We start from the raw sequence: 55148 nt of genomic DNA on the forward strand, positions 1-55148 counted from the left end.
GACCTGGGGAAATACACTGTTGATGAATCGATGACGTCAAAGCGGGCATCGTGATTCAACATGTAAACTTGATAATTGATGACGAAATCATCGCAATAACATAGATATCCGATATGTACGACCTTGTCTATGAATCTGAAAGATATATCTTAAAACAGAGCAGTGAAAATCTGGTTGTATCATATCAATTTGTGTGATTCGCATTGTTTGCCTACCACTGCATGTGCGGAAGTGGCTAAATATTGGTCCTTTTCTTACTTCCAAAAGAGTGTCAACTGCCTATTCAGAATTTTCTTCTCATAGGTTCACTTTCAAAATTTAGCTGCTTCCCATGGAACTGCTGATATATATTCCGTATATCTAAAATACAAGAATCTGAAGATTATATTTAAATGTTCCTTTGCAGGTTTGAAAAAGCTTTACGAACGACGGCGCGTTGTAAGTCTCAACGTGTTATTCTAAATATGAAATATAAAATATTTAATGGAATCAGGCGTTACATTGCGGAAGTCCATCCTAAGTAGGAAATGGACCAATATTTAGCCACTTCCGCAGATGCACAACACGTGTTTCACCCCTCCACGGGGCATCTTCAGGAGTTGCTATCAGTGCCAAACACCGTGTTGAGTAAATTAACGGTGGCGGTTGTGTAGTTGGCATTGTCTGCCGCATGCGCATTTATCAGCGGGCTGGCGGGCGGTGCACTTTGATGCACGACAACCACTGCATGTGCGGAAGTGGCTAAATATTGGTCCTTTTCTTACTTTGAAATATAAAAGTTTAATAACATTTTATATTTCGCATAAAACATTAAATGGTCAAATTTCTTGTGGGAACATTTTTGAGTATATTGGGCAGCAGGTTTTATAGCATTTGCCTAGACGCCATATGAAAACCATCCTGCGTAGTTTCATTATTCCACAAATGTCAGAATACACTCTCCTATCTCACAAATGTGCTGTAACAGGATACTTTTTTTCTCATACATATATATACATAGGAACATATATACATAGGAACTATTTTCACAATTTTTTTTTTCACAGAGTTTATTATTCTAGATCTCATGTTTTTTTCCTTCACAATGTCATTTATTCATTCATCTTTTATCATTCATATCATTCTTTTATTTCATTCATAACCTCACTTTTGTCGCCTTCTCACTAGAATACTAAAGGTATACATTTCTATTCTGTTTTAATTTGTTTTTATTTATTTATTTGCTTTATTATTACGTTTACATTCTTTAATAATTTAATTTTTACATTTCATATTTTAAGTAAGAAAAGGACTAATATTTAGCCACTTCCGCACATGCAGTGGTAGTCGTGCAATGAAATGCACCGCCCGCCAGCCCGCTGATAAATGCGTATGCGGCAAACAATGCGAATCACACAACCGCCACCACCAAATCACTCAACACGTGTTTCACCCCTCCACGGGGCATCTTCAGGAGTTATGTTACACCGATTAGTGCCAAACACAGAGTCTAACGTTGGCACTAATCGGTGGCTAAATATTGGTCCTTTTCTTACTTAGGATGGACTTCCGCGAGGTAACGCCTGATTACATTAAATTTCATATTTTCACACTAAGCGGTACGCGGTAGTTTCCGGTGCACGTGACATCGCCGTTAAGCTTCAATAAAGCAGACTACGTTGTCTTGGACACGTAAAGAGGAGACTCCCAGAGTACGTAGGCAACGTTGCATCTAATCTCAACATACCAAGTTCCAGACCCTGAGGGCGACAGAAATCTAGATGGATGTGGTCAAAAAAGACATGCAGTTCTGCAATGTTTCCGAAAATGAAACGTGGGATAGAGCGAAGTGGAAGGAATACGAAGAAGGCAGACCCTCCCATCAGATGGGAATAATAAATGTCAAGGAGAGACAGAGAGACACTACATATGTCACAGATTTAATTACCTTGTCTAATCTTATACATCCATGACCCTTTTGTGGTACTCTAGAAATGTCCCTCGACTCTCCTCGTTGTCTATAAGTGATGCAATGGCTCTTTCTTCTTCTCCTTGCTGCAACTGAAACTGGCAATCATTTCTTAGATAGTTCTTATTGCGTTAAATATGCAACAGCCGTTTTAAAAGTACATTTGAACGATCGCTTGCCATAGATATATTTCGTGGCTATTATATAATCTTTAGAAACCATCTTAATAATTCAATGTATCCATAAAAGATTTTTAATTAAGTATTTTAAAGCACTTTCATAGAATAATGTGCGCGCCAATTAAAACATTTTCATATTAAAAGACTTATCACTCTTTTGCTAACTAAAGTCGTAAGTCAGATGTATCGTATTACGTACGGTCTCTTTTTATTTTGAATATAGTAAATTTGAAACGCTTTGTCCCCTATAAAGGAATACATAAAACCATTACATATACGGTAACTTTTAATGCACTTTTATGTGTACTGCTGGTGTACCTAGATATATAAACGTTCTAGATCAGTGATTCCCAAAGTAGTCCATATCAACCCCTGGGGGTCTATGACAACCTGCAAGGGGTCACGACAGCGAAAAAAAAAATTGGGGGTCCATGAAATGAAAATGGGGGTCCACAGACTGGACATCATTAGCCGAGGAGATTTAAGATTAACCCTTACAAAATTGACGTCAAATGTTGATAATTTATTAGTAAAGCATCAGGTTCATCCCTCTCACTAAAAATGTTGACTTATTGCTTATGTTATTTTATTTGTAGTTTATTTTATGTTTATTTAATGTTACGTATATTTTACATAACAGATACAAAATTTTATTTTGAGTAATTTTAATTTAAATTCAATTAATAAATGTATAAATTAACACGTGTTTTTTTTTAAAGTTTTTAACACTAAACTTCACTACAGTTAGAAATTTACAGGAAACCAATATCAGGTAAGTAAGGGGTCTACCCAACACGGAAAAACATGGCAAGGGGTCTACGACACAAAAAAGTTTGGGGAACTCTGTTCTAGATCTTCACCATTGAAGCAGATACATCTGTAACTCAGTTTTTTTTATCACGTTTCTTCAGAACCAAATACGACGCCACGAAGATACTCAAGGAGGTTTTTTTGAAAGCAAACAATCATTTAATCAAACAATAATCATTTATTAATTTAAAATTAATAGATTAATTATCCTTATTATAAAATCTTTCAGTGTTACACGTTTCCTTAAATTGTTGAGCAATAATTTATCATTGATTGTCAAAGACGTGTATATATAAGAAAGATAAAGAAGGTTGAGGTTTTAAGTGGACGATTATTTACTTATCTATTTTTTTTGTTTATTTAAAACTTTTTTATCACTTTTTACCAGTCAAGACGAATAAATGGCAGGAAGGTTAAACATTATAGGTGATCTAGCAAACTACGTAACGCCTCACGGCAAGATAGATTGAAATAAAAACAAAATTCTAGTCGGGTTAGATTGGGAAGAGAAACAAATAATAAGATAATGTAATAAAGAATTTAACAAGGTAAAAAGAATAAATGTAAATAAAAAAAGAATGAATAATGTTTTATTAAACAAAAGTTAATGAATAAAAATAAAATGATAATTAAAATGTAAATATAATATTCCGGAGGCGAAGGTGATGTAAGAAAGGGAAGTAAATATGGAAAGGAATGATAGAAAATGTGGCGATTAAAATAATGACGCGTGGAAGATATTAAAAAGGATAACAGATGAAGATGAAAATGAAATAATCGGTGAAGTATTTATTGTAGGAGAAGCTCTTAAAACGGGGGCCATGAAAAGAAAAAACAGACACATAGTCAATACATAAGATTCCGGATTTTAGCATTCACACAAAAATTATCAAGTTAATTTTTTCATTTCTAGACTTAATTTTTTGTTTAATGATACTATTATTTTCATTCATCAATATCCTATTCTATTACTTGCAAATTTTTCTTCGTCACAAACACAAAAATAATAAAAATAGATCCAGTCGTTCTTAAAAATGTTAACCACAACTGGCTAACACGACTTTATCGTATATATGTAGATATAATTAATTAAACAAAATACTTATATTAATAAATAGATCGCTTTATAGACTATAAATAAATAAAAGATATATTAATTAATTTTCATACAACTTATTTAGTATCTATTTAATAAATTATATATGTAATTTATGTAAACATATTTCATTTAATTTCAAATCCTAAATATTATTCAAGTAGGCATTTACATGCGATTTCGAATCGCAGATCATCTTGACATTAGAAGTAATAAGCTACCACAGGGTCGGAACGCTGATGTGCTGACAATCCTATCAGAAACTCAATAGTTGTTATTTTAAATGAAATTTACAACTTTTTTGCTTCACTTGTACATCATAATTTCAAACATGTAAGTGACTAACCAGCGAAATTCTACGCATTTTGATCAACTAAAAACTCTTAAATGCTATAATAAGTTTTAATTAATAATATATTTTTTAAGTCTAAGATATTTTGTGGAACTTCATTATATATAGTGCGTACACATCTTCGAAAAAAATTATTTGATTAATACATTGTTTGCATTTAAAAATATGTTTAACAAGCTTATTAATTGAAGCTCATTTATTTATTTTATATTCTTTATTGTACACGCTAGGACACATTTAAGTAGTTTTATAATAATAAACAAAAGTGTACAATGGGCGGTCTTATCACACGAGGTAATCTCTTACAGACAACCATAATATGGAAACAGAAGAAGTATAAATGATAGGTAGATAACGTATATAAAACATACGTACATATGTACATAGCATATATACTTATAATAAATAAGGTATAATACACATAAATATAATACAATAGTTAATAAAAACATCAAACTGATTTAGATCGCTTGCCTCAGAAAGAATAAAGAAATAGAAGGAGAAAAGCCTTGTGAATTAACAGATAAATAATGATAGATCTTGTAAATAGTTTATAACCATTTTCTTTAAAAAAATATAATTTATGAATAAAGAAATATTATCTAAGATGTAACTTATGTTTACGGCCATATTTATTTTTTCTCATCATATCTAATATCATAAGAATTGAAATACGAAGTAAATACAATAGGACGGAAAGTGGTGCGTCATGCTATGTAAGGAAATTCTGCAGCGGCGACTGGCGAGGGTATATAACGTCGAACCTCCATTCCTCTGCAGTTACTCTGTCCATTTCCTAACGCCGGCTGCGCGCTTGGTGTCTATAGCTTTAGCAGACTACAGAAAAAAAAGTAAGTTTTTTTTTTGACACCTTTGACATTTTGACAACTATTTAAAAAAAAGAAGCGCTTTTTTCGCGCGCTTATTTAAGCTGTATTAAAAATTTATTACAAGTTTTTTTTAATATTTTAAAAACGATTTTTATTTATTCATAATTCCCATGATTCTATTAAGAAATTAATTAACATGACGAATAAGTTTTTAATATTTTAAATAATTGGTATGATACATTAACAGATTAGAAAAAAAAAGGGATTTTTTTACACCTTTGACATTTGAGCTATTTAAAAAAATTCGCTCGTTTATTTAGACTGTATTATAATTTAATTACGATTTTTATTCAACACAAAATTTTACTTAGACATTATTTTAAAATATTCATAATACTAATTCAAAATATATTATGAAATATTTATTTAGATAAACAATTGCCACGATTTTACTAAGTCATTAACAAACAAATTTAACTTGACGTAATAGTATTTAATGGTTATTTAATAACTGTGTCGTTTAGAAAAAAAAGTAGCTGTTTGGAGTATAATTTAACTTTGTAATATTTTAACTTCGTTTTATGAATAAATAAGTTCTATGCGTTTTGTAAAGGCCACAACGCCATTACATCAGAAGGTTATATGCACTTAAAAGTGATTTTTTTATCTATAAACTGTAACAATGTAATGTCATTACTTAACAATATGACTTTGTGTTGCCTTGAAAAAAGCTAAAATGAATGCTGATAATATTTAAAATTTTTTAGGTCTATTTACAAGACTTACAAGTTTTTAATTTTTTTAATAGTATCCTAAAAATATTAAATAATGTACTCGCTGTTCCACACCAGTCCTTTTTAACTAAATAACTCTCTCTCTCTTTCTATCTCAAGTTTGTTGAAAAAAGAAAATTGATAATTATTTTAATTAAATTTACCTAAATAAGTTAAAAGAGATTTTAATTCAAAATGAAATGAAGTTTATTTCAATATATGTAGTATACCACGAAAAGAAATATTAATTTTTAAATTATGCTGAAATATTTTACGGAAAACAACTATGTTTTAGTACTATTGGAAGAAATATCGTTGATTTTGGTCAATACGATGTTTAATAGTCAATTAGTAATTTAGCAGCCAAACTTCTAATTAGAGAAAGGAATGACTTTGACATTTTCATTGTTATCACGTTTTTAATCTTTATTATTTTTATTATCTGTTTGTTTTAATCTGCGTAGACCAATTAATGCTGGTTACTAATAGATCAGTTAAACATATCGTTATTGTTTTTAAATAAGTAGAAATGTAATCACTATTTATTTATCTGCTTCCTAACATGTATTCTTGTAGTAAAATCTTTTTTACAATTTGCCGCCATTTTCATATAACCAAAAAAATTACGTACGTACACGTTGATTCCTTGAAGGCTCTTTCTTAAATACAGGTTGATTGTTTATATATGACAAACCTTCACATTAATTTCAAATCACCTGTGTATAAAATGATCACTATATATGTTACATTAATATTTTTTTTCTACTGACAATACAAAGTTCGCAATGGCAGCTGGTAGTGATTTGAATTTAGAATACGGTTTAATGTATTATATTATCATTACGTTTTTTGGATATATAAAGTTTACCATACATTAATTAAGAAATGAGCTATACATTCACCTATTTTAGGCTTTGAATATATTTATAATCATCTGTATAATAAAGCATGCTCTAGATCTTCAGACATTTACTTTGATCTTGATCAACATTCCCTCCATAGTCGTCGTTGTTTTAGCCCATAGTCCACAAAGATATATATGATATATACCATAATCGACACGGTTGGCTGAAATGTAAGCAATGTGGTTTTATGGTACGCAGAAGATGCTGCTGTCCATCCTCTGGAAACTTATTTGTGTTAATGCACAAAGTGTGAATTAAATAAGATTGTATCCCGGAAATCAATTCCGCAATCTACAATTACAAGTCTCAGTCTTTATCGCTGGTCTACCGCTATTAAGCTATATAGCTGTCCGCTATTTTGCTACTTTTTACGTTTTTTTTTTTAATGATTTTACTGCGCATGTTCTAGAATATTTTTAAATTTGCAACATAGCTGTTCATTTAAAAGTTTTTATATTTAGTTGTAATAATTTGTGCAATATATAATAAATTTCGAATTTCGAATATCAAATGGATTTATAATTTTTTTTGTTTTTATCTAGAATCATGATTCAAAGATAAGTGTCAAATCTTCCAGTAGTATCGTTTTACTTTTAAATATCGTACGAGACATACATAATTGAAAAAAAGAGGTTGTAATGTATTACACGAATTTTGATATTACGTGGATTGTCACTTGTGATAAGTGTATTGTATTTATCAAAGATATCATACTCGTACAAAATATTACGTTATCATATTTTCATATCGATTGCATAGGTCGATAACAATTATTTTAGCTCCTTACTGCAATAGTATGATTAAACAAAAAATGTATTTACACAGTTCGAAAAACAAATTTAGACAAACTAATCTGTGTTAATTTGTTTAATCTATAGTAGTATGTTACACATCATATAACATGAGAGAATTATGTTTATCTGTTAGAAAAATGTTTTTATAGTTTTTTTTTAAATCTATATAGGCAAAGAAAGCATTTGACATCTGGCACGCCTAATGTTAAGCGATGACGAGGTTTACGATGCTACATGCTTGCTTAGAAACCTATTCACTTGAAGCCTTGAAGACTCTTAAGTTATAATTGTCAGGAAACAATGATCCCGGTAGACTATTCCATTACTTGGCTGTTCGCACTATAAAAGTATTAACAAAACGCTTAGTGTCAAATGAATTGTCACGAATATACCGTTCATATCCAGTTGCATTATCCTTCATGCAAGGGTAAGAGCTCTACTTCTGGATATAGGCCTTCCCCAGAGGCTTTCAATAGGGCTGGTAGGAAGAAGTCTAATTCCAGGGTCACAAGGTTGTTTCTCCTCATTATCACTTATTATTATTGATTTATTTATTAACACACAATGCAAGGGGAAAGATAGGTCCCCAAAAAGCTAAATTATCAGTCTTATTTTACTTTAGTATCTCTAAAAAAGATCATATACATGTTCACATTGAAAAAAACGATCTAAAACTATCTCAGGAGACGCTGAATGTAATAAATTATTTAACACTTTAAAACAATTTTTTTTTTACAAATTTTTATATCAATTCTAAATCTATATAGATTATAAAATATAAACATGTAGAATTTCATAGAACAAAACATCATAATTGATGTTAAAATAAAACGACTTAGAATTGATTCTTATATCAATAGATAAGAACATTCTCGAACGCCCGCGATATAACGACCAAGCGATATAAAGCCGGTGCTAACGAAGTGAATATACAATACCACGCAAACGAGGTCTTAGTCAAGTGTTTTTATGTACATTGTTCAAGCGAATGATTTATTTAACCTAAGTTTACAATGTTATATCATTTATTGACAACTCCATCTTGTTATAAATGCAGAGAAGTAATAAATGAGAGGACATTATCGTCATGTTCGCCGATTTACGCTATTGCAAAGTATAGGCCTTCCCCAAAAATCGCCACGAGATCGGTCTTACGCTGCCGACATATAGAGCCTTCTATATTCTTCTACATCCAGATCTCGTAGCGAAATTCCGAGAAACGCCCCCTATATTCATTGCACCCTGGATGGAATTAAAGCCTTCTTATAATGCCGTCGTAAGCTATGTCTCTGATCGCTATGTCATCATCGTAAAATCAAAAAAAAAATGTCTTCAAATCATCATTTAATTTATGCTTCATCAGTCTAATAAGCGGAAACCTTATGGCCCCAACGGCGGTAGCACAGGCGATGCGCTTCGCCCATTGTCTCTTCAATAAGTGGTTATTATGCTCTTGTAATGTAAATTTCCTCCACATTACTATGAAAACCAATGATATTATTTGTAATTTAAACTAATCAATAAAGAAGTAGCTTAAAAACGTTTTCGGTAAAAACTAAATGTTACATTTGACAGCTGACATTTATTTAAATTTGACAGCTGTCATTTGCAACACGTATTTTATAATTATTTCAGATAACGGATTTTATTTTCGACAATTACTTACTTTAGGAAAGAAAGCAACATACGAGATAATTAGTTATAACTATAAAAGTTTAACATGTAAGCTCATGAGTCAGCAAAGAGCTTTATAGCTTTTACAACACTTTACAATAGGATCATAAAGTACTTAATCATTGTGAAATATTACATTCATTAATTTTTATATTAGAATGCAACAAGCCAATAACTTCTGACTGTACAAAGTCAGCAGGCACAGACAGTTAACAATATTTAATTTTAATATTTAAATAGTAATTTCAATTTTGAAAACGACTTTTTATCATATTATCATTACGCTATTTATTATTTCTAAAACCATTGATAAACTATTTGCAGAAAATAAGCTATACTTTCCATCTTTTAAAGATTTTATTTATTTATTTATTTACTTTATTGGAGATAGACAGTAATAAAAGGCAGTAAGAAAGTACAAACTTAGAAGCTTAGAGATATAAAATTAGTAACAGTTGTTACCTTATAACTATCTCACTAAGAACATATAATGATTTACAGTTAAACAATGACAAAACAAATAAGAATAAAAACACTACCAAACAGGGATCAAAGACTATGATTTATATATTAATATTATGTTTGTTTATAAATTTATATTATGGTTTAAATTGCATTGTATGTACTCGATAATTTCGAACGAAATTGTTTTTTAAAAGATACGAGAGAGCACGAGAATATATCAATAATATATGAATTAACGTATATAACCAACCATATAGACTTTAGTATTAAATGGTTAACACGTGACATTGAAAGAAATTATACACAGGCTAAGGAGTTGATTTAATTGTTATTATATATTATTATTGTACTTTCAGTCGACATATTTTACAGAAAAACCGATTGATTTTTTCGACCGCTCCGGCATTGATTTTGTATACTAAATGGCAAAAGATTGTTTATAGGAAAAATAAAAACTTGTTAAAAATGTAGTCGTGTGAATTTAACTTAAAAAAGTGACATTACTTTCCGGTCCCCTTAATATATTATAATATTAATAAAGAGGTTATAATATATTATTTTATTACCAACTTAAAAACGGTCAATGAACGAATTTTAATGTCCAGTATTACAAAACGAGTTTACATATCCAAATATATGCGGCTTTGAGATTTTAATCGGTTTTCCGGTTTTGACTTACATTAATGCTCAAACATTGACGGTTAGTTTATTTAAATCTGGCTTTTTCGAATGTCTTCATTTGATTTAAAATGCCTAATTAAGTTATAATATATGTTATGGAGTGTTTTTGAAAAAAAATCAGAAATCAACAACAGATGATGACGTGTTATCCACACTTGCAGGTTCTGAAATAGTGCGTTCGAAACTTACTTTTATTTATTCAGAATTATTGTTTTATTAATGGTTCCCCGTTTCTAGGGACCTCTCATTCAACACCTATTTATATGACAGGGATTTTATTATCTATATTAATTTTTTTACTTCCTCTTATTATTTTTATTCCCTTCTTCCATTCCCCGCAATATCTTTCTGTCTTTTTCATTCCATAATTGATTTTATTTTTCTCTTCCGCTCTTTAAACCATTCATCCAACCTCATTCACTGCAGTTAGGTCTTATTGCTATTTATAATATCACAGATTTTATTTTCATTTTACTCTTATACATATGTCACAGATCTTTAATTTATCACGATTACAGTGTTGTTATTTCTTTCATTTTTACTTATTAATTAATTCTAGTTCTCATTTTTTCTTGCCTGTTTTACTTATTTATTTTTATTCATCATATAGAATTATTGTTTATAAGCGTAAAAACTTTAACTATCTCATTTGTTTTGTATATATAATCTGTGAGAAATAATAATACAGTACGAAAAAGTATTTTAAATTTTTGTATTAACATATTAAAATTATTTATTATTTATCATCTGTCAGTACAAATATTGTACTGTCAGGTGTTATTGATATATGGCATTCGAAAAATAAAAATTAACGCGCCATATTTCAAAGTGATCATTTTACACCGGTGAAAATGGTTGTAAAAGGTTTAAAGATTTTTAATGACATATGATATATACATTCACCACTTTAAAGCAATTAATCGTGTTTCTGTCATTCTTTTTGACACATAATTTTTTTTATAATTAATTAGGCCTTTTAACGAAACAGATAATGAAAACATACTATTGACAGTTGTAAAAAATGTATTTTTAAAATCAATGCCTGAAACAATCAATAACTGTTATTGTAGTCTATTTATCGCATAAAATGCAAGCAATTTTGTAAATCGTATATTTATTCTTTAAAAAACATCTAGTAAATATTATAAAACGTTTGGTTAAAAAAAGAGGAATGCAATTGGCAAAGACGTTGACAATGACAAAAAAAAACAAAGAGAAAAATGGATTAATTTTTATTTACATAGATGTGTAATTTTATTTCTTAAATTCTTTGGTATTATTATGTTTTTATTGCATATGCTATTAATTTTCTAGGTTCTCGAGGTTTTGATCAATTTAGAATGATTTATAACTTTATTTATTATTACATCAAAATCAAAAATTCAAATTAAAAAGTGTTTTTATTGAAATAGGCTAATAAAAGCACTTTCGAATTGTCAATTAATAAAATGTCAGCATTGTTGCCTTTACAAGAAGCTCTGCTAAAAAGAGCCGGCGAGAAACTCAACAATTGCTCTTTACAAATATAGTTTTATAAAGAGCATCGACATAATTTAATTCCATGCATTAACATCAGTATAGTATCCTTGAATAGAATAATATACTTCTTTTAATAATATTGGTTTTATATCTCTCCATTGACAGAACTGAAATTATTTAAAGTATTTTATTGTACATACGTATAACTTATGTCTTATGATGAATTATTATCTATTAATATATTAAAATAATTTAATTTAAAATTAAAGAGGTTAATGTACGTTAGAAACTTGATATTCAAAGTCCAACAGATTAGAACGGGGTGTAAAACAATGAGATTTTGTTATCTGATCCTGAACAAAAGATCTATTTGACGAGACTTGTTTTTCTGGTTGCAATGTAGCTCTTGTATTGTGTGACTGGCATTCAGTGTCGAAATGCCAAATAGAAAACAACATTTTGTGGACTGAGGAATGATATTCTTAGGTACCTAATTTATTTGTAAAACAACAGTGTAATATATACACAAATAAATAAAATTGGAGCGTCTGTTTGTGATATCAAAATAAACGCTTTTTATAATTACATTTTTTTTTAATTATTGTCTTTTTATTCCGGCTAATGGCTGCACCGATTTTGACAGGACTTATACTGGTAGGTAGCTGATATAATAAGAGGTAATTTAGGCTACTTTTGCTTCAGAAAAATTCTTAAACAAAAAAAACTTGTTAAATTCAAGGCGAACAAAGTCACGGGATCAGTTAGTTTAGTTAGTTAGAATGTATTGAATGTTTTGTTTAGCCGGTGATTTAACAAATTTATAAATAAATGACACATTAATCTTATAATAGATAGTGTTATACATAGCAGACTGCCACTTAACTAGCGCAGCTATATAGCTTTCAGCCATTTTTTTAATTCTTTTTTTAATAATTTTACTGCGCATTTTCTAAAATATTATTAAATTTGCACATAGAGATTTATTTCATTAAAATATTTATAATTATTTATGTTCTACTTTTTAATAATATGTACAATAAATAATATATTTCGAATTTTATTTCGTTTAATTACATTATCCTTGATTCAGTCAGATTTAGAGACATCCATTAAAAGGCATAGATATACCCAAAAGATGCCTGTAAGAAGATATACCATAATCATACGTCTGACACATATCGTTCTAATATTAATAATTTGACAAATCATATTTTAAACGTTGACAAATTAATGAAAATGTTTATATTTAGATTTAACTAACTTTTTTTTAATTTCAGCACATATATACTTAATACTAGGCATAGGTTTTTATTTGGCTAGTGGTTTTGGCTAGTGGTTTGGCGATCGCAGTGTCGTATTGGTTCGATGACGCTGCTGTCTGTATTCCGGAAATCTGTTTATGAACAGTGGATATCCTATATGTGTGATCTGTGGTCATAAGTTTCAATACGCTGGACTACTACTGCACATTATACATTCTTATCATTCGTGATCTCTTGTCTTAGTGGTCGTGGTCATGGTCATGGGTTCTGGAGCCCACGATGCTTCGAATTCGAGTGCCGGTCTGGCGTTAAAATCAGGGAGGAGTCAATAGCCTCCCTGATAGGCGGAAAAGATAAACAGTCATTCGTATCCCTCTGCAAAAAAATCGCAAAAAGTGCGATAGAAATAAACAAAAAGCAAACACAGTAAATAAATAGATAAATAGATAAAAAAAGACAAAATAGAACCAAAATGATACATAAAATTGTGATAGAAAATAATTATAGGATATAAGTAATAAAAATGTAAATTGAAAATGTAAAAAGAAAAAGGGAAAGAATGATAGATGAACAGAGCAAAAGTGATAGAAAGCAGGAATGTAGCATGAAAGATAGATAATAGACCGAAAGAGAAAGTAAAGTATGAAAGAAGAGAGAGATAATAAAAAATTATGTGAAAAAAAATTAAATTGCCAATAAAGTCCCTGTCCCACCAAAGATAGGGTTACGAGAGGCTCCCAATAGCGGAGGCCATGAAAAAAAGCCCACGATGTTCGCACTAAACATTGCCATGTAGCTCTGTGTTTAGCGTTGTAAGAGCATTCATTGACTAATAGATATACATTACAATAACTAAAAAATATATTTCTTCCCGTAACTAAGAATTAGGATTCTGAGATAAGTGTACGTAAAACGGTTTAGTAACAATATAATGAATCAATTTTAAAATATCATCCTCACTGACTTAACCATGATAGCAAAAAACAATTATTACACGCGTAATTAACTTAGTGACCTTGTATCATAGTTTTTTTTGTAGAACCAGGCAATGGACATAAACTTTTTGCCGGTTCTATGATGTCAGTTCATCACGACTATTATTATATCATTTTTGTTTTTTTTTTATAAGAGTTTAGTTTAGGTTTTGTTATATTTTCCTTTTAAGATTATATAATTACATACAATTTATTTGATTTATTACTTATAGAATAAAGTTTGAATTTTTTTTTAAATGAAAACGGGTGTTTAAGTAGGGTTACTTTTTTATTTTGTTAACATTTTTTAATATTAGAACGATATTTGTTGCCAGTTTCAACCAAACATTTGATATATAATTAGGCTGTAATCTATAATTAAAATTAAATCTGTATAATATATATATAGAACTGAAACTCCGAAGGCTTTCTCTGCTTGTTAACTTTTTAGTAGATGTAGTATATGTAGATGAAATATGTAGTAGTGTACTTTTGGATACACAAGTATTAATATCATATATCAAAGCTCTATATATAAACTGCTTGCATTAGTAACTAAAAAAGTAGACGACCTTGTATCGACCTGGTAATAGACAGAGTACATATAGCGAAAATCAATAACAGCCGTTAATTATTAAAACACCAACTGTAACAAAGTAATATCAATACTTTGAATATGACCTTGTGTTGCCAGGCTTAAATAAATGGCGTTGATTATTAAAAACAATTATACATAATTTTCATATATATACATAATTTTATACAATTTATAAATATACATACATATACATATATATACTCCTCTAATTTTTGTCATTTTATATTCATAAAAATATATATATGCAGAAACACAAAATTTCTTTAACAGAAAACGAACTTCTTCGAAAAATACGCTAAAATATTATAATTTTTTTTCATATCTTAACAGAAAACTAACATAATCAAAAGATACGCTAAATTTTCTTTTTTTTTTTCTTTTTCATATCTTAATGAATATTCAAATATATTTTGCGTCTGTGTGTCATCAATTTTCAATGCTAAAAGCAAAATTATTATTACATTTTTATTTTCATATAGTTCCATCATATAGCAACGTCGCAGGCTACCATAAAACTAATCAGCTGTGGGAAATCCCACGTTATCACAGTAAAATGTCGGTGATGAATATATTTGCGGTCTTAGATACCGGATACAAGATTACTGGAGGTTTTTAATATGATATGAACACGTCACTGCGTATACTTCTCTAATATTAAGTTTTTTTATTCTCCGTATTTGACTGCAATCATTCACAGAATATTAGTCAATATGTTTCTTTTCCTTTATCACGTTTAAGACGCTACTAAGCGGTATACCTAATCCTTTTTGTTTCAATAATATCTATATAATATCGAAATAAAATTAAAAATATAGTGGTCGAAATGCTTCAGAAGTAATTCAATGTCAGTTGGAATTACGGGTTCGTTTTGAACATTTTAAAAAAAGAACTGCTTTATGAAAAATGTATTTGGCGGGAACTTAAAACACAAATAGAATACATAAAGTAAAAATAGCCGCTTTTGAAATATGAAAAAATATATGAATAATACATTTTTAAAGATCATTGTTACAATGGGATGTGTATATTGCTGGTTTTCTTCTTTCAATTGTTCTTATAATAAAAGAAAAATTCTGTTTACCAAAAGAATGTTGGAATAAAATAAAAAAGGAATATTGTTTTTAACGTCTAACCTAAAATAATTTCAATTATATTAGTGCAACGATTTTTTTCGTTGACCATTTATATTAATTACGACTCAAATTTCTTTTTACGTATGTTATTCATTAAAAAAAAATTACGTTTGACACGTAGAAAATATTATCGTTATCATGTTAATATAGTTATATTTATTTAGGACAGTTATATTACCTAATATCAATTTTCTGTTTGACATTGAAGCCATATCGCGTCCATATTGATTTTACCACAGATAATAAATGGTTGGATAAAAACAACGGCGTATACTTCACATGATTATATTGCCGCGTACGAAATATTACTTAAAGTAAGATATATAAAAGATAATAAGCTGAACATGATAAATGTAACATTTATTATCTAATAAATCTTAAAAAGGAAGCTTCGTTAGATAAATAATCTTCAAAAAATATTTATTTTACTCACTAAAAGGAAACGAAAAAGTTTATATATTTTAAAAATATAGAGTCACTATGAGGAAACTTGAATTTAGCATCCGAATCATTTCGTAATGCGTTATACATACGGGAAAGCGGTTAAACACGAATGAAATTACACAATAACGTCTTAACGGTAAATTATAAAAACTGGATCAGTTAACGCAACTCGAACCACTTTCAAGTACTCCAACTTCGTTACTTCAATAAACACTTGACTAATTATCTCTATAATAATTAATGTAAATATTTATTACTCAAGACAAATATAAATACTTTGACCAAACATTGAATGCAGTCGTTTCATAATTATGTTCTTTTTTTAAATCATATTTGTAGACAGATTACAAATTTAAAATGGCGGGAATCTGTTTTGACATCCCGTTTTGCAGTTTTTAAAAATACTACTATTAAATCGCAAACCAAAGAAATTTTAGAGTAATTTTTATTTATGAAATCGAAACAATTTCTAGTTGTATTGACTTTATAATGTTAAAACTAAAATAGGATTCAAATTTGATCTGTGACAAAATTTCTTCTTCTCTTGATTTTAAAAGAAAAAAAATATGTTTTGGATAGTTATAGTGAATAATTATGCTAAATATATTTAAATAAGAGTAACGCGGTGAATAAATTTCACATTTATACCAAAACATCAAAAGCAAGTTCATTAAAAAAAAAAAAACTTAAAAGGAAATCACATTACACCGTAAATGATTTTTATGTCATAATAAAGCTTGAGAATGAACCGCTTGCACTCTAACTACTGGATTAAATTTATTTGTATAACATCCAAAAAAATCCAACACAACGCTGATCCCGGCGAAGTCCGATTTAAGCAAAATAATTAAAAATAACGAAGATAACTTTATACACACTTTATAAAAATGTTTACATCGCGATTTTTACATTTTATTTATTTATATTGTCATTTGAAATGTGTTACTAAATCTCTGAATCAGGCGCAAAAAAGGTCAAAATGATATCGTAAATAGTCTTGCTTTCAAAATAATTTTATAAAAACTCACATTCATTACATAACAATTTATTATCTGTCACAAAAATATATCTTATCATTGAATAAGTAGAACAATGTTTGTCGGATTGTTGACGCAACGTATTTACGTTTTAATTTTATTTATGATAAAGTCTAAAGCAAATAAAGACTTGAAAACAATGTCGATTTGAGTGAGACCTAACCGCAAGAAAACTAATTTTTATGTTGCACATTGTTACGCTGAAATATCTTTCCTAATACCATATAATAGTACTATATAGTTAATTTTACATAATTATCCACTTCGGATCATTTATATTGATTATTTGTGGATGTCACGTCAAAAAAGCCAATAGAACTTCTTATAATGACATCTTACAGCCCAAAATAACCGAATTTGTTTTTTTTTATATCTTTGACACATGTTTTTTAAAGCCACCAATAATCCTCTGCCGGAAACCGGTAGAAATCTTTTATATTCTTAAATACGTTATCATCGCTACTATTTTTATTTTTCGTAACCGCGAATTGCTAATTTTAATTTTTGTGTCAAATATATTGATATCTAATAGAAAACTCTTATAGGTTAGGACCTAAAATTCTAAAGACGTGATTTATACCGGCGATTAAAGTATTTATGGCTAATACAGAGTTCAGCAAACCTTGGATTACTTAGTAAACTAGTTTTGCATCATTCCTTATATGTGCATATAAAGTTTCAAAATATTATTACTTATTTATTATTATTATAATAATATTCGCGAACAGAACAAGTTTAAAATGGCGGGAAACCGATTTCATATTTCGTTTTGCAGGTATTCAATTGACATCTATTTAATGGCGAAAAATAATTCCTTATAAACAGTACAACCAAAGAGATTTTAGTGCAAAATTTTGCTTTTAAAATCGATAAACAAACTTCTTTATTGACTGCTGCTTTATTAATATAAGTTTAATTTAATACACCGATGATAAAATCAAATTATTAGTAAAGATTTGTCTAAATATGTACATCTTTTATTTCCCTAAAAGTCTCATAGGAAAAATAGTTTATGTTAAAATAAAAGCACTTGAACCAAGTTAAATTTTATATTATTATCTGAATTAACACAATGTGTTATATTTCCAAAATATTTTGTAAAGCATCTTAGTCCGCCATTTTGATTAAAAACTGTTCCGAACTAATTTAAAGGTCCTTATTGTAATAGAAGCGACATCTATGGAAACTTGTTAGTAGCTGTGATCTCATTTAGAACCCGTTAGAACCCGTAGTAGGTTACATCAATTTTATTTACGGAAAGAGACCATTTTTGGGAGTTAAAAATAAACACCTTTCAACTTTTTTCAGCTTTAATAATTTTCAATATTTTCCTTTAGTGGTTATATACTTATATACATGAAATAATAGAAAACTTAACCGTAGTAAAGTTTGAATAATTTATTTGTATAAATTATATTTAAAAAACATTTAATTATGATTAATTTTAATATTTTACACCGTAACATTATTTTTATTTGTTTTAAAAAAATTAAATGTAAACATAATATTAAGTTAAAGAAATAAAAATATATATAGAAAACATTTACTTAGTTAATGAAAAAAAATGATTTTCCCGTACCGGGAATCGAACCCGAGCCTCCTGGGTGAAAGCCAGGTATCCTAGCCACTAGACCATACGGGATTTGAATGACGTTCTTAAATATATATACTAAACATAATTATTAGTATTTATTTTAACAATTAAAGTTTGGTATTAATTTACTTAAATTATTTTAAATTAACATAAATCATGCCTAATCTTAAGCTTTGATCTAGCACATTTCGATGACTTGACTCGCTATTGAATATTTAATTTATAAGAACCATTATTATTTAATTAAAATTTTTAATATATAATAAAATTAAAATGTAAATTTCATTAATGATAGACTACTAGTTACTTCTGTATGCTTATCAACGTAATAACAATTGACAATTGTGGGAAACCGTTGTTCAAAAAGCTTTTGTGTATTAGAGAAACTTTTTTTATTACCTCTAACAATGGAATTTGTCTACAATTCATACTGAGTTCTCCAATACTTTGTTATAACTATAAATGATAGATATATACGTGAAATTATATCCAAAATAAAGAGATTATTGATATTTCATTGACCTTCAATATTTTATCTGTGCACTGCCCAAACGTATAACTGTCAGTTATTTTGACATTTAGTTCGCAAAGATACAGATAAAGATAAAATTCATCTATTCGACATTGGACTATTTTTAATTTATTTTATTTATGTGTCTACTCTCTTTCAAAGTTTTATAGTTGCGGAAAAGAAGCAGAAACTCTACAACAACACATGTTTTAATAAAGTTTAATAATACAGAAATATACATATACACTTTATAAGATATAACCTAAATAAAATCAAAATAATTAAGCGGCATCACTGCTGACTGAGGATTCTTGTCATTTAAATATTCCTTTATTCAATAATAAGGTTTTTCCGGCAATTTACTTTTAATAAACGTGTTGAATTTTGTTAATGGTAGTCCAATTATGTTATGCGGAATGACAAATGAATTAGATACTTGCAGTAACAAAGTATCTTTAGTTTTTAAGGCAGTTTTTCACGGTGTCATAAGTATTGTATATATAGCAATAATTGTTACGATTCATTCATTAAAAAAACGATGAAAATTCCGTTACGTGACAAATTTGAAAAAATTATTATAACAAATTTTTAAGATATATTTTAATTTAATTAAATAAATATGAGTCATTATTATTATTATTTCTACTGTGGCCGTCCACAGATAGACATAAACCTATAAACGCGGTTGAAATCGGCTAGCACAGAGTTCCCCAAACTTTTTTGTGTCGTAGACTCCTTGCCATGTTTTTTCGTGTTGGGTAGACCCCCTACTTACCTGATATTGATTTCCTGTAAATTTCTAACTGTAGTGAAGTTTAGTGTTAAAAACTTAAAGTACACATGTTAATTTATACATTTATTAATTGAATTTGAATTAAAACTACTCAAAATAAAATTTTGTACCTGTTATGTAAAATATACGTAACATATTAATAATTTTTTACTTCATAGGTACTTTTATAAATAATGTAAATGTTTTGATATTATAGGATAGTATGATGTAAGTAAATAGGTACTATCAGTATATGTGTTGGACCCCTATTTTCATTTCATGGACCCCCAAATTTATTTTCGCTGACGGAGACCCCTTGCAGGTGGTCATAGACCCCTAGGGGTCGATATAGACCACTTTGGGAATCACTGGGCTAGCATCTAGCTTCTTCCAACGAGTTTAATTAGCTCATATATCTATCTTGTTGCTTGATTTCTCACGTTATGCTTGATTATGTAATTGTAAATATTATAGAGAAATAAATATGCAAAGCTGTAAAATACTCGACAATTTATATTAGAGTTACGAACTGTTAGCGGAAATGCAATTGATTAGTTCAATGTCAACAATTCATTCCGACAATTCGATATAGTAGGTTTTTTTTTAAATCAATTCACCATGAAGGTCGCAACCTTTTTTTCTAATTGTTAGAAACCTTTAAAAGTGAAATACGGAATCGTTTTTATCGAGCCCACAAATGGTGCTTAATGTATTTCTGTAGAGAAAACAGGACTTTTACGAAATAATGTCACTTAGTACGGTTTTATAAACACATCCTGAGGGAAAGTAAAACCTCCATCAGCACCATCGCAGCGCTGGTGTCATCCTGAAAATTAGATCAGATTTTTTTTTTATTTTCGGGAGATTAAACTTCTAAAGAAATTTTATTTTATTATTAATTTACTGTTGTTTATTGTTATATATGATTTATATTTTGAAAGTTGTACATATCTTAAATAGACATATGTATCAGAATGTTTATTTTTTAAAACGCATTGCTACATTTTAATGCACCTGCATCTAGTGTGTTTTTATAAATCTATGTCGTTGTCGTTTCAGCCTATATACGATCACTGTAATGCATAGGTCACCCTGAGGTTATCTATGTGGGGATATACCATAACCAAGGTTTCCTCAAAAGCCTTCCAGCTTCGCTACTTTAAAATACACCAACACCTCACTTTGCGTCGTGGTTACGTTCCAAAAAAACACGACGCAAATTAAAACGCCGCAAAATGAACTAAGATTTTCTATAGCAAAACATGTAAAGATCGAAAATGAGCAAAGTAAACATATAAAAAACAAGAATAATAAATAAATTGGAAAAATATTTACCTTTTTTGTATCCAGAAAGAACACGTAATTTATATAAATTTATTATTCTCTTCTAAAAAAAGCACAACACACCACGTAATTGAAACTGAACTCTTAAAATTAGCAAAACAAAGTGAAAATAAAACTGTATTCAAATTGCGTTGATTTTTAGTTAGAAAGGGTATCCCCGAGTTTTGAAGGCATGGCGTGGGAACAAAAGTGTTGCCATCTTTTAGAAAAAACAGAAAATTGCAAAAAAAAATTAAAGACTCGAAACCGAAACAACGCAACCTCGAAAATCTAACGACGAACAGTGAAAATTAGTACTAATTAAGCAGCGACGCAACTTCGAAAAAAACGCAAAACGAATTCTCTTCGCCCTGCTATACCAAACCCGCGGAATCTGCAAATGCCATTTGTGCAGCAATGACAGTATGGTAAAAAAAAAAACATACCATTATCGCCACGCTTGGCAGATAGTTGGCAATCGTAGTATAGTATTATAGTACATAGTGGACGCTGCTGCGTTATCTACAAACTCATTTGTACGCAGTGGCAATCCTATATAATTAATGAACAAAATGTGAATTATAAAAGATTGTAATCTCAGGAACCAAACTCGCGTTCTACAATTACAAGTCTTAGTCCTTTACATCGAGTTACCGTTGCTTTTATAAATAAACTAGCTGATCCCGCAAACGTTGTTTTGCAAAAAAAAAAAATTGATATTTTAATTTACAAATAAAAAATAAGGGTTAATCGTAGAGGGGTGAAAATTTATGGTTGTATGTATTCTTGTATGCTGTATCATAAAAAAATAAAAACAAAATTTCGTTGAAAAAAAAAAATTTTAAGTGTGAACAACCTTTATCACTTAGGTGTATAGAAAATAGATAGTAGCCGATTCTCAGACCTACTGAATACGCATATTAAATTTGGTAAAAATCTGTCATGCCGTTTCAGAGGAGTTCAAGTTCGAACACCGTGACACGAGAATTTTATATATAAGATAAATCAGTCTTGTAAATTAAATAAAAAAAATTAGTGTAAGTATAAATTTTTCACAGGATGCCCATAGACTTGTACTACGTACCCGGATCGGCCCCGTGCCGTGCGGTGCTGCTGACAGCTCGTGCCCTCAATTTGAACCTCAACCTGAAGCTGGTGGACCTTCACCACGGGGAACACCTCAAGCCTGAATACCTCAAGGTAAAGAACGTGAATCCAATATTGAGGCATCTAATGAACGTAGGATACGTTTATATATTTAAAGTCAAAGGCATAATGGCTTTATTATGTACCAGGGGTGGCCATGCTCTTTGATACTCCGATTTTCGAAATTCGAAATTTTTTGCAAGCCGCAATTAAATACGCATTTAATACACGCAAACGAAATTTTTTTTACAAAAATTATATGACAAAAGTACAAAATCTGTTTATTGAAGTTATATGTAATGGATAACGTAAATGACAGCACTTGTAATAATAATTAAGATGCCGGTTAGATAATTATGATCCGTGTTTGGATTTCGCTAATTATATGGTGGAATAATAATAATAATTATTCACACCAGTAATTTGTTTCGATTTCCCAGGAGCTGACATAGGTAATATAAAATTAAATCAAATATAATCGTTCAAAGAGTCGCATATAATTCGCGAGCCGCAGTTTGGCCACCCCTGGTATATAAGATCATTACAATCGTCAGTATAGTTCCTCTTTGACCTCAGCTTAAAATATACTTTATTTCGTAACGTGTCATCTATTGACAAGAAGTAACAACAAACTCGGATGGATTTGTAACTTTTTTTCTTATGATAGTATTAACAAAAAATGTATTTTTTAAAAATTAGAACAATCAATTTGCAAACATAATTATCCTGAACATAGTTTTATATACAACCTCATTTGTACCTAAAAAAACTCCCTTTTTTAATCTATGTTTGACATAAGTGTCAACAAATGACGTAATGTCAAAGACAAATCTAAATTTCAGCCTTGACCGTAGTCATTTATGTTTTATTAATTATAACCTCAATATTTAACTATGGAAATATTCAACAATCTCTTACAGGTCAATGACCTATCCTACTCTATGAAATTGCATCATACCGGCCGTTTGGACCAAACAGATTTATTTTATTTCTAACTTTATGAATGTTAGTAATAAAGTTGATAATAGCGTAGCAATTTCTTCAAACGTGGCCTTAACACTTATTTCGAAGGGAAATAACTCGCTGGCATGTCTTTAGACATTCCACAGTTGCAATATTCAATATCTATTAGAGGAATATTTTATATATACATCATGATTGTTTATAAATGCTTTAGAGATATTTATATATAGCTCATTTGCTATAAATATGTATATGATACACTCTATTCCATAATAAATAAATTACCTTTATTAACATTCGAATTACTACACATTAAAATTAATTATTATTTGTCCCTGTAAACTTTGTATTGACAGAAGTTATTGGCGAGTCGCATTACAACACAAAAAATAAATTAATAAAACATTTTTTGAAACCATTACATTATACAGTGTGATTTAAAATAGATATAAAAGCTATACACCTATAACTGATAACTCTGCATATGCTATTTTAATTCTATTATAAATTAATCTCTTATTAATATTTTTTTAATAAAAACTCTTTTTCGATTACCGTTCATATAGTACTTATGTCAGTGTATAGCGTCCCTTATGAAGGATAAAATAGTAAAAATCGTAACATATTTTACAATGATAATTTTATTTATTGATTAAACATCATTGTCATCATTATTTTAGTCATAGAATGCCCACAGCTGGACATTAGCTTTCACAAGTAGATTGTAGTAAAATTTTGTTGTCGTTTGATTTATGTATTAAAATAAACAAGTTTAGATAAGTTTAACATTGATGTAATACTGTGATCAAAAAGTAAGGTGAATTTGTTAACAGAAATATTTTTCCAAATCTATTTCATTCACTTCAAAGTAATCCTCGTTATATAAAACTTAGTTTTGCAGACGCTTTTTTAGTCCAAAAAAAATTCGGAATTGTCTTTTTTCGGTATAGGCTTCAAGACTTGTTTTTAAGGTTTTTATCTCCTCAATCGCTTAAAAACGGTGTCACCTCGTTGGCCTTTTGAGTTTGCTGAATAGCAACACGTCTTACGGAATCAAATCGGGCGAATACGAAGATTGCGGAACGATATCTCCAAAGAAAGGAAAGTCGCCATCAACTTTTGACAAACAGACGCTTGGCAAATATTATAGACAGTCTTATCAACCTAGGGAACGAAATTTCTTACATTCCTAATGCCAGAAGTTTAATTGAATATTTCACTTTACTTTTAAGTCATAGTAGGAGGTATCGAGTATTTAACAAAAGAAATATGATAGAAAAAATTGAAAATAGATTCAGTTAATGTTCACCATCTTGTGGATAACAAATCTGTTGAAGGACAGAATATAATTGTAAGCGTGACTTCCTTCCAGCTGAACCCACAACACACGGTGCCTACGCTGGTGGACGATGGGCTAACACTGAGCGAATCGCGCGCCATCATCACCTACTTGGTGAACAAGTACGGCAAATCCAGTGGCTTGTACCCTGAGGATCCCCGCGCCAGGGCCTTGGTAGACCAGCGTCTGTACTTCGACATCGGAACACTGTACCAGCGTTTCAGTGATTACTTCGTAAGTATTTTTTAATATTTATCATCAACATGTCTTTATCATCATCAGCTATCCTGGAATTTGCAAAAGCCATTTGAACAGCAGTGTAAGTTCGAACCTAAAAAAAAATAGCAAGAATATTCCTTTCACCGAGTTGAAATTAACTTATTACGCATTTTTCGAAATTACACCTACAAAGATGCGTTCAGTTAATGTAAAATGTATATTTATAAACTCTAGTTCTAGATAAAAAAATAGCTTGCCAAGAATATTGTTTTAGCATGTTAAAATTTACACAGAATTGATTTTATGAACACCTACAAAAGGTCCCACCACGCGAAGGCGCGTGTTTATTATTTATATTAGAAGGTCATTTTCTATACGTGACTAATGTAATTGCCTGGTATATGCATTGCAGGCGAAGGTCGAAAAAAAGGCATTCGATACACAATAATACACGGACATCCGTTTATTATAACTGTAATTTGTGATGGCGGGAAATATTTATTGACAGTTGACAGCTACGACCGCCATTATTATTGTAGGTGGCGCCATCTACATATCTCTCACGGTATGTTCAAATTCAGCGCCGTTCTACGACCAGGACACTAGCTTGAATCTCCGACTAAAAACTAAATAGTATACAATTTGTTTTTTCTTTAATTATGTGCGCCGGACATGAATTCCATAATTTACATAAATTATCATGTCACCTACAGCTTGAATCGTCATCATTAGTTTTTGTTTCAATTCAAATCGGCGTGAACTATCACGGCAATATAAAAATTCGTTAGAATGACAGTGGTGACATCATCAATCACAATCTACAGAGAAATATTATTTTTTATATGTAGATAGGTACGCCTACAGCAAAACATAAGACTTTTTTATTTATTTCGTATTATACAATACAAAGTAAAATATGTTTGTCTATTGCGCCTGTACAACGGTCTTATCTAGGTTAGGTTAGATTTAAAAGTTAATAATATCGATGAAAAGAATTTTAGGTGTATAGAACCTTCGTCGTAGCAGAGGTTCTAGCCATATTGAAATAAAAAAGTTGTCTGAAGTAAACCCTTTAAATGCACCGTCGTCTGTTAACAAGACTAGATAAAAGGTCCGATAAAAGGTTCAGGTGGCAGCTAAATAATATTAAACAGCTTTCCAAATTAAAATAATCTAAGCTATAAATTAATAATAGATTAGATTTAATACAATCGCTACAGCGATATTACATGATAAAATAAACTAAAAAAAAATTGTTTTACATCAAAATGACAAGACTAATCAAAAAACGATTTGTTTCAGTATCCCCAAGTGTTTGCAGGCGCACCTGCTGACAAGGACAAACTGGCAAAGGTTGAAGATGCCTTGAGAATCCTGGACATATTCCTGGAGGGGCAGAAGTACGTGGCCGGTCCCGGACTGACCGTCGCTGACCTGAGCCTCATCGCTGGTGTTTCCAGCTTCGAAGCCTCCGACATTGACTTCAAGAAGTTTGCTAACGTGAAAAGGTGATTACGAAGAAAAAAGTATATTAGGCTTACATATTTGCATTCTTTAAGATTTATTATTTACGGATTGATTGGTGATAACTGTACAAGTTTTACGTTGCTGAATATTTAGCTCATTTGCTGTCAATTACTGTATAGTATAGCAATTTCAAAAATCAAGTGTTTCAGAAATAATCAATGACGTAATAATAATATAAAGTAAGCCTTTTCAAACTTACGAAATTTCTTAATGGTTCCGTTTTTTGAGCCTTCCGTTTTTCTGAATAATTTATTCACATAATAATTCCTATTTTCTCACTCTTCTTGTATATGTCTTTATATCTTTCACTTGTTCTTCCTTTTTTTGATCGCATCTCTCTCATTCTTTATTACCTTTCGTACATTGCTATTCATCCTTCACCATTCCTCTTAGACACTGCTGTTTAATGGAATCAGGCGTTACCTTGCGGAAGTCCATCCTAAGTAAAAAAAGGACCAATATTTAGCCACTTCAGTACATGCAATGGTAGTCGTGCAACAAAGTGCACCGCCCGCCAGCCCGCTGATAAATGCGCATGCGGCAAACAATGCGAATTACACAACTGCCACCGTTAAATCACTCAACACGTGTTTCACCCCTCCACGGGGCATCTTCAGGAGTTATGTTACACCGATTAGTGCCAAACACAGAGTGAGCTCATTGCGCTTTGTTGCACGACTATTACTGCATGTGCGGAAGTAGCTAAATATTGGTCTTTTTCTTACTTAGGATGGACTTCCGCAAAATAACGCCTGATTCCATTAAATATGTTTTCTTATGCTTCATTATTGTATCTATTCTTCTATTTCCTATTACATCATAGATTGTTTCTTCCTTAATGTTTATTACCCGACTATTTTCTTTTCTCTTTATTACTTTTTCTATAGCGTTTCAGTAGTACTCCAAAATTAATAATACTACATATCAAAATTTATTATTGTTTAATATTTTTCCTAGCAGACTTTGTAAATTTAAATTTATTTTAAGGAAAATATTTTTAAAGAGTTACTAACACTATTTGCTAGTCAAACACAATCACAACTGTTGGCCTAAGAGTTTAATTATAATAAGAGTTTAATAATAAGAGCCAAATTAATCATTAAGTAATGTTCCAGATGGTACGAGACCGTAAAGACAACAGCACCAGGTTATCAAGAGGCAAATGAGAAAGGCCTGGATGCCTTCAAGGCACTCTGCAGCGGAGTGAAGAAGTAAATGAAGAAGTCCATGATCCGGGAAGTCGCGTCCAAATGCTAAAAGCACCATCACCGCACCACACTCACTGCCGCAAACAATAAACATAGATTATGTAATACTTATAGACTAAGGCACGGTAAATAAATTATATATTTAATTTTAATACGACTTTTATTTTATCTTTTTGCCATTAATACTTTCACATTTTATATTACACAAATATATATTTGTTTTTGTTTATGAGTTCAAATTTAAATACATTAATAATAATGACGTACATGATAAATACAAACAATAAAAATATATAAAAACGCAGGAAAATTCGAGCAAGTATGTATTTAACTACTCTTAACATATGCCACATGTAATAAAAACCGTTTTACTATGCAGAATTTTATTTTTAATAGCTCAAATTATTAATTATATAGTTAAGAATCTTTTATCATAAAAAAGTTAAAATGACTAAATTGTTAGTTTGGCCCACATACACGACTCATCGATTTTGAAAATCGATAATTTTAAAATAAAATAAGTTAACGCCATCTATCGATGGATTTCCAGTAACACAATTATAAACATATATTAAACAATTTTTTTTATTTGTGTTTGATACAATATAGGATATGGATGGCCAAGCTCCTTGATAGTTCGAACCAATGTTCGAAATTCAAAATTTTTTGCGCGCTGCAATTTAAAACGCAATTTTTTTTTTCAAAAATTATATTTATTGCAATTATATGACAAAATTAGAAAATTTGTGAATTGAATACTTAAGATGCCGGTTAGTTAATTATGACCTGTGTTTGTATTTCGCTAATTTTATGGTGGAATAATAATAATTATCATTCACATCAGTAATTTGTTTCGATTTACCAGTAGCTGATATAGATTATATACATTTAAATATTGAAATAATTCGACAATCAATCGGAGCCAAAAATAGATACGAATATACGCAGATCAACAATATTGATTTTCGTTACTTTTTGTACTCAGACGCGTTTACTTTATAATTGTCTAAAATATACTCAAATATCTAATGTATTCAGGAGTTATTTTGCGAAAGTCCATCCTAAGTAAGAAAAGGACCAATATATAGCTACTTCCGCCATGCAGTAGTAGTCGTGCAATAAAGCGCACCGCCCGCCAGCCCGTTGATAAATGCGCATGCGGCAAACAATGCGAATTACACAACTACCACCGTTAAATCATTCAACACGTGTTTCACCCCTCCACGGGGCATCCTCAGGAATAATGTTACACCGATAAGTACCAAACACAGAGTGAGCTCAGTCCGTACTCAAATGTCAAAAAAGCTACAGATATTTATTACTCCCATTAATTTTATTTATCAAAAAAATACACCTTTAAGTGTGGAGTGGTTGCAGCGGTTTGGTTTTAAGAGTTACAATGCACATAACGGTCATTACGGAAACGTTTGACAGTTCTTAAAAGCCTGTATTCCGTGTCGTGATTTTGTTTTATTGAAACAGCCGCAGTCGCGAGACGGCGCTGCCTATCCGGTGTTTGCACGGTGTTGTCAAAACATATTGATATAATGAACAACATACTTTGAGTATTATATATACGAATTTATTCAATAATGGTGTATTTAAACTTAAAATAATATTTAGTATTGCATATTGAAATTAATAAAATTAGATGTCGTTGTCAAGAGTTGCACGTATAATATTAATTGTCAGCATAATTTGAAAGTAAAATAAAGAATAAATTCAGTCGTTGAATAATAGAAGTTTTAGTTTTGATCCAGTATTTTTATATGGAATTGTTTTGTATTTAAATAGTTTGGACGATAGATGGCGTTAGTTAACATATCTAAATTTGGTTAAAACCAAAATTAAAACATAGATGGCGTTATTAACCTGTTAATAAATAATAGCAAATTGATTAATTTAATATGATACATTACTATGGAGTCTTGAAATATTTCTTATTCCATTATTTTTCTGTAAATCATGCACATTTTCCGAATTTTCATAAAAAAAACATGGAAAAAAGGGGCAACATTTTCGTAAAAAAAAATTACACCGGAGGATGTGTCCTTGTCGTATTGATATTTCACTTTCGTCGCCTTGTACTGGCAACACTAGCCACGGGATTTTTTATCTCTCTCGGAAGACAGGAGATAGAAGTTCGCAATGTATTAGACATTTTTAATGCGCTGTAGTGCACACTATAAAAATATGACAATTGGTAAATATACGATTTCGACTCAGCTGTGTTTTGACATTTTTCCCATACAAAAAAATTTACTTTTATTGTTTGTGACTTTTTATTTATTTTGACGGATTTTTCGGGCTGACGCCATTATTTGACGTGTATATAACGTACTAGATAATTGTCGGTGTTTTTAAACAGTAAACTATGATCAAAAAATATTTAGTAATACCATACAAAAATGAGTTTTCATTCAAAAATATGAAACGCAGGAAACACATTTTTGATATCACACTGCGATCATCAATCACTGCATTAGGTTCATAAAAAATTTTTAAACACAAATTTAAAACATTTTCACACTTAGCGTTGCAGTTTTCCTATTTGGAAGTATATAATATATACCGCAAATATATAAATGAAATGCGCCTATATACATACTTCTCGATATTTCTGGAACCAGAAGAAAAGAGACTTGAATTTAGCAGTCGACAAATTCGAGCCTTAGTTCATTCGGGCGCTCTTGTGTCGGAAATATTGAAATTTCATTATGCGTAGAAGTGAAATACGGGCCCAAAAACTATAGTACGAATATTCCTTTCAAGTAGAAATCAGCTAACTACATATTAAGAGTGTTATGGGAACGTTCATTAAATGTAAAATCTATTTTTTCAAACTATATCTCTAATAGCTAAAAATCTTGCAAAGAATATTCTTTTGGCACATTAAAATTTAGCTTACTTTGCACCACGCGAAGGCAGGGTCAGTGGGTTAAGAATATGACTTGTTTATTGCTTATATAAGAAGGTCATTTTCTATACGTCACTATTATAATTGCCTAGTATATTCATTCTAAAATGTAAAAAAATTAAAACAAATTATTATTCACGCTTTGTTCATGCATACTTTATATTGTCGGATATTATTATATTAATATGGCTTGTGGCATGCAATAATAAATATTTAAATTTTACATTTAAATTTTAAATTTATCGTTCAACAAGAATATTTTTAAAAGAGATAATATTAACACTACTCAAACACAATCATGATTGTTAGCTTAATTTCTAGGTGTTAAAATAAAGGAAGAACCAAATTGATAATTAAATGCTGTTCCAGATGGCACGAGGCTGTAAAGACGACAGCACCAGGTTACCAAGAGGCAAATGAGAAAGGCCTGGATGCCTTCAAGGCATTCTGCAGCGGAGTGAAGAAGTAAATGAAGAAGTCCATGAGCCGGGAAGATGTGTCCAAATGCTAAAAGCACCATCACCGCACCACACTCACTGTCGCCAATAATAAACATAGATTATGTAATACTTGTAGACTAAGGCACGGTAAATAAATTATATATTTAATTTCAACATGAGTTTTATTATCATTTTGTTGTTAATAATTCTACAGCACATCTATATTTATACAAAAAAATGAACTTGTAACTCCTAAATTTTGTCTTAAAAAAGTTAAAAAATTATTCATGGATCTAACTGTACGCATATATAATAAATATATCTTGGAATTTAGACTTTTTATTTTTTAGTTCTAAATCAAAAATAAAGGTATATTATTTATTAAGCCTTATTACATAATTTAAGAGTTTTTAGCCGATCTTAATGTGTAACTTGGTTTGTTGACTCATTCACATGATTGATATTATAATATATACATGAAACGTTATTAAATTTAATTTTAATAAAAACATTTAAAAAACTTTTAAGTTAAACGGTTTTTTGATACCCATATTGTGGTGGTTGTGGAAAAATATGTACCTAGTCCGCCATATTGGAACGGCGGCCATCTTAGATTTATAATGTTATTGATTTTGTTATATTGTATTATCATCTAAATTAAATGTATGTACCAAATTTCAGATCTATCTGACAACTGGAAGGTGTTTAAATTTCAATTTCTAATTTTGACCCAAACAAATAAACAAATAAATTCCGTACGGGTCGAACTAAATATAAAACCGTTTAAAAACACAACTGTCTGTATAGCCAGCTCTTAGCAGATCTGACTTCCGGGTCAGTGGTTGTTAGGTTCTTATAATATTATAATAATTGTGAAAGTAAAAAAAAATGCAAAAATGTAAACGCATATTTATAAAAAAAAATATTTCGAATTTGAAAACAGTAAAGCAATAATAAAAAAATTATTAACTCCAAATTCAGGTAATAAAAATGAAACAAATTAGTAACACAAAAAAACAAAACAAAATTTATATGTATATATAACATATTGAAACGTGAAAGGTATTTACTTTATTTTATATAGTATTTTTTTTAAATCTATAAGAAAGCTTTGTCGAACATTGAACAAACTATGGCTTGTATATATTTTTTTACCTTCTTACATGGTTTAGTATAAATAGCATTTATAACAAAGTAACTTGCATTATTTCCGTCTGGCAGCGTTTGATTTTGTTGTGTGTTGATGTTTACTCTTTAACACGTTCACTGCGGGCCCAATTTTGAAGAACTTTCAGCTGGTGCGGCCGAGGTCGAATCAGCCTCAAGCTGAACTTCCTAGTAGTGCGGTTGAGGCCTTTTCTGCCTCATGTTCATCAATATTTTTTTACAATATTGAGTCAATGCTTCGCAGACATAAAGAAAGCTATATTTGTTTTTGTCATACCTCATACGGTTGAGTGTAAACAGCTGCCGCACTAGAGAGAAAACACGAGTTTTACGCGCCGCACCAGTGCAAAGTCTACCATGAGGCTGAATCGACCTCAAGCCGCAGTGAACGTGTTAAAGTCATTTTATCACACCCAAGGACGTGTGTGAAGCCTTCTGAGATTCAGCACGTGTACTTATGTAATTAACTCCTCTCTCTCTTCTTTTTCTTCCTTCCCTTTTCCCTTTATTTGGGGTCGAGTCTCCTTATCAATTTGCGCCAGGCCTCTCTATCCTGGGTTGTCTTTGCATCAAGTTGAAGGGTTTCCAGTTCCTTTCCGATATTAGACCGTAGTAGCTTTTGGAAGCCCTCTCCCTCTTAGGAATTGTGGGAGGCTTAAGGCAGTTTTTACCACGCGCCATCTGGTTTTCGTTGAATGTGGCCATACCGTCGAAATCTATTTTCCTGTAATTTGATGGGGATCGGAGCTACCTTAAACGAACCTCTGATATATTCGTTCCGTATTCTGTCCATTCTAGTGACGCCACCCGACCATCTTAGCATCTTCATCTCCAAACTTATGTAATTAACATTGTGCATTAATTACACAGAATAGTTACTGCTCATAAAAAAGCTTCCAGATGATGATGAACAGCATCGTTCTCTGCGTACCATAATACCACGCCGCGATCGACAACCCGTCTGACAATCGTGGCGATTATGGTAATACGACTGTAATCCCATGTACGCAGTTTAACTACTGCATATGTCTAATTAATTTATTATATCCAAACTTCATTGAAGATTATATATCTATTCAGGGGCGACTCTAGCTCGTGTAGCGCCCGTGTGCAATGAAACCCTGGCGCCCCCTTGCCCCCCCCCCCTCCCGCGGCTATAACAATTATCTTTGCCGTTGTAACAAGAAAGTTTTTTCATATACTGACCAGCTATTTTATAAATAGGTATAGCTTACTGTATGGCATTAGTTGCGGCCTTTCTTCTTATGACTGCAGAATAACACTCATTGTTTTTATGCCTGTAGCACATATTGCACAAATAAGCGGTGAACCAAAAGCGATACGTGAAATAAGGTTTATTTTGAGTTGAAACAAAATGAAGAACAGTGGGTAGACCCAGGTATCGCTGGATCGATCGCGTTGAGGCAGACTTGCGCGAATTGAATGTCAGCCAATGGCAGACGATGGCGCAAGATAGAGGAAAGTGGAAGTCTCTCGCTTCGGAGGCCAAGACCCACATTGGGTCACTGAGCTAGCGGAGTAGTAGTAGTAGTAATTGGGCGCTCGCGTTTGATAACTGCCGCCACCGCGCTGGCTGGCCGCTTCTGTTATATCATTCTTGTACCATGATGGTCCAAGACGATGCTAAGAGCATAGCTGTCTGAGGAAGCGCCGCTGTGCCCCCTGAGACGGCAGTGCCCGTGTGAATTTCGCACCCTGCACTGCACACCCTGCACATTGACACTAATTGTACTTATAATATGTTAAAATCTAACTTAATGCTAAAGGCTTTCTCTGCCTGCTAACTTTTTGGTAGGTGTAGGGGAGGTGGGGGGGGGGAATATATTAAAAAAGGTTAATAAAACAAGTAGTAGATAATTTTGCATATGCGCATAAATATCATATAATAAATCTTTTAACTGGTTGCATAGGAAACTTAAAAAGCAGACAACCTTGTATCGAATTGGTAATAGACAGTCTTCATGTAGCGCAAATCAAATACTGCCTTTATATTGTAATAATAATACTCAATTATATTGCATATTTTATTTATTTTTGTAAGACATTAAACGTATTTTAACATTAAATAATATACTAGCTGTTCCACTCCTATTTCAGCGTTCTCTCTCGCACGAAAAATGATTGACAAAACGTCACATACGCAATGTGGGACAGAGATAGTGCTCTACGAAGTCGAAATTAGCCGATTCTCTCTTCCCAAAGGTCGATGTGCAATATTTATAGCCCGGTACTATAAAATGTTATCACATATCAAAACAATTTATTTGTGAAGAGTTACACATCGACATGTTCAAACATGCAATACGACGTATCGGCGCGAATTTTTTTGAATTAAATAAAACATTACTTTTTAATTTTATTTTATATATTTTTTTAATTATACTGTAACTTTAAATACGATTTTGTAGATTAATTAAAAAGTGTTAATTAAAATTTATATTACTCGTTATGTAAAAAGGTTCCTGGTTTAATCTGTTAGAGAAACACAAAATAGATAAATAAAATTCGCCATATACATTTCATTATTGATTGTTTACTTTTGAAAAAAAAAAAGTAATTATACATCTGACTTGAATATATATATGCAAACGTTTATAAATGCAATTAGTTGAACCTGTGCAGTCGGATCTAGCTGTTGTGGTAAGTGTATACAAGTGTATTATGTTATAAGTATATATCACATAACATAAGTTTGTAAATATGTATGTTTAGTATACGTCAACTAATTTTATTTAATACTTCTACCTTTTCTATACTACCGTTGTCTGTAAGAGATTGCCTTGTGTAATAAGATCGCCCATTGTAATTTTTTGTATATAATTGTGAAATTATTTAAATGTATCCTATAAACAATATAAAATAAATAAATAAATAAGACAAACATACACGAGAGTGTTACGGATAACTTATGCAGCCTCTCGTGGCAGCTTTTTACACTGATATTCATTTATTCAACATTGGAACTTTTAACAGAACTCTTATTTATCCATTTATTTGTTCAATCCGTTTTATTTTTGACTTTTCTCTACTCCGCAAGGTATTGTGGAGAAGATGAAGAAATTTCTTAACAACATCTTTTTATAAAGTTTAATATTGATATATAAATACACACCTTATCAGATATTTAAATGAAATCAAAATAATCAAGCTACATAACTGCCAAGGATTTTGCCATATATTTAAATTGAATAATAAGATTTTCCGTCAATTCATTTTGAATATGCGGATTATGTTAATGGTAGTCTAATAATGTTTTGCGAAATTTTATTAAGTTATCTGATTCCGTTTATTATGAAATTAGAGGCTTTTTGCAGTGGAAACTTTGGTAGAGTCAGTTTTTCACGGTAATGAGAAAGCAGAGTGTGATAGAATATGATGTAGAATTTAACAAAGCAAAAAGAAAAATGTAAATTTAAAAATTGGAATGTAAAATAATTTATCTAACAAAAGTAAATGATTTAAAATAAAACGAAAAAAAAAATAAAAACATCAAATTTCACGAATTTTTTAGACGTGGTAGATGTATGAGTGGTCCAAAAAATAATTAAATGTTAGTTATATTAATGTCTCGACTTTTTCGATGGTGGCCTTTTTCTACGGCTTTTTAATGAATACGTTTTACAATACCCGGCGATAAATATTGCACATCGATCTTTGGTAAGAGACAATCGGCTGAAGTCGGACGTCTGACAAACGTAGTGTGGGACAGGGATAGTGCTCTACGAAGCCAAAATTAGTAGTATTGTAGTTTCATTGTTATTCAGGTAAGAAACAAAAAAGAAGTTAACATATCAGTTCTTCTTATCAGTGTTCCTTACAGGCGGTGATCGTGACCTCTCTCTATTCAATGACTTCGTTGCTTTTTATTGCAGATAACTAATCGTTGAACTCTTTAAATGTCAACGTGATATCCAATCTCGGGTGACCGATTAATAATCATCGCCTTCTTCATCGTTTCATTTTCACCCATAAATTTCATATCCATTTGGACAAGGTCATCTGTTTCACCTTGTGGGTGGATGTCCAATCCAGAAACTAAAGATCCCAGCGGTCTTTTGTTTTGCACGCTATGTGACTTTACTCAATCAGCTGAGATAAATACAGGCCACTTCCTACTTTCATTGGAGATATACGGAGAAGGCTTATGCTCAGAAGTAGGTTTCTCTGAGATAAAAAGAAAAAGACAAAGTTACAAGTAGATGATGTAATTGGTAGATCTGTTCATGCAGTATATCTATGCCATGTAGGTATGGAGAACTCATATCTGACATCAAATAGTAGTTCATCATCATGATAGAAGTCAATTTTAAGGTATAAGTCTGACTCAAAGATCGCTAGGATGACCAGTCTTGTATTACCCCCTCCGGCGTCTTTCCACAACCTTCACCATATTGTCAGTACGCCTAATGAGAGAACTAACCACGGTGTGTCTATCTATACATGATCACAACCCTAGAATTTTTACGGGCCACCATCGGTTGCATGAACGATGTGCCTAATCTACTGCCACTTAAGGCGAGCAAATCGTAGAGCTATCTTGTTCACTTTGGTTACTATGATCTCGCTGCGAAGCTCCTAGCACAGGCTTCTTCATTGCTCTCTGAGTCACCTTCAGTCTTCTTGTAGGACTCATCGTGAATAATCATGTCTAGGATCCGAAGGTCATCACGGAAAGCACACCTGTCAAAGGTCAAATCTTAGTCTACCATATGCAGATGTGATATCGGAGCAAGGTAAAATTAACCATATAAAAAAATTGGTGTTTCAGATTAGAAAAAAAAATACAAGATGCCAATCGACTATTACCGTTTTGAGGGATCACCTCCATGCAACATTGTGGACCTGGTGATTGAGAAGTTGGGCATCGAGTCCGATCTGAATGTTCACCACCTTGGCTGGTTGTCCGAAGATTATCTCAAGCCAGAATTCTTAAAGGTGAGTCAGTTCTGCCAAGATGGTCGGAACTTACCCCCTAAAGAATATACAAGCACCGATTTAAACCTAAGTTTCTAGATTTAATATTAATAAATAAAATAAATAAGTTATTTTTGACAACATCGAAATTAACTCCCAAAGAAAAAATATGAAGTCACTGAGCAATTTCTTTTCAACTCATATTTATAAAATTAAATTCACACACTAACAAAATTCACATATAAACATTAACAGATAAATAAATATACATTACGTATATAGCAACACAATTTTTAATTTGAATTTAGTTTATTTTTGAATATATTATTTAATTACTTCACGCAGCGACATACCACGACCTTCATACAATTTTATTTTCACTTTGTTTCGCTAATTTTAGAGTTCAGTTTCAATTACGTAGTGTGTTGTAATTTTTTTAAAAGAGAATTATAAATTTATATAAATTTTAACGTATTGTTTCTGGTTACAAAAAAGGTAAATATTTTTACAATTTATTTATTGGCAGAGTTATCGTCGGTTTTGTTTAGTTCGACCCGTACGGAATTTTTTTGTTTATTTGTTTGGGTCAAAATTAGAAATTGAAATTTAAGCACCTTCCCGTTGTTAGATTGAGCTGAAAGTTGGTACACACATTTTATTAAGATGACAATACAATATAATAAAATCAATAACATTATAAATCTAAGATGGCCGCCGATACAAAATAGCATAATTAATTTATTACATATTTTTCATTTACATATTTTTCCATATTTTTCCTTAACCCCCTCAATTTGGATATCAAATGAAAGGGCTACATTAGTAAAATACGATGATTATGTCAAAATTTAAAATTCAAGATGGATGTCGTTCCAATATTGCGGACTAGGTACATATATTTTCCACGACCATTACAATATGGGTATCAAATAAAACCGTTTAACTTAAAAGTTTTTAAATGTTTACTTTGTTCAATTTTCTTTTTCAAAAGTAATATTTTCGTAACCCTGGAACCTACTTTCGATCTTTACATGGTTTGCTACAGAAAATCTTAATTCACTTTGCGGCGTTTCAATTTGCAGCTTTTTGCGCGTTTTTTTTTTTGGAACGTAACCACAACGCAAAGTGAGGTTTTGGTGTATATAAAAAAAGAGAATACAAGATTGAGTTATTTCTGTTATTTGCAAAATAGGCCATTTGTATTTCGTTTCAATAAATTAAAATAGGTTCAAAATAGAATTCATGGTATTGGCTGTCACAGCAGGTTTGAGGGTTGCAATATTTTTTTTCTATATTCGAATTTTTTTTTGTTTATTCCATTTCTGTATTTCACCAATAATAAGTAACATTTAATTTAGTGTCATAACCTTCTCTTCATATAATGTTACCATCTATTTATATATACTCAAAACAAATTTCAGATAGATGTCAGTGCCAAATAATAATGCCGAATGATAATGCCAGACAATGATGATAATTGCAGATATATTATAATGCAAGTTATAAAAAAAATCGAAAGAGACGATAATGCCAGATACATGACAATGAATTGTCTTGGTAGAAAGTGGACAGTCAAATATGTTAGATTTAATAATGCTCACGGCGGGCCTCAAAAGAAGGCTTTTCAGGAAGGTTCGCTGCGAGATGGAATTAGAAATAAGGAGATCCGCAAAAGAACCAAATTCACGGACGTAGCTCGAAGAATTGCACGTTTGTAGTGGCAGTTGAAGGTGGCGAAGTGTCAAAATAGATCTACCCATATATTTTCAATAGAATAGGTTTATAGCTGTCTGCAGAACCTTATTACTCCAGCGTTCATCTGTTCTGCGATCTATGTGGTATTCCGTTGCCATTAAAGTGGCATATCCCATCAGCAAACAATGAAGTTAAACCAAAATTTCATCACAATTCATTGTTACTGAATGTAATGTAGAAAAGGACTAATGTATAGCTACTTCCGCTATGTAGCAGTAGTCGTGCAATAAAATGCACCGCACCGATAAATGCGCGTGCGGCAAACAATGCGAAACACAACTACCATCGTTAATTCACTCAACACGTGTTTCACCCCTCCACGAGGCATCCTGAGGAGTAATGTTACACCGATTAGTGCCAAACACCGAGTGCACTAATCATTGTAACATTACTTACTTTTCTTACTTAGAATGGACTTCCGCAAAGTAACTGAATGTACAGTTAATGCGCAGTGAGACAATATCTAAAAATTAAAATATTTATTTCCAGATCAACCCTCAGCATGTCTGCCCCACTATAGTGGACGAAGGCTTCACTTTATGGGAGTCGCGTGCCATTGCCAAGTACTTACTAACCAAGTACGGTGATCAGAAACTCTATCCGAAAGACATTCGGACTCGCGCGCTCATCGACCAGAGATTGGACTTCGACCTCGGGACACTGTTCTGTAGATTTACAGACTATTATGTAAGTATCATCTCTTCGTCTTGTGGACATCTTTGCGCTTACTGGTCCGTGATATCGACTTCAGGACCTATAGCCCCCAGTCCGATTCTCCAGCCTGGCCGAAATGCACGAAATTAACGAAAATATGTTGAGCCGTTTCAGAGGAGTGCAATCACGCACATCATGACGCGAGAATTTTATATATTAGATGTAGATGTTTGTTTTTTTTTGGAACAGTATGAATATCCTCACGGGAAACCTCTGGAGGAAGGTAAACTGAACAAGCTGAAGGAAGCGCTAGGGTTCCTGAACTCGTTCCTCGAGGGCCTCAAGTACGCGGCGGGCGATGAACTGTCGCTCGCTGACCTGAGCCTGGCCGTCAGCGTCTCCTACATCGTAGCCATCGGAGTCAGCATCGACGAGTATCCAAACGTTGTCAGGTGAGGAATATTGTAAACAGTTTAATATCTGATATGAAGGTAAAGCTAAAAGTGAATGTTGAGAACATCGCCTTAATGATGGGCGACGACAATCTTCGCCCATCCTTCCTGTCGTTTGCTAGCAGGGTGGCAGGCAATTCAATTGATAAGAATAAAACCGAGTAGGAACAGAAACAGGAAATGAAATAAAAAAGCATGTAAACGATTTTAACAAAATAAATAGAAACGTATGGCAAATTATATATAGAATTGTTATGTATTAATAATGATGAAAACAAAAAAATAAATAAAAAATAAAATAAATGTACCTAGTCACCTTAGAGATAAAGAAAGAAGGTATAGAAGAGCAAAACGAAAGATATTGTGAAGGACGAAAGTAAAGAATAGAAGATATTATGACGCGTGAACGAGAGTGATAAATAAAGAAAATACTGAAAAAAAAATTATTACGAATTTAGTACGAGAGGCCCCCAATAGTGGGGGTCATTAAAAAAAATACAGTTTAATATCAATCAGGCTTCTACAGGTTGTTTTAAAATTATGCTGAAAACTTGACAAAAAACGTTGCGAAAATAAGGGTAGTTTTGTTTTATATCATCATCGTTGTGTCTGCCGATAAGAAGCGCAACGCAACTTCTAGCAACTTCTAGCAACTTCTAGCTTGACTGTGTTATCAGTTCACATATTGAAAGCCACGACAATTGCATGCTATAAATCAAACTATGAGAAATTAGGACAAACAAAAATTCAAGAAGTGTTTTAGAAATTTGTTTCTTTTTTTGAATACAGAACATTAAAATAAACCAAAACCTTATTTCTTTTAGATGGCACCAGCTACTGAAGTCAACTTTTAAACCATATGAAACCATCATTAGACACAATATCAATGAATTTTTTATAGTAGTAAATAAAGTCATCTCTTTAAATCAAAATAAGTAATATGTTCTGTGGTGTAGTCGCTGTTTGAATCTCCAAATTATTAATATATATGTGTATACAATTTTTTTCTTTGTCATTAAAAAATATTTATACAGAACACAGTTTTTAACTCGCAAATACTACCTATAACATTATTAATGTAAATGGTATTCCTGCGTTTGTAATAATCCAGGCTTTAGATATAAAAGCATTAAGAGTATGTAGTGTTATATATAGTTATATATAGATCATTTGTTGACAAAAAAACATTAAATCTATTTCCAATCAGCCTGTATAAAGTGATTTCATTTCTTCTTCTTCTTGAAGTGCCTCTCCAACTAGTGGAGGTTGGCTATCAGCTTCCTGCTCTCTTCCTTATTTTTGGTTCTGCATAATAGCTCAGCAGCGCTGGCGATTCCGGTCCACTCTCTAATGTTACGAAGCCACGACTTCTTTCTCCTACCAACCTTCCTTTTACCAGCGACCTTTCCCATCATAAGTTGAAGGAGATTGTATCGTTGGTGTCGAAGAACGTGTGCCCAAGTGTCCTTCGTTTTACTGTGAGCATTAGTGCGTAGTGATTTCTTTTAATTATGTTAAATTATTATGTAAATAAAACACGACAAACCAATAACTCCTGTCAGTACAAAATCTGCACAAACAGATAGTAAACAATGATTAATTTTATTATTATTATTTACTTTATTGGAGATAAACAGTAACAAAGGGCAGTAAGAAAGTACAAACTTAGAAGCTTAGAAATATAAAATTAGTTACAGTTGTTACCTAATAACTATCTCACTGAGAACTTATAATTATTTATAGTCAAACAATGAAAAAACAAATAAAAACATTACTAAACATGGATCAAAGACTATGGTTTATATATTTATATTATGATTTAAATTGCATTGTATGTACTCAATAATTTCGAACGAAATTGTTTTTTAAAAGATACGAGAGGGCACGAGAATATATCAATGTCACTGACATATGAATTGTGGAGGTCACACATTCTGTATAAGGGTGCACGTTTACCGATATTTGTCTTAGCCGTTGATAAAAAAAGAGAGATCTAGAACGCGTTCTTGCTGCAGGAATTCGAAAATTTACCTCGGACAACAGTTCCGAACAGTTAACATTCTAATTTTTGTATTGTATTATCGTTATGTTTTTTAATATTTTCCAAACCATTGATTTGTGGATAGCTGACAGCGATTGAACAGTACGTTCAGCATTTTATATCTATAACCAATCATTCTGTATAAAGCGAGATGTTAGGGAGCGTTGGATACAGATGTGCTAGTTATTCTATGCAACGTACTAACCCGGGAGCTGTCGGGCTGAGTAACTAAACATAAGGACATTATGTCAGTCGATAGATGCCCACTGCAAGGTATTAATTGTATATCAAAATAAATACATTTAAAAAAACTTTTAAGTTAAACGGTTTTTTGATACCCATATTGTGGTGGTTGTGGAAAAATATGTACCTAGTCCGCCATATTGGAACGGCGTCCATCTTTAATTTTAAATTTTTACATAGTCATCGTATTTTACTAGTGTAGCCCTTTCATTTGATACCCATATTGAGGGGGTTAAGGAAAAATACGTAAACCGCCATTATGTATCGGCGGCCATCTTAGATTTATAATGTTATTGATTTTATTATATTGTATAGTCATCTAAATTAAATGTGTGTACCAAATTTCAGATCAATCTGACAACGGGAAGGTGTTTAAATTTCAATTTCTAATTTTGACCCAAATAAATAAACAAATAAATTCCGTACGGGTCGAACTAGATAAAACAGTTTAATAATATGTAGCTCATGTAAAGTACTGTTAGCGACATCTAGTATGAGCTATGTAAACTTATGTATGACTGCAATAATAATAAATATCTTTTAGTCTGTTCTATGAATGTGAACAAGTCGTTTCAATTTTTACAAGGCATAAACCTTTCTAAGGAACCACTATGACTGGAGCTTGATTATGTGGTCAGTTAATCTAGTATGGGCCAGGGATGTTATGCTATACAATAACGAGGAAGGTATTATTTATGACCCACCTTTTTGAGGGCCGCTAGTTCCCCTATCGTGTTTTTAGAAAAGACTTAGATATTTAATTGAATCAGGCGTTACTTTGCGGAAGTCCATCCTAAGTAAGAAAAGGACCAATATTTAGCCACTTCCGCACATGCAGTGGTAGTCGTGCAACAATGCAAAACAATGTGAATTACACAACTGACACCGTTAATTCACTCAACACGTGTTTCACCCTTCCACGGGGCATCTTCAGGAGTTATGTTACACCGATTAGTGTTAATGTAGTCACTCTGTGTTTGGCACTAATCGGTTGTGTAATTCGCATTGTTTGCCGCATACGCATTTATCAGCGGGTTGGCGGGTGGTGCACTTTATTGCACGACTACCACTGCATGTGCGGAAGTAGCTAAATATTGGTCCTTTTATTGCTTAGAAACTTAGATTACAAATAATTTTTTCAATTTCATTTAATACGTTCTCTCTCTATCTCTCTTTTGTCCGCCAGAATTTTTCCTCTCTTACTTCTTTTATTTACATTATCATTCCCATATGATTTTATTTACATTCCCTTTAAAACCCGAAGGGTATGACCACATTTAATTTTACTTAAAAGAGCTGTTTCTTGGACTCCCTAGTCCAGAAGAAGCAGCCAGGCGAGTTTAACGTCGCGGTCTCGAGGGTCCCGGTAAGTTTTTGTGCGAAGCACCGCAGGACTGCGCCGAGCTGCCTGTGTACCAGTAGCATCTTAGCTGCCGAACACCATGCCTCATATACAATGACGGGCTTCAACCACCGTTTTGAACAGCTCTCTGGGCCTCTCCTATGGGTTCAGCTGACGATAGAGAAGCGAATTGCCTATATCGAGCTTCGTTCTACTCAGGCATGCTCACCAGCAACCACTGCACCTGCAACACTTTACACAAGTCGTCGCGTTCTATATAATGAAACAAAACATCACCCACCTCGCCACAACACTCGTTTTTAGTGATCGACCGCCCGCTCCCTGACCGCGAACAGCGGGGGCGAACTGTGGTTGGATCCGGATCCCTCTTCGGTTTGCCTATGGTCCACGCTGCAGCCCCAACCCGCAAGCACACTCCAGCAACACACCCCGTCAAAGCTCTACCGCGAAGAGCCTTAGCAACGTGCGAGCGTCCCCGTGCAACTGGTAGCCGACCTACCAGCTTTAGTTTTTAGTTTTTAAATCTAATTCACGGACCCTTCAGCCCCGTGAACTCAGTACTGATGAAGCTGTAAAAGCCTTAGGGCTAATAGCACTAACATTATCAGAGAAAAAGCAAGTCGGGCATGCTCGCGCCTCTTTTACACGGTCTACGGGTGCCGGCTTGTCCTCTTTCGATGCTTCATCCGCTCCCGCAGCTGTTGGTGATTCCTCCACCAGCTTGCTAGATCCTGGTCGCGTCTTAATCTCACCTGCCGAGGGCAACTGCACGGAGAGAGGTCCTGGGTTTTATCATCTCCTCGTTTTGAAGTTCCCCACGCTCCTGCGGACACTCTGAACAGGTGATGTACTCACACTTCCTGCGGTCACCTTTTTGCCGGCGGAGATAGCATCATCCACCTCTAAAATTATCGCGGCGGTTCTGGGGTCTTAAAATTCTGAAATGGAAACCACGACCCGTCAAGGGCAACGTAGAAAGTTTGCCTACAAGATGGACGGGTGACATTGCTGAAGCCGTCGGAGAGCTTCCAACCGATACCGGTTATTAGAAATCTTCGGAGGAGGCCCACGCCCAGCAGAGGGCGTCCAACGACTGAAATGACGATGGCGACGTGTAGTAAGCAAATGAAAATTCAATCTATAAATAAACCGATCACTTTGAACATTTTTTTCTCGTTTCAAAATATTAATGTTTTCTTTGCCCTTGAGCTGGAACAAGGCGGTTACTTTTTATTACAATTAATTACTCAAGCCGTGTCTATCCGACAATTTTCAATTAAGTATAGTAATTTTTATTGCATTCATGTGTCGTTCTTTTGCGCCTTTATAAATGAGACAAGTAAAATAATTGATACGATAAATTTTCCGCGACGATCGTGTTTTTTTTTATTAATAGGTGGAACACTGGATTTTCTGAAGAAGCTCTCCATCAGCAGCGTCACATTTTTGTGTGCCAACCCGTTTTCAGTCAAAGTTTATGAAACCTGACCGATCGTGGACCATGTTCCGCGTGTTCCTGTCGAACGTCGAATTTTCATCACCACTTATCAATCTCTTCACAAACGGTAATATTTCATTGCTTCTTCGTTTGACGTCACATAGCGAATATGACCGAAGCCATGGTCCTTCTCCCGGGAAATGGAATTTCACTCCTCCGAGCCAATATCGCGCTTCCACAATCCCACGCCACTTGAGATGTATCGTGCTCTGTGCGTGTTCATATATTTTTTACTCTATTAGAAATAATTATACCGAAATAATATAACGTTTCTTCCGTTAATATATTTTTATTTTTTTTTTTAAATGTTATTTTATACACATGGAACATTATCACGCAACGTTAGAAAATATGTGACATTGAATTATTTTTTTTTACCGGAAATCGACAGGCCAATAACTTCTGGCAGTACAAACTATGTAGTGACAGATGGTAAACAGTAATTAAATTTAATATATAAATATTGATTCTCTAAAAAATAATTAAATATAAATTATCTATTTTTAAGTAAAATGTGACTTAAAACCATCGACTGTAATACTATCATCAAAAGTGGATAATGTTATTAAATTTATTAATAAAAATAAATATAATATATACACCGATATAAAGAATATAAGAAAAGTAAATAAATGGCTGATTGAAATCAAGGTCGTAGGATTAACATAACATTATCTCAGATTAAGTTTTAAGCATAAAAAGCGTAAATTGAAAATGATATCGGTAGAAAAACTGTAGCGTTCACGTTATAAGACAACGTAGATTTGAATCCGTACGCGATCAGTGATATAATTTCTACCGTCGTGTTCGGATCCCCATTGTAAATAGAACAACATTATAAAGTATCTCCACATCTTAAGTCCTGGATATCCTTTTTCATATAAAGTATGTATTAACTTAATACACTTCCTATCTCTAAATACTATTTGTATATTGGTTTTGATGACATTAAAATGGTTTTATTTAAAAATAAATACATTTAAAAAACTTTTAAGTTAAACGGTTGATACCTATATTGTGGTGGTTGTGGAAAAATATGTACCTAGTCCGCCATATTGGAACGGCGTCCATCTTGAATTTTAAATTTTGACATAATCATCGTGTTTTACTAGTGTAGCCCTTTCATTTGATACCCATATTGAGGGAGTTAGGGAATAATATGTAATCCGCCATTTTGTATCGGCGGCCATCTTAGATTTATATTGTTATTGATTTTATTATATTGTATTGTCATCTAAATTAAATGTGTGTACCAAATTTCAGTTCAATCTGACAACGGGAAGGTGCTTAAATTTTAATTTCTAATTTTGACCCAAATAAATAAATTCCGCACGGGTCGAACTAAATAAAACCGTTTAATAACCGCTTTTCACTACATGCATATGAGTATATATACGGTGCATATACGAATTTTTTTTTTTAATTTTTGTCTATCCGTCTCTGATTGTCTGTTTGTTATGGCCAATCACTGAAATGGCTGGACTGATTTCATACTAAATATTTTTTGTTGAAATCCGCGCAGACGAAGTCGCGGGCGCAGCTAGTAGTGTATAAAAGTTGTTTTCCTTTACAGGCCATGTTCGTGCACTTTCTGCGTCTTCTCCTCAACGAGTCGGCGAACTATTTGAAAGTTATGAAATCTGAGCTCGGATGGCCAAACGAACGTATGTATTTATGTTATATATTCCTGTATGTTCCACAACGTGGAAGCAATAATTAACTAAGTCAAATCCGTCTCTGTTTCAGGTTTAAATAACAAGTCTGATAAGGTGCCTATCGATTTCTACCGTATGGAGGGATCGCCTCCTTGCACTGTCTTGTCTCTTGTGATTGCAGAGCTGGGCATCCAGTCAGATTTTAAGGAACGCACCTTCGATTGGCACAGCCAAGAATATCTCAACCCCGAATTCAAAAAGGTACTGCGCGTTCGTAAAATACAGTCGTGTCTCCAATTCAGCACATAATAAACATACATTCGTTGGTTATACTCATTTTGGCATACAGTATGAACATAGAATAACACGCTCACAAATTGTAAATCAAATTATAAACAGAATTAATAAATATGTTTATATTTTATATATAGAGAAGTGCACAGACAATTGCAAAAGTAAAATGTAAACAGTTAAAACATAAATAAGAGCAGATAATGAGCTATGCACAAATAGTAATTGATAATAAGTAATCTAGAAGTAGAATATATACCGAAAATAAATACAAGAGCTCGTGTTGGTCGCACAGATAAACGTAAAAAATGTAGTTAAGTGGCTTCTTTAAAAAATAACACATCGTGGACGCGTGTATGGTGTTATTTAATTTTCTTTTTAAGTATTGCCGTCGTAATTAACAAAATACAATTATGAAAAGCAATTAAAAGGATACATAACTAATTGCAATTTCAACACAAACCTTTCAAACACGACATACGTAAGGTTGACAAAGAATTTTTGGAAAAAAATGACACCACGTGGACAATGATATGAATACATGAGTAATAATGTATTGTACACTCTCAAATTTGCGATCCATCGACCAGCGCGTGCAGAATAATGTAGCTACGGAAACATTAAATACAAACTTTGCGACCCAGAAAATAAAAATCAACAAGATGTCAAGATCAACGTCAAGTCAGTTATTGAGGGTAGACATATATTTTAAATCTGTAGGTATAAAGAACGACGCACAGGCGGCACGGTATGAGTCATCCCCGTACCGCTGGCCACCGTCAAAAGCGTTCGAAGGTAAATCGGAAGAAATCAAACTGATTTATAACACACTACTAGTCATATCAGGCGATAGATAACCACTGCAGGGAATAAGTCTTCCGTAAAGAACGCTATGATGACCGAACTTGCTTTGCCTTCCATCCAGCGACGTTCCACTGCCTTGACTGTGCCGACGGTTCATCTATTCGAGGGCCTACACCTCCACCCACGCCGCGTGGACACCACCAGAGAACTTTTCGTCCTCAACCGCCGTCAGTTGCACCAGCTGTTCCTATTACACCTATCAGTAATCAGCTAAAACGTAAACAATATGTCATTAAATGTTTTATTCCCAGATCAACCCTCAGCACATCGTTCCAACAATAGTGGAAAACGGCTTAGTGCTGTGTGAGTCGCGAGCCATCACCAAGTACCTTCTCGCAAAGTACGGAGACGAGAAACTTTATCCCAAAGACATCTTGAAACGCGTTATCGTCGACATGAGGCTGGACTTCGACCTTGGGACGCTGTTCTGTAGATTCGCGGATTATTACGTAAGTTTACATTCATTTTATAACAAGTTGCAGGTTAGTTGTTAAAGATCGGCTTCATGTCGTTGGATTCCAGCTCGATAAGGCTGGCGCTAGCATTTCGTAAGAATCAATTATCTCCTCTCTGAACGTAAACGTGGAAGGAGAATGTCTTCAAAAAATCTTGTATAGCTTTGACCAAAAAAACACGATCAGCACGAGAATGTTAATGTATCGATTATTTTATCTGTCTCAATTACATTGGCGCGTAAAGAACGACAGATGAATGCAAAAAATTAAATCTATTTAATTTAAAACTGTCGGATAGACACGACTTGAGTGATTGTTTTGTAATAAAAAGTAGCCGGCTCGTCGCAGCTTAAGGACAAACAAAACATTAATAAATAAAACGAAAAAAAACTATTCAAAGTGATCGGTTCATTTATTGATGGAATTTTCAATTACTTACTTCACGTTACCGTCGTCATTTCAGCATTTGGACGTCCACTGTTGGGCGTGGGCTTCCTCCGTAGATTTCTAATAACCAGTATTAGTTGGAAGCTTTCCGACGGCTTCAGGAATGTCATCTGTCCATCTTGTACGTGGAGGTTGTACGTTGCACTTGCCGTTGTATCCACTCCGTAACCTTCAGGCCCCGTTATGATGATGAAGGATGAAGTGAGGAGATTCTCTAGTTAGCATTAACAATTTTTAAGACAACCTTTTTTATAGGTACCATAGGTCCAATGCCTCTGGTGTTACTGTTGTTCTACCGGAATGAGGGGTCGCCGAGATCTCGGACATTCCAGGGGTCCCATGTGGCAGAGGCCTCCGAGAGGGAGTCTCTGCTCGATCTGCCACATGAAACGCCTTTAGCAATCCGAATCAAATTAAACATTTTATATTTTACGCAAAAGTGGCGCTTTCAATTTTATCAGGTTCGAGGCAGAAGGGTGCAAGTGGCGCTTAGTCTAAACTTCTTTTATTAGTAGCGAAACTCTAAGTCTGCCTCCCTTGCTTCGGACTTCTCTTGCGGACGCTCCATGGAGTGACCTGAAGCATGGGTCGCGGGAGTGAATCCCGGCTCGAGCTGTCGGTCGGATTGCGTTAAGTGTTCCGTGACAAATATAGAAAATTTTAATTGACCTGGACTACGCTGTTGCCTAAGTTGCAAATCAACTTCCGCAAAATCGAGAAGGTAGGGCGCAGATGACGCTTAACACGTTCACTGCGGGCCCAATTTTGAAGAACTTTCAGCTGGTGCGGCTGAGGTCGAATCAGCCTCAAGCTGAACTTCCTAGTAGTGCGGTTGAAGCCTTTTCTGCCTCATGTTCATCAATATTTTTTTACAATATTGAGTCAATGCTTCGCAGACATAAAGAAAGCTATATTTGTCTTTGTCATACCTCATACGGTTGAGTGTAAACAGCCGCCGCACTAGAGAGAAAACACGAGTTTTACGCGCCGCACCAGTGCAAAGTTTACCATGAGGCTGAATCGACCTCAAGCCGCAATGAACGTGTTAACCTAAACTTCTTCCGTAGGTAGCGAAGCTGCTGTATTTTACTTTGTTACCGGATTGCAAGGCGGCCGGTCTCTTTAGTTGCTTCCACGTTTCATGGAGTGACCTGACACAGGAGCCCCCGACAAAGGTCCTCGGCCTGAACTGTCATTCGATACTCGTTCAGCATTCCGAAGAAAGGATACCCGAAAGGACAAAACAGATTTATTACACGGGAGCGTATTGTAAAGCCGTATACAGTTTTAATATGTTTATGAAATTTGTGTGATTAAGTATGCGTTTGTTTTTCTTTTGAAAAGTATGGATTTCCTTACGGGCAACCTTTGGAAGAAGACAAACTGAAGAGGCTGCAGGAAGCGCTATGGTTCCTGGACACGTTCCTCGTGAGCAACAAGTACGTGGCGGGCGATGAACTGACGCTGGCAGATCTGAGTCTGGGCGTCACCGTCTCCTTTATCTTAGCCATCAAAGTCAGCATCGACGAGTATCCGAACGTTCTCAGGTGAGGCAGTAATATTTCGAGTAACCTTGCGAGTCGAGAACCGCAGAGAAGTAGTGTAGTGTTTCACTACCCTTAATGACATAAACTGCATGACTGTTAATTATTTTCTCAGATGGCACAACATGCTGAGGAGTACGAATTCAAATTTCAAATCCATCGTTGATCACTCTATCCATCAATTCATTACAACAACAGGAGAAATGATAGTGATGTACTCTAAAGCAAATCAACAAAAGGAATAAAAGAAATCAGACGAAACAGGCACAAGACGAACTACAAATGTTTTTCTTATCGTTAAACTATAAAACAATTTGATGTAAGGTAAACATAAATTAAGAAAAATGTATATTAACGTTATTTATTGTAGCGTTTATCAAATAAACATATTTAATGGGAACACTGTTTTTTATTCACAATTATTAGGTATTAAATACGGTGACAGACGCTCGAGTAAGCACGCGTACTTGTAGTTCGACGAGCTTATTCACCCGTTTGTTACCAGAAGTACGTGTGTGCGCGCACACTTTATACTAGCTGTGTCACATAGTTAAAATTCTCTTGAAAGTGAATATAACAGAAACTGCTTTGACAATGGCAGTAACCGTGGGAGTAGCTCCGATTGAGCGGTGAACCTCGCCGGTTGTGATCACGTGACGCCTCGTGATGACGTAGATGGTTGTTCCATTGTTGCGAGACGAGAGCTAGAAGAAGAGAGGGGCCGTCTATTCTAAATGAAATGAAACGCTGACTTTGTGAAGTGAATCGTGTGACTGTTCCATACGGAACGCTTTTACAGAATGCTTATATTGTCAAAGCTACAAGGGTATTTATACACCTGCGGGAATAATATCGTAAAGGTATTCCACAGTCGCGCGGCGCATAAGCTATAATCCTGTTGTTGTTCAGCCGCTACTCGAAGTCCATCGTCTGTCAACATAAATACATAAACGGTTTTTTGATACCCATATTGTGGTGGTTGTGGAAAAATATGTACCTAGTCCGCCATATTGAAACGGCGTCCATCTTGAATTTTAAATTTTGACATAATCATCGTGTTTTACTAGTGTAGCCCTTTCATTTGATACCCATATTGAGGGGGTTAAGGAAAAATACGTAATTCGCCATTTTGTATCGGCGGCCATCTTAGATTTATAATGTTATTGATTTTATTATATTGTATTGTCATCTAAATTAAATGTGTGTACCAAATTTCAGATCAATCTGACAACGGGAAGGTGCATAAATTTCAATTTCTAATTTTGATCCAAATAAATTCCGTACGGGTCGATCTAAATAAAACCGTTTAAAAACAATCATTTTGTGTTTGCATTAGGTGTGACGAAAGTCGAGACGCGCGGATTGGCAAATGCGCAGCTACACAGCATTGACTTTCACGTGGCCTCTACGGGATATCCTAAAATTCCACTGAATATTTGAGAAACATTTTCATGCATTATAGTGCACTCGCGTTAAAAGAGTAGTAAGGTTTCGATGTCGCACAACGTCGCTAAGCCCTTTGTTCAAAAGGTTAGGTGTTCATTTTCAAAACTGTGCACACATACGTTCAAACACGACTTTTCAACCTTTTAAGATCTAGTTAGATTGCAACCGCCGCGTAGAGCGAAATGAGTGCAAATATTAAAATATTTGGAGTTAAAAATTCTTTCAGAAATCCCATTGATACCACATGAGCTCAATAAAACAAACCCAATGAGCCGTGTCCTCGATTGTTATTCTTCATTAAGACGCAATGAAATCGAACCGTTTGTGAAGAAATTGATAACTGGTGATGAAAATTGAATCAAGTACAATGCGAACACTCGGAACATGTTTCACGTTTGGTCAGGTTTCATAAACAGTGGTTTAAACCAGTTTAGCACACATTAATATGATGCTGTGTGTATGGCGGGATTGGTATTGGGTATTGATGGAGAGCGCCTTCAGAAAACCCAATATACTGTATCTATTGGCCAAAATAACACGATCGTCGCGGAAAAATTTAGGGTATCGATTATTTTATCTGTCTCAATTACACAGGCGCACAGAGAACGACACATGAATAAAAAAATATTTTTTTAATCGAAATCGATAGACTCGACTTGAGTAATTCTTTTGTAATAAAAAGTAACCGGCTTGTCCCAGCTCAAGGGCAAACAAAACCTTAATATTTAAAACGGAAAAAAATCTTCAAAGTGATCGGTTCGGAAAAAAATCAATAAATAATTGATTGAATTTTTTTCAACTACTCACTACACGTCACCATCGTCATTTAAGCCGTTGGACGCCCACTGCTGGGCGAGGGCCTCCTCCGTAGATTTATAACCAGTATTGGTTGAAAGCTCTACGGTTTCAATAATGTCACCCGTCCACTTTGTAGGTGGACTTTCTACGTTGCACTTGTGTCACGTTGCATTTTAGCGTTCCAAAAGTATATATTAAAATTTTAACAAAAAAAATATACACGCAAGAAATGTCACATGATTTCTAATACAGTAACAAATGTTGTAACGCTTAAAGGGGTACGGTACATCTCAAGTGGCGTGGGAATGTGGAAGCGTGTTATCCTCTCAACGGACGTTAGTTTTTACAACAGACATTCCAATGCGCCCGCGCATCAGCCGCAGGAGTGTAGATCCATTGCCTGGGAGAAGGGCCCTGGCCGCGGTCCACTAGTTGTGTTGCTGTTATTCAACTTCACTCTCGGATCAACTTTATATTCACTCCCTGCTCCGACCTGCTGCCGCTGACCAATCCTGGGTAATAGATTGCTTACCACCACCATCAGGGGAGTACCGACCTGTGGTGTAAAAGCAGACGAGGCCTTCTGCCCACTACCTTTTAATTGACATATATTTCTCTTCCGTTGCCGAGTCTGTCTGCTGTTTCTTTTTACATATTTAATGGAATCAGGCGTTACCTCGCGGAAGTCCATCCTAAGTAAGAAAAGGACCAATATTTAGCCACTTCCGCAAATGCAGTGGTAGTCGTGCATTGAAATTCACCGCCCGCCAGCCCGCTGATAAATGCGTATGCGGCAAACAATGCGAATCACACAACCGCCACCGCCAAATTACTCAACACGTGTTTCACCCCTCCACGGCGCATCTTTAGGAGTTATGTTACACCGATTAGTACCAAACACAGAGTCACAAAGTCAGTTTCTTTTTACCTTCCACACCTTGGGTAGGACTAAGGAACCGATAGACTTGGCGGGCCGTGGTCTCTGTTCCGGAACCTTCAGGCATCGTGAAAATGATGAAGAATAGAGTGGGTAGATTCTTCAATAAGCATTTACAATGTTTAAAATCACATCCTTTGTAGGTACCGTAGCTCGAAACCTCTCATTCTCCTGTACACCGGTACATTGGTTGCCGTTGAGCACTTATATCGCTGACACTTCAGAGGGACCATGCGGCAGGGGTCCCCGAGAGGAAGACTCAGTTTGCTCTATCACACAATGCTTATAGTAATTTGAATCAAACTAAGAATTTTATTGTTTTACGTTAAAGTGTATTTGCAATTTCGGCAGGTTCAAGGCGGCGGACCGCAAATTGCGCTTAGCCACAACTTCTTTTATTAGTTTCGAAACTCCAAGTTTACCTCTTTCAGTTCGAGCTGCTTCTAAAGATGCTTCATGGAGTGATCTGACGCATGGGCTTCGTGAGGAGATCCCGGCTCGGGGTTTTGCTCAGAATCCGTTTAGTGTTCCGCTTCATATGTAGCAAATTTTTATTTCCCTGAAATACACTGTTGCCTAATTGACATTAGACTTTTTGGTGCGAGCGCTTGTCATGTGCTTAGCAGGAATGCCATGTGCTTTGAAATCGTAATGATCTAATCGACGACGCGGAGTTTGGGTCCCTCCGGGAGGGTAGAAGTGAGAAGCGAGAGTCCCACTGCCTTTGTGTTTTGGGTTAGTGTGCGTTGATCCTCCGCCTAAAGGAGGATACGGTACCTTTGCGAAGTGTTTTGTGCCTTGGAACACCCAGCCCGTGGCTGTCAACCCAGAGAGAAATGTTCTTCCGGGTACCTTTGTCTAGGACGATGATTGGTGACGGCTGTTTAGATGCCGCGAGTGTGTTTTCTTGAGAGGACACTCAGTCAATCTGATATTAAAAAAAAACTATAAAAAATTAAAAAATGACAGTTTCAAATCAAGGCCGTCATTAACATAACATTACCTCAACTTAAGTTTTAAACATATGTAAATTAAAAATGATATCGGTAAAAAAATTGTAGCGATCACGTTTTACGGCTCCGTGGATCTGAATTTGTACGCCATCAGCGATATAATTTCTTCCGTAGTGCTCGGGTCCACATTGTAAATAGCAGAAGATTGTAATGTCTCTCTACATTTGAAGTCTAGGGAATAGTATTTTCGCATAGAG

The 55148-nt window shown here is 33.3% G+C and overlaps 2 protein-coding genes and 1 non-coding gene across 3 annotated transcripts; 2 read left to right on the plus strand and 1 right to left on the minus strand.

The window, feature by feature from the left end:
- The first annotated feature begins 5178 nt into the window (after nucleotides 1-5178).
- On the plus strand, nucleotides 5179-28188 carry LOC137925575 (glutathione S-transferase 1-1-like). The gene is made up of 5 exons (XM_068769040.1): nucleotides 5179-5235; nucleotides 22693-22834; nucleotides 25116-25316; nucleotides 26604-26809; nucleotides 27944-28188. The coding sequence occupies exons 2-5, from the start codon at nucleotides 22694-22696 to the stop codon at nucleotides 28041-28043; spliced, it is 648 nt and encodes a 215-aa protein (XP_068625141.1). The 5' UTR covers nucleotides 5179-5235; nucleotide 22693; the 3' UTR covers nucleotides 28044-28188.
- Nucleotides 19005-19076, minus strand: TRNAE-UUC (transfer RNA glutamic acid (anticodon UUC)). The gene has a single exon. It is a non-coding gene; the product is annotated as a tRNA-Glu (tRNA).
- Nucleotides 28189-37357: 9169 nt separating the features above from the next.
- Nucleotides 37358-51157, plus strand: LOC137926473 (uncharacterized). Its single transcript, XM_068770074.1, has 9 exons — nucleotides 37358-37516; nucleotides 39740-39937; nucleotides 40154-40356; nucleotides 41181-41292; nucleotides 47075-47165; nucleotides 47248-47417; nucleotides 48563-48760; nucleotides 50558-50760; nucleotides 50873-51157. The coding sequence occupies exons 1-9, from the start codon at nucleotides 37370-37372 to the stop codon at nucleotides 51000-51002; spliced, it is 1452 nt and encodes a 483-aa protein (XP_068626175.1). The 5' UTR covers nucleotides 37358-37369; the 3' UTR covers nucleotides 51003-51157.
- The last annotated feature ends 3991 nt before the right edge of the window (nucleotides 51158-55148 follow it).

This window comes from Battus philenor, unplaced genomic scaffold (assembly GCF_028537555.1).
Source record: "Battus philenor isolate CCGP_79_NKW_IND1 unplaced genomic scaffold, ilBatPhil1.0.hap1 SCAF_10, whole genome shotgun sequence".
Taxonomy (NCBI): domain Eukaryota; kingdom Metazoa; phylum Arthropoda; class Insecta; order Lepidoptera; family Papilionidae; genus Battus; species Battus philenor.

Excerpts from the sequence above, each read along its gene's own strand:
- LOC137926473 (XM_068770074.1), top strand. The coding sequence starts at position 37,370 with ATGCCAATCGACTATTACCGTTTTGAGGGATCACCTCCATGCAACATT. Across the intron at positions 41,293-47,074 it reads TCTCTTTAAATCAAAATAAG|GCCATGTTCGTGCACTTTCT; the intron begins TAATATGTTCTG and ends TTTCCTTTACAG. Across the intron at positions 47,418-48,562 it reads TCAACCCCGAATTCAAAAAG|ATCAACCCTCAGCACATCGT; the intron begins GTACTGCGCGTT and ends TTTTATTCCCAG.
- LOC137925575 (XM_068769040.1), top strand. The coding sequence starts at position 22,694 with ATGCCCATAGACTTGTACTACGTACCCGGATCGGCCCCGTGCCGTGCG. Across the intron at positions 22,835-25,115 it reads TCAAGCCTGAATACCTCAAG|CTGAACCCACAACACACGGT; the intron begins GTAAAGAACGTG and ends ACTTCCTTCCAG. Across the intron at positions 26,810-27,943 it reads AAGTTTGCTAACGTGAAAAG|ATGGTACGAGACCGTAAAGA; the intron begins GTGATTACGAAG and ends GTAATGTTCCAG.